The 72,089-nt window shown below is 42.8% G+C and overlaps 1 protein-coding gene across 6 annotated transcripts; it reads left to right on the forward strand.

Moving 5' to 3' along the window:
• Positions 1–492: 492 nt before the first annotated feature.
• On the forward strand, positions 493–27,695 carry zfand2a (zinc finger, AN1-type domain 2A). Of its 6 annotated transcripts, none has more exons than XM_059979765.1 (10): positions 493–642; positions 5,525–5,656; positions 7,144–7,238; positions 9,241–9,372; positions 11,152–11,303; positions 15,431–15,553; positions 16,676–16,724; positions 22,775–22,845; positions 24,929–25,007; positions 27,354–27,695. In XM_059979765.1, exons 2-10 carry the CDS (start codon positions 5,602–5,604, stop codon positions 27,396–27,398), a joined length of 801 nt encoding a protein of 266 aa, XP_059835748.1. In that variant the 5' UTR covers positions 493–642; positions 5,525–5,601; the 3' UTR covers positions 27,399–27,695. The 6 variants fall into 6 exon arrangements, with proteins under 6 accessions (XP_059835748.1, XP_059835750.1, XP_059835746.1 ...); XM_059979767.1 differs by lacking the exon at positions 493–642 and adding an exon at positions 679–698; XM_059979763.1 differs by lacking the exon at positions 493–642 and adding an exon at positions 714–807 and having other exon boundaries at positions 5,527–5,656.
• The last annotated feature ends 44,394 nt before the right edge of the window (positions 27,696–72,089 follow it).

Consider the following 72,089-nt stretch of genomic DNA (forward strand, 5'->3'; position numbering starts at 1 on the left):
TCCTGTGATTAGGCTAGGTTAAATCAGGAGATGCTGGGCAGTGAGGCTCAAAAGGCCGGAAGAGCCCTATTCTGTGCAGTATCTCAATAAAACATACAACATTGAACAGGACAGCACATTACAGGCCCTTCGGCCCACAATGTTGTGCCGACCCTGTCATCTACTGCAGAGACTGCCTGGGATTTCCCTCCTATTGTTGGGTAGAAGATTCCTGTGGCCACGGCCTGATCTGTTTGCAGCCTGCTCCGTCAGTACTGAGACATATCAATCTCATGAGCAGAGGTACATTTCATTGAACGGTAATAAATGCTTTGTAAGAATGACGGTGATTAATCACTTTATTGAATCGTGAGTGACGGGGCGTGCTGTGCGGGCAATAACAATGACTCTGCATTTTGAACGACGATGCCGCTCACGTTGAAACGAGACGCGGAGTGTGAGCGGAGCACGGACAGCGTCGTCTGACGTCACCGCAGCGTGGCGACGTCATCAGCGCGCGCCCGACTCGCCGCTTTTCCTCCCTCCGCAACGATGACTGCTGAAGCCATTGAACACTTGACGGCGGTGGCGAGGGAGGGGAGGGCGGGCAACGGGCGGAGCGGGCTGTGAGCGATCGCCGGGCACCGGAGGCGCTGGCGAGGAAGGGGAGGGCGGGCGGGCGGTGAGCGATCGCCGGGCACCGGAGGCGCTGGCGAGGAAGGGGAGGGCGGGCGGGCGGTGAGCGATCGCCGGGCACCGGAGGCGCTGGCGTCATAAGAGCGCGTCGGAGTGGAGCAGGAGGAGGAGGAGGAGGAGGAGGAGGCGTCGGTAGGTGCGGAGGGTTGGGGTCGGGGTCGGACTGGAGTGATCCGGGGCTGAGGGGATCGGGGAAGAAGCAGGTGGGAGAGGGGGAAGGTTGTTGGACCAGGACTACAATCGGCGGGGAATGCAGGAGGAACTCAGCAAGTCGGGCGGCATCTGCTGAACTGACTATATAGCCGGTGTTGCCGTTATCAGAACTGAACAGGAAAGTAAGGGGGAAGACGCCAGAATAAAAAGGAGAGGAAAGAAGACTGATGAGAAGGCGAATCCAGGTGGGTGGGAAAGGTAAATGCCAGGAGAAAGGTGAGGAGAGTGTACTACAGGAGAGGGGGAAGGAGGAGGGGATAGGCAGATGAGGAGAGGTAAAAGGCCAGAGTGGGGGGTAGAAAAATAAGGAATGGGGAGGGTAAAAAAAAATACCAGAAGGAGAAATTGATGTTCCTACCATCAGGCTTGAGTTTAGCTAGGTGGAGTATGAGGTGTTGCTCCCCCACCCTGAGTGTTGCCTTATCCTGGCAAAAGTGGAAGCCTACCTGTCGATTGGGAATGAGGATAGGAATTACAATTAATGCTTGACAAAACAGTTCCCCAATTTCTGTCGGGTCTCGCCAATGTAGAGGAGGCCGCATCGGGACCACTGGATACAACAAGCAACCCAACAGATTTGCAGGTGAAGTATTGCCCTACCTGGAAGGACTGTTTGGGGCCCTGCATGGAGGTAAGGGAGGAGGTGAATGGGCAGGTGTAGCATTTCCATTGTTTGCAGGGAGGGATGAGCAGACGAGGGAATCACAGAGGGAGCAGTCTCTACAGAAAGCGGAGAGTGGGGGGTGGTAAAGATGTGTTTAGGGGTAGGATTCCGTTGAAGATTGCAGAAGTTGTGGAGAATGGTATGTTGGATGTGGAGACTTATGGGGTGGTAGGTGATGACAAGAGGAACTCTATCCCTGAAAAGGCAGTGGGAAGATGGGGTGAGCATGGATGTTTGGGAAAGGGAGGTGATGTAGGTGAGGGCATCATCAGTGGTGGAGCAAGAGAAACCCTTTGAAGGACGGCGTCTCTGATGTCTTGGAAAGGAAAGCCCCATCTTGGGAATGGATGTGGTGGAGATGAAGGAACTGAGCAAAGGGGACATGATGGGAAGAGGTATAGTCAAGATAGCTGTAGGGATGGGTAGGTTTATAAAATATGTCAGTTTACAGTTTACCTCCAGAAATGGAGGCAGAGAGATTGAGAAAGGGGAGAGAGGTGTCAGAGATGGATCAAGTGAATTTAAGGAAATTTAAGGAAATTGGAGGCCGAGTTAATAAATTTGATGAACTTAGCATGGGAGCACGAAACAGCAACGATGAAGTTGTTTAGCGTAGCACAGGGAAAGTTGGGGAGCATTACCAGTTAAAGTATGGAATATGTAGCCAGTGATAAGGTAGACATAGCCAGGGTCCTCGCAGATGCCCTGGCTACCCCTTGAGTTTGGAGAAAGATGGGAAGAGCCAAAGAAGAATTTGTTGAGGGTGAGGACCAGTTTGGCCTCAGGGTGGTAGTAGAGGGGAACGGGTTGGTTCTTTTGTTCAGTAGAAAGCGGAGAGCTTCAAGGCCTTCTTCATGAGGTGAGACAGTTACACGGACTAGGAATGCATATCCAGAAGCCTCCTCTGCATTGGTGAGATCTGACATAAATTGTGGGGGGGGGGGGGCAGCTTTGTTGAGCACCTCCATTCCATATGCCGAAAGTGGAATTTTCCGGTGGCCAACTGATTTAATTCCTATTCTCATTTCTGTTCTGACATGTTGGTTCATGGTCTCTTTTGCCACGATGAGGCCACTGTCTGGGTGGAAGAGCAACACCTCCTATTCTGTTGAGATAGTTTCCAACCTGATGGCATGAACATTGATTTCTCCTTCCAGTAATTTTCTTTCTCTCCCCGTTCTCCCTTTTGTCCAACACTCTGGCCTCCTGCCTCTTCTCACCTGCTTATCATCTGCTGCCACTCCTTTCCGTTCTCGCATGGTCCACTCTCCTATCAGGTTACTCCTTCTCCACCCCTTTACCTTTCTCATCCAACTGGCTTCACCTACCACCTTCCAGCTTGTCTTCCTTCCCCTCCTTGCACCTTCTTATCCCCCATCTTCTTCCTTTCTCTCCAGTCCTGAAGAAGTGTCTCAGCCCAAAACATCAACTGTTATTCATTTTCACAGATGTTGCCTGATCTGCTGAGTTCCTCCAGCATTTTGTGTGTGTTTGCTTTGGATTTCCAGCACCTGCAGAATCTCTTGTGTTAGGAGGATCAGGCAGTGGTGCTCTGGGAGAGGGGAGGTGGATTAGGGAGATGGTGTTCCTGTGAGGAGAATGATCTGGAAGATGGAACAGAAGGCATGTACAAAGATCCTGGAAGTGGATACACAAGAGACTGTGGTTGCTGGAATCTGGACAAAGAATTACTGCTGGAGTAACTCAGTGTGTTGAGTATCATCTATTGGTGTGGGGATAGGACATCAATATCTGAAGTCAAAACCCCACATAAGGACTGGGTTTTGATCCAGATCATTGACTGTTCCTTTCCCCATACGGATATTCTTTCATTCACTGAGATGGTGCACCAGATTGTTTTTGTTGGTGGTTGATTTGGTCTTGAGAGGTTGTTGAAAGGGTTAAATGCTGGGGGAGTTGAGAATGGAGGAAGGAATATTGTTTGATGAGTCTGTTTATAGTGATGAGCCAGTGGACGAGTGGACAAGTTTCCACGAAATCTATCAGACAGGACTTAGTGTGCGCATGGAAGTGTGTTCCTTGTATCAAATTATTTTATGTAGCAAATAAATCAGGAGCTGAGACCTCTGTACTGGTGTCTGGTTCCCTACTTGCATTTCCTTCTTTTCTGTGTAGCAACTTGGTGTCCTTGCATATTTGTCCTGGCATCACTAGAGTGTTCCTACTCTAACAAAAACCGATAGTGCTGCTAAACTCAGCAAGTCAAACAATAGCTGCAGAAGAAGAAACAGTCAACGTGTTGGATGTATGGCTTCAATTTGACTCTTTTTTTTCCTTGCATGGATGCTGCCTGACCTGCTGAGTGCTTCTAGCATTTTCTGTTTTTATATCAGATTCGTAGCTTTGAAATGTTCACATCCACTGTCTTCCCAAGATCGTTATTATCAAAGCGATCTTGAATGGAGAGGGTGACCATTCAGTCTGCCTGTACTGAGAAAAGTTGTTAATTGCCAACTGCTGGAGATGGTAGCCCACTGTTACTATCTGAATGCAATGGCATCTAATTTCAGTGATGAAAGGTAAATCTGAAGTTCATAAATAGAAAATGCATTTGTTGAGAGTGAAGTAATATCGGTTTCACGTTAATGACTGTTTCATTAATGCTCTCCATAGATGTTAACGGCCCTGCTGAGTATTTCCATCATTTTCTGTTTTTGTTTTAGACTTCTGCAATTGCAGTTGCTATTTGTAAAAGTAATTTCATGTTTGCTCTAACTGCTTGATGCACATTTTAAAGTTTTACGATTTGGGATTCCAGTTTAATGTGGGAGCTTGTACCTAATTTATGAATGTCTTATCATAAGTTAGAAATAGTGCCCTTGCTGGGATGCTAGGCTCACCACATACCTGCAAAAGAAAAACAAGCTCTTGCTGATTTGATAATGAAACTGAGACTTGGATATAGAGTCTTGATCAGCACATCTCAGACTGTGTAGCTTGTTGATGCAACACACACATTTTCTGTAACTTCTGATGTACATGCAACAAATAAAGCTAATCTTTAATATTTCCATTTTTAACTGTGAAAGTCTTTTTTCACAATGCAAATTAGTTATTGTATTTGGTTTTACAAGAAGTTCTCTCTGTGGATGCTGAGTCATTTGACTGTGAGAGTCCTGTCTCTGAAGCTATAAAATGGAATAGAGCACTAGGAAACAATAGGTGGTCTGGAGACAAATAATTGTTAGCTAGGGCAAACTTATTATTCCCACCATGACCTCTTTTTCACCATCAGAGCTTAGCAGTTTGGACTAAGTGAAACTCTCCCCTTACTTTCAGTTTGCTATTGCTGTAATGCCATGTCTGTCTCATACCTTAATGTTGGTAATGCGGAAAATGCAGGCTGAAATCGGGGCAAATTTTACATCATTTGCCTAGGCTTTCCATTTATTGATTGAATACCTCTAGAATTTTAATTTAACAATAGAACTCCCACTGATGGGCTTCATCTTTTTAATAAGATGATTACTTGGCTGTTTATGAAGATGCCTAAATTTCAGACATTTTTCTCTCTTCAGTTTTGCCTCCATCCATCCAATGTAATTGAGTGCAAATCAGCTCATGCCTTTGCCCATTCCTTGTGTTCCCTCACTTGATAGGGCATATCGTTTTATTCTTCTGTCGTGCTGTCATCTTTAGTTGTGTTCATTAATTAGCAATATTATTACACTTTACATTTTGGGATCAGCTTCATTGTTCACTGTTCTGTGTTTCTGTGACAGCAGGCTAACTGTGCAATCCCAATTAGTATTCTGTTGGTATTCCCCGATCAATATAATACATAGGATTCTTTTTCATTTCTCTTCAAAAAAGCTTTCTGTCATTAAATTTCCATGCTCTTTCTCCTCTAGTTTCAGGTATCTTTTATAAGAAGTTGATCCATTGCATCTGTTTGGTATCCTCAACATCAACACTGGAGTAGGTAATAATTCAAGTCTTGTTCACTATAACAGGTAACAACCACATCAGGTCGACATCTGAATGTACTAGGGCCCGAGCAGTTGTACTGAATCCATACGTGTCAGAGAATGGAGTTTCCAGATCTGGGCAAACACTGCTCTGAAAATTCCTGCAAACGGCTGGGTAAGGGTAAAAATTGTATATAATTTGTGTTTTATTCATCACACTTGTGTCTTAAAAAGTGCGATGAAACTGTCAGTAAAGTGGGTGGGGAAGAGTTGAGGGTATGGTTAGCTGTTGGGCAGATGCCTGTAAGGTAAAGGGTGGTGAGGTAGGAAGATGCCTTTAAATAATCTGGTTTGTGGAGGTGGATGTCCAGAATTGGATAATTGGATTATTATTTATGCATATTGTCTCTGCCTGTTCTAGATCATTACAAAGAAAACTACCCTAGTTGAAGTTGGTTAACTGAAATGTCCAATGTTACCTACCTTGTTATCTTTACATTCTTATCTATTGTTGACTCTTAACCACATGACTGGCCCTAAGATGTTCATTAATTCATCCAGAATTGCTTTATCTTTAACACATCATCCCAATTTACAGATTTAATTATTTACTTAACCAATATTTATACATAACTGTTCTACTGGTTTTCTTCCCTTTAAACTCTCTGTAATTGCCAATGGCCATATGCCACATTTTCCCATATTTAAGTCTCATTGTGTATCTTCATGCTTGCACATGCACATTTGTGTCTTGCGTTGAGGAATAAACAATTAAGCCTTGCCAAGAAAAAACTTTCTTACCCAGGTTTATTTCCCCTTCTTTCCAAATGCATGTCTCCCAATTTCCCTCGGGATCAATAAAGTATGTCTGTCTTGTCTGTTTAACCTTTCCTTCCCTTCCATCGCATTACCATTCTTTGCCTCTCTCTCCCCTCCCACAACTAGTCATACCCTGGTCTTTTTCCTAGACTCAATTGTATTTCCAAACCTCCTGTGCTCCTTTCCACTGCTTCTCGACTCTTTTCTCTCGCATTTCTGCATGCCTTTCCCCTCCCCTCCCCTTCATGATGTTGTTGTTTTTGCAACAGCGAAAAATTGCCCACAGCACATAATGAACAAATGGAAAACTGGGGAGAATTTTTTTATGTTTATTTATTTTTGGAATGTGAATATATATGGCAAGGCTGGGGTTTATTCTATGGCCTCAGTAGTCTTTGCAAAAATGTTGGCAAGCATCCTTTTGAACTGGTGATGTCCTTCTGGTGAAGATGCCTCCAAATTTTAATTGTGGACCATTTTTGCGTGCCTCTGTTTGAATTTGCCTAATTTTGAAGTGTCCTACTCACTGCATTAATCTTTGCTTTTTATGTGTTGATTGTGTAAGTTTCTTTCTTTCAATTTCTGAAGTTCCCAAGTACCTTAGGCTGTTTGAGTCCTATACCCCTCCATCATTTAAACCCATCTACCTCCTATAATCATTTAAGCAGCTGCTTAAAACTTGACTCTGATTTAGCTTTTGGTTACATAATGTCGCTTTTGGCTTGGTGTCGCTGTTGATTATTTATTCTTTTACAGTATAGAAAATAATGGGTTTGTGTAATGCCTTTGGGCACTAAAGCCACTTTTTGCTTGTCTTGTAAAGATGACTTTTGTCTCTTACAGATTTTCTTCCTATGAAGTGCGATGCATGTGCACAGATCTTCTGCAAGGACCATATCAGCTATGCACAGCATAAATGCACTTCCTCTTACAAAAAGGTTTGCATATATGTTCACATTTGTAAAGAGGGCCTTTGTTTAGTTTCAATTAAATTATTGTATTTTCTGAGACCTTCCCCTTACTCATTGCCTTCCTAACGTCAATAGATCTTTGGATATTAAAGGAATCAAGATGGGATAAGAGAAGAAAAGTGAGGTTTTCTTCTTTTTTGAAGAAGTTACGAGGAATGTTGACGAGGGTAAGGCAGTGGATGTAGTCTATATGGACTTCAGCAAAGCCTTTGACAAAGTTCCACATGGAAGGTTAGTTAAGAAGGTTCAGTCTTTAGGTATTAGTGCTGGAGTAATAAAATGGATTCAACAGTGGCTAGATGGGAGATGCCAGAGAGTAGTGGTGGATAATTGTTTATCGGGATGGAGGCCGGTGACTAGCGGGGTGCCTCAGGGATCTGTTTTGGGCCCAATGTTGTTTGTAATATACATAAATGATCTGGATGATGGGGTGGTAAATTGGATTAGTAAGTTTGCCGATGATACTAAGGTAGGAGGTGTTGTGGATAACGAGGTGGGTTTTCAAAGCTTGCAAGGAGATTTATGTCGGTTAGAAGAATGGGCTGAACGTTGGCAGATGGAGTTTAATGCTGAGAAGTGTGAGGTTCTACATTTTGGCAGGAATAATCCAAATAGAACATACAGGGTAAATGGTAGGGCATTGAGGAATGCAGTGGAACAGAGAGATCTAGGAATAACAGTGCATAGTTCCCTGAAGGTGGAGTCTCATGTAGATAGGGTGGTGAAGAAGGCTTTTGGAACGCTGGCCTTTATAAATCAAAGCATTGAGTACAGAAGTTGGGATGTAATGTTAAAATTGTACAAGGCATTGGTAAGGCCAAATTTGGAATATTGTGTACAGTTCTGGTCACCGAATTATAGGAAAGATATCAATAAATTAGAGAGAGTGCAGAGACAATTTACTAGGATGTTACCTGGGTTTCAGCACTTAAGTTACAGAGAAAGGTTGAACAAGTTAGGTCTCTATTCATTGGAGCGTAGAAGGTTGAGGGGGGATTTGATCGAGGTATTTAAAATTTTGAGAGGGATAGATAGAGTTGACGTGAATAGGCTGTTTCCATTGAGAGTAGGGGAGATTCAAATGAGAGGACATGATTTGAGAGTTAGGGGGCAGAAGTTTAAGGGAAACACGAGGGGGTATTTCTTTACTCAGAGAGTGATAGCTGTGTGGAATGAGCTTCCTGTAGAAGTAGTAGAGGCCAGTTCAGTTGTGTCATTTAAGGTAAAATTGGATAGGTATATGGACAGGAAAGGAGTGGAGGGTTATGGGCTGAGTGCGGGTAGGTGGGACTAGGTGAGATTAAGAGTTGGGCACGGACTAGGAGAGCCGAGATGGCCTGTTTCCGTGCTGTGATTGTTATATGGTTATATAGGTTAAAAATCAGCAATTTTCTTATGGATTACTGCTGTTTTGACTTGTGTTCTTTTGTTCTACTGAAATTCCTCCAGGAAAGCACAACCTGCACTTTTTAAAATGATTTTCATATTTCTTCCTTTCTATTTATTTTACCTGTTAGTTTTAAACCTCTGCAGTTAGTTTCCACAGGTCTCAATGGTCTTTTGTTAGCTGTCCCAGTGGCATTTCTTCCTGTGAGTTGTGATCTAGATTGGTAGAAGTGTTGTAAACAGATTTAAATCCAACCATGTGCACTTTACAGCTGTAATCATTGGATAACAATCAAGAAAATAATTTGTATGCCTAAAAGACCTTTGCATTTGAGATGGTCTTTAGTTAATTCATGAATAACTATAGTGGTTCTCATTGAGGCATGCATTTTGTCTCTTCTGCAGATGAAACAAGGAAGGGATTTACAAGAGATATTTTTCTGTTTGAGTTTCTTGTTTGCTTAACAGTCTTTGTTGGGGAAGCTGGGTGATTTTTAAAAAATTCTCTGGCAAACAATGGTATTTGTGATTTAAAGGGAACCATTAATTGGACTAAATTTAATGCATACTCAAATAATTTCAGGACATTCAGGTACCTGTGTGTCCTCTGTGTAACACTCCAGTTCCCATAAGAAGGGGAGAAATGCCAGATATCCGTGTTGGTGAACACATTGACAGAGAGTGCAGATCTGATCCTGCCCAGAAAAAACGTAAGGTGAGGCCATTTTTCACAATTTATATTCATTAGGTTGTGAATTTTTCAATTATTTTCCCACAACTCTATAATAAATTGTAATCCAGAATCCTATTGAATTTCTGTTCTTTGTAGGTGAGCTCAAGTGCTGTGTTTGAAGGTGTAAGGTGTTAATTTAGATATTGCCCTAAAGCCTTAGTTTAAATCCCATTCAGTGAACGATGGTGCGTTGTTCAAAATTCAAGCTTACTTATCTCACGAACACCAAGACATACAGTGAAATACATCCTTTCTGTTGACAACCAACTTACCCGAGCGTGTGCTGGGGGCAACCTGCAAATTCGCCACATACACCAACACTAAGAAGATCCCGTTGCTCTTTATCAGTTTGGGGGGGGGGGGGGGCTTCTTTCTGTGACCTGGCTGATAGTAATTCGTAAAACATAGAATGTGGGAAAAAAGTAGAATATTTAGCTATTTATCTGTTAACTGAATGGGAACCTGCTCTCTGAAAATCGACTGCTGCATTTCCTGGCAATGACTGTATCAGGGAAATATTTGTTTTGTGTGTCTCTTGTCCAAAGGTTTAAATTATAGATGCGTAGAGTTATACGACTCAGAAACAGTCCTACAGTACAATTCATCGTACTGTCTAAGTTAATTCCATTTTACTGGTATCTTTCTAAACTGTTTCTATTCTGTCCAAGTGTTTTTTAAATGTTATAATTGCGCTCACCTCTATCACCTTCTCCCGTTACTCTTCATGGGAATGGATCTGTATGAAGTGCAGACTCCATTATTTTTTAAACAGTGACCTTCTAGTTCTAGGTGCTCACACCCAATTCTCACATTCTTTCCACCCTGCAAGCACCCCTCAGAGTATCGTATATTTCAGTTTGCTACTTGCTCTTCCACCTTACACTGGTATTAGCCTAGCCTGTCGAACCTGCCAGTTTGAAGTATTAATCTAGTAAACCTTTGGACTCCTTACAACCTGTTAGTTTCATTATATAAGGTGCCTTTTACTGCACAAAGCACTCCAGATGAGGGCTCACAAATGTCCTATATAACTGAAGTATAACCTTCCTATGTTTGTATTCAATTCCTTCAGCAATAAGCTATAATATTGCTTGCTTTCCTAATTATTGTATCTACATGCTAGCCTTTTAGGAATCATGCTATGGAACACCCAGATCACTGCATATCAGTCTACAATCAGTTCAATGATTTGTATATTTTTCCTGATATGGATTAATGTCCCAAATTGTCTGCAAATGTGAGAAATTCACCCTTAGGCCTAATATATATCTTTTAGGAGCTTTCTTGCATCCTCTTCAGAACTTACTTTCCTATCTATTTTGAGCATCATCAGATTTAAGAACATACCTTTGGTGCCTATATTCAAGTGTTATATAAATTATATGACATTGAAGCCCCAGCACTGATCCTTATAGCACACAACTTACTGCATTTTGCCAGATAAAAACCAGTTTATGCCTGTTGTTTCTGTTAGCTCATTAATCTGTCCATACCAAAATGACCTCCTACACTGAATTATTACTTTCTGCAATAACCTTCTTTATCAAATGTCATCTGTAAATCCTAATGTAGTATGTTGACTGCTTCTCCTTTATCTATAGCATAAGTAATTTATCAGTACTTTTGAAGTTGGTAAAATGTGTTTTATGAAAGAAGTCCATGTTGACTTATGTTATCATGAATTTTTCTGTATTTGTGCAGCAGCATTAAGTAGAATCAAAGTTAACAATTTGGATTTTGACTAAATGACATGTGTTTCAGATCTTCACGAACAAGTGCTCGAAGCTGGGGTGCAAACAGAAAGAGATGATCAAAGTGACATGTGACCAGTGTCACTTAAACTTCTGCTTAAAGCACAGGCACCCCTTGGATCATGCATGTGAGGCTGATGGAAAACCTCTCTCCAAAGCAGGGTAGATGAACACTCTTTTGCTATTATTAGGCCTTAATGGGTGAGAGGGTAATGGAGTGAAGTGGGGCTTCTTGAGCAAACTAATTTTGAATTGTTTACAATAAAACCTGTAGAATTGTACAGAAGCAGTTAATTATCTTCTGATCTGAAAGGTTGTCAGCTTTGGTATGATGGCACAAGAATAACCGTTGAACAGATTACTTGGCAGAACACAGAAATGAGACAAGGCGAGGGAAGTTTTTTTTTACAGAAAGCTTTTGATCTTCAAATGGAGATTCTTGTTTTTTTTTTGGCTTTTGTGTTTGAAAAATCATTCCAAGATACTGTTTTACCCCTGGGCTTTGAGTTTCTGGGCTGATGTAGTTTTGTTGACTTCACTAAAGATGCTTTATCTGGAAAGCGGAATGTTAATAGTCATTGATCAGTTGATCTACTGGACAGGTAAACTATATAACAATGGCCAGCCAGTAAGGGTGGGGAGGGGTAGGCAGTTCTCTTCAATCCACTTTATTAACTTTGGATTGAGTATTTTGTTATTTAAAACAAACTCTCCTCTTGGGTATACTTGTCTGCTGATTGGTTAGCCACAGTGGGGCAGAAACATTTATTACCTTAGCTGCTGCCATTCCTTGTTTGCCTTTAGGTTATTTTTATAATGTTTTCTTCTCATGTGATTGGTACCATATTCATTAGATGTTTTGAATATAATGGTATGGTATAAAATAGGCCCCAGGACAGCTGGTAAACAAAAAAAAATCATAACTAAAATATGCTTGGAAGCTTTCCCTTTGATATGTGGCATGCATCTATGAGGGACATTTGAAGTTTTTCCTTGAATGCTGGTGGTATGATGCCATGTACCTCTGGTGCTGCTGCAAGTGTTTCGTTGAACTTGTATTCCATAAGACATGGGAGCAGAGTTGGGCTATTCAGCGCATTGAGTCTGCTCTGGCATTCGCCATTGCGTATTTATTATCCCCTTCAATCTATTCTCCTGCTTTTTCCCCATAACCTTTGATGCCCTTACTAATCAAGAACCTATTTATCTCCACTTTAAATAAACCCAATGACTTGTTCTCCACAGCCATCTGTGGCAAAGAATTCCATAGATTCAGCACCCTCTAGCTAAGGAGCTTTCTCCTCATTTCCATTCTAAATGGATGTTCTTCTATTTTGAGACTGTCCCTCGGGTCCTAAATACCCCACTATAGGAAACACCTCCACATTCACCCTATCTAGGCCTTTCAATATTTGATAGTTTCAATTAGATCCCCCCCCACATTATTCTAAACTTCAGCAAGTATGGGCCCAGAGCCATCAAATGCTCCTTGTATGTTAACACTTTCATTCCCAGAATCATTCATGTGAACCTCCTCTGGACTCTCTCCAATCTCAGCACATCCATCTTTAGATAAATTTGCTCATGGTTGTCCAAGTGCGATCTGACCAGTGCTTTATAAAGCCTCAGCATTACATCCTTGCTTTTATATTCTGGTCCTCCTGAACTGAATGCTAACATTACATTTGCCTTCCTCACTCAACCCTCAAAGTAACCTTTAAGGAATCCTGCACGAGGACCTCTCAAGTCCCTTTGCACCTCTGATTTCTGAATTTTCTTCCCATTTAGAAAATAATCTGTGCATTTACTCCTTCTACCAAAGTGCATAGTCAGATGTTTCCCCCAAACTATATTCAATCTGCCACCACTTTGCCCATTCTCTTAATCTGTCAAAGTCTCTCCACAGATTCCCTGCTTCCTCAACACTACCTGCCCCTCCACCTATCTTTGTATCATTTGCAAAGGTGGCTGCAAAGCCATCAATTTTGTCATCCAAATCATGGAAATATGACAAGGAAAGAAGTGCTCCCAACACAGACCCCTGTGGAACAACAGTAGTCAGTGGCATCCAACCAGAAAAAAAACCCTTTATTCCCATTCTTTGCCTCCTACTAGTCAGCGATCTTCCATGCATGATAATGTCTTTCCTGTAAAACTGGAATCTTATCTTGTTTGGAATCCTCATGTGCAGCACCTTGTCAAAGGCCTTCAGTAAATCCAAGTAAACAACATCCACTGACTCTCCTTAGTTTATCTTGCCTGTTATTTCCTCAAATAATATCAACAGATTTGTCAGGCAAAATTTCCCCTTAAGGAAACCATGCTGACTTTGACCTATTTTATCATGTTCTTCCAAGTAATTCAAAACCTCATCTTTAATAATAGATTTCAACATCTTCCTAACTACTGAGGTCAGGTGAACTGGCCTATAATTTGCTATCTCTTGCCTGCCACTTTTTTGACAGAGTGGAGTGAAATTACTTGTGCATATCAGAATCAGGTTTATTATCACTGGCATGTGTCATGGAATTTATTAACTTCACAGTAGCATTTAATGCAATACGTAATATAGAAGAAGAATGAAAAATATCACTTACAGTATATGTATACTGAATAGGTTAAAAATTGTGCAAAAACAAATATATTTAAAAAAGTGAGGTGGAGTTCATGGGTTTAATGTCCATTCAGGAATCAGATGGCAGAGGGGAAAAAGCTGTTCCTGAATCACTGGGTATGTGCCTTCAGGCTTCTGTACCTCCTACCTGATGGTAACAGTGAGAAAAGGGTACACCCTGGGTGCTGGTGTTCCTTAATAATGGATGCTGCCTTTCTGAGACACTACTTTTTGAAGGTGCCCTGGGTACATTGTAGGCTAGTACCCAAGATGGAGCCAACTAAATTTATGATCCTCTGCAGATTTTTTCGGTCCTGTGCAGTAGCCTCCCCGTACCAGACAGTGATGCAGTCTGTCAGAATGTTCTCCATGGTACAACTGTAGAAGTTGACATACCAATTCTCTTCAAACTCCTAATGAAGTATAGTCGCTGCCTTGCCTTCTTTTATAGCTGTATTGATGTGTTGGGACCAGGTTAGGTCCTCAGGGCTCTTGACACCCAGGAACTTGAAACTGTTCACTCTATCCACTTCTGATCTCTCTATGAGGATTGGTATGTGTTCCTTCGTCTTACCCTTCCTGAAGTCCACAATCAGCTCTTTTGTCTTACTGACGTTGAGTGCAAGGTTGTTGGTGCGACACCACTCCACTAGTTGGCATATCTCACTCCTGTACTCCCTCTCATCTCCATCTGAGATCCTACCAACAATGGCTGTATCATCAGCAAATTTATAGGTGGTATTTGAGCTGTGCCTAACCACACAGTCATGGGTATAGACAGAGTAGAGCAGTGGGCGAGGCACACACCCCTGAGATGCACCAGTTTTGATAGTCAGCGAGGAGGAGATATTGTCAGCAATCCGCACAGATTGTGGTCCTCCAGTTAGGAAGCCGAGGATCCAATTGCAGAGGGAGGTACAGAGACCCAGGTTCTGAGTATGACAATACACTCAACTTTGACACCTGTAGACTTGTAGCTTTCAGTTTGAAGCTTTGTTAAGAGTTTCTTAATCTACAGAGATTAAATGGTTACAGTGGCATTGGGACTGTGATGTTACTCGTTGTGCAGGACGGGTCAGCTCCTTCTTTTGGTGATATCTGAGAGTCTGGGATATAGCTAAACACCCTCACTACAGGAAGGATGTGGAAACCATAGAAAGGTACAGAGGAGATTTACAAGGATGTTGCCTGGATTGGGGAGCATGCCTTATGAGAATAGGTTGAGTGAACTCGGCCTTTTCTCCTTGGAACAACGGAGGATGAGGGGTGACCCGATAGAGGCGTATAAGATGATGAGAGATACTGATCATGTGGATAGTCAGAGGCTTCTTCCCAGGGCTGAAATGGTTGCCACAAGAGGACACAGGTTTAAGGTGCTGGAGAGTAGGTACAGACGAGATAGCGGGTACATTTTTTACTCAGAGTGGTGAGTGCGTGGGATGGGCTTCTGGTAATGGTGGTGGAGGTGGATACGATAGGGTCTTTTAAGAGACTCCTGGACAGGTACATGGAGCTTAGAAAAATAGAGGGCTATGGGTAACCCTAGGTAATTTCGGCATAGCTTTGTGGGCCAAAGGGCCTGTAGGTTTTCTATGTTTCTAAAGCTAAACTTGTGACGAGTAACATTTTGATATGTGAACTAACTAAATTGTAACTAACCATTTCTCTCTGAAAGTAATGCTGCCATGAAGAGAGTTCAGGGAGCACTGAAACCCGGTGCGGTGCCATCTACAAGCAAAGGCACATCCAGCAGTCGACCAAACGGACTGAATACATCAGCACCCCTACCTCATAACAGGTGAGAATTGGACTGCTATTGGTGAATTTCAGTATGGTTAGTAATGGATATGAAAGGATCCGAAGTGGATGGAGGGTGGGTAACTGAGTTGAGACTTCTCCTTCTCTTCTAACCTCTTGTGCATTCCTGTGCTTCATCTGTGACCAAGTTTCCAGTTACTTTGGACCTGCATCTGTGCGCTACATCTCTGTGAAGCCCCTGAAAGATTTGCTTTTGACCATGAATACATGTCTTAATGCTTTGGCTGCAATAACAGGCTATAAGCTGTGGATCTTGTATCAGGTAATGAATTACTCCAAAACCTTCCCACCATCTACAGGGCATTGATTAGCAATTGCAGTGGAATATTCGGTACTTACCTAAATGAGTGAATTTCCAACAACGCTTAGAAAATATTAATTTTCTTCACCTGTAGCATGTGCTATCAAGACAAGGCATTTTATGCTTAGTCCTCTCTGACAGCATTGCGCAAGAAAATTGGGTGTTGTACAACAAAAGCAAAGCATATCATAGGCTTCAGTTTTTTTTTGTACTGGTGAATAGTATGTTAATTTCCTTAACTTGATATCTTATTTATTCCTACCTGTCCGTATGAAATGTCTCTGTCAGTGCACGTTTTGTGCACAGAGAGGAAGGCAACTGGTATCTTTCACTACTGAAAACTGTCATTGTGCATGTCCTATATAGGGTTAACCTTCTGATGGGTTTCAGAAAGATTCCTTCAAAGGCCATGTGTGGTTACTTTTATCAAGCTAGCCTACTACTTATTACGTGATGTGCATTGTTTTCTCTTGCCTTCCACATCCTTCACTAGTATTAAGGGTGTTGAGACAATTTCAATGTCAGTCATACATTCCTGCCCAAGATCAACTAAGGTCCTAAATCAAGTTTTGAAACCTTCCCAGCTTGTCTTTCATGGTAAATTGATTTATTATTGTCACATTTACTGAGGTGCAGAGAAAAACTGCTTTGCATGCCATCCATACAGATTATTTCATTACATCAGTACACTTTATATTGCAATTGACGTACACACTGTGCCTTGCCTGATTTGGCAGCTGTCACACTTAGAAGTCCAAATATTTCAGAGATCAGGAGATAACAGTGCTCTCTCATTGACAGTGACCCACCAAGAAATGCCCTTATGTCAGCATCTCTGCAAGCAGGATTGGTGAGTTCAATACCTGATGATGTACAATAGAGACTGTTGTTTCACAGTTTTGTGATTAAACTGAAAAGTGTATGTGTTGTTGAATAATTTTTGTGAAGGGAATATTGGGGGTAAGAGTGCTGAAAACACAGAAGAAACACCACTGATTGTGGTGACTTGTTACGTTGCCTTAGAGCTTGGCAAATACGGTTATTTCAGACGCACTCAATCTTGCATACAATGTACTTTTGTGCAACAGTATGCAGAGCACCTTATCAGTTCATTTGTTATAGATGAATTATTGTACAAGCAAATCCGGTAACACCTCATGTTGGTTTTCACTTGTGTGTGTGTCAGTGCGAAATTTTGGCAGATATGAAGTTCGATTTTTCCCTGAAACATTTTTTTTCTCATTTTGAGTCTCTCCACTTCTATTAGTAGAAAGGTTTTAGGCCTTTTGCTGCTTCTTTAAACAGTTGCCCAACCAGAAGCAGTGCCTGAAGCTATAATCTTTTATGTAAAACAAAATTGAAATGACTGTCTGCAACAGAGGGATTGACAACATGGCCTGATGCTCCGAGTTTAGGGCACTGGACGGTGGGATTCCCATTCAACTGCATTGCCTCAGTTGTGGTATGGACTAGGCCCATGCCACGGGGTCACTTGTTGCAACCAACCAGGAGAGCAGATGCCAAGGTGGTGAAGGAGAGCCTCTGTGGGGCATACTGGCACCTGTCCTTGGGTTGGGGCTGGCCCCTGTCAATGGTGTTGCCCTCCAGTATTCACTAAGTGGAAGAACAAGCTAGACTAGGACAACTACAGACATGCCACTCGGGGACTAGGGCTATATATTTCTTTGTGACTCTTTTTTTCCTGAAAACGTAACTATATGTGCTCTTGGTAATGTGTTTTGCACAGTTTGCCCTAGAGGAATGCTATGTTCATGTATGATTGAATGATAATTGAACTTGGTAAGTATGATGAATGGCCTCTAAAGTGTCTCAGTAGGCATTATGAATGGCCTCTTCAACTGTATCAATACACTGTTACAATACAGTGAACAAGCACAGTACCTCTTAGTGCAATTAGCATGTGTTACCTGTGTTTATTAATCTACAATATAGAACCTGAAGAAAGCAATATATTGCAGCTGCAGGGCATTTTAAAGAAAAAAGACAGGAAATTATGAAAAGTCTCAGCTGGTCAGACAATGTGCATGGAAAGAGTTACTGAGTTAGTATTTCAGATTGGTTGATCATCTGGATCAGGAAAACGAAGTGCAGAGAAAGGGGCGGGAATATGACCTTTTGGTAGGATGGAAGGCATGTTGGATTAAATGACAAAAATGATAATAGTGCAATGTGAAAGAAGGTAGCGTGAGGAAAGATGATATTTTGGAGGAATAAATGAACAATTATCTGACATTACAAGAAGAATGGCAGTGAGCTAGAAGGTGAGAAGGGCTAGAAGTGTTAGAAAAAATTGTGGAAGATGATTTTGTGGATAGTCAGGCTTTTTTCCAGGGCTAACACAAGAGGGTACCGTTTTAAGGTGCTTGGAAGTAGATACAGAGGAGATGTCGGGTAAGTTTTTTTACGCAGAGAGTGCTGAGTGTGTGGAATGAGCTGTTGACAATGGTGGTGGAGGCGGAAACAATAGGGTCTTTTAAGAGACTCCTGGATAGGTACATGGAGCTTAGAAAAATAGAGGGCAATGGGTAAGCCTAGGTGGTTCTAAGGTAAGGGCATGTTTGGTACAGCTTTGTAGGTCGAAGGGCCTGTATTATGCTGTAGGTTTTCTGTTTCCATGATCAATCAGATATGAAGTTCGGTGTTTCTTTAACGTTTAGTCTCATTTTAACCCTCCCCACCACCAGCGTTTATTTACTTAGAGATATGGCATGGAGTACGCCCTCCTGGCCCTTCGAGCCCCGCCACCTAGCAACCTGATTTAACCCTAGTCTAAACACGGGACAGTTTACAATGAATAATTAGCCTACTAACCGCTATGTCTTTGGACTGGGAGGAAACAGGAGCACCTGGAGAAAATCTACTCATTCCACAGAGAGGAATATACAGACTCTGCAGATGATGTCGGAATTAAACTCCGAACTCTGAACTCTGACGCCCCGAGCTGCAATAGTTCTGCGCTACTGTGGTGCCTGGTAGAGTGGCTTTAGGACTCTTTGCTGCTTCTTTAAACAGATGCCTAACCAGAAGCAGTGCCTGAAACTATGATCCTTTATTTTAAAAAAAATTAAAAAGGCTCTTTGCAACTAAGAGGTTGTTAACATGGCTTGATGGTCATAATTCCACTTCTCAAACTTTCAGGTACTGGATTAGATTAAATTGAAACTATTGATTAAATAGATGCAATAAGTGTTGTAAATAGATCAGTGGCTGGGTGGGAATTTAACCTTCCCCGGGACTGCTGAAATCATTAATTCCTGTTCCTCCCTAAGATGCTGATGTGTGTGTTTGATCTATTGAGTATGTGAGCCAGCAATTTAAATCACAATGGTAATGAATCTGATTGTTGGTTGAATTTTCAATTTCTAGGATGTAATGGATTTTCTCTTTAAAATGCTTGTAAATAGGCCTGTAGAAATGGTATAAGCTGTTTCCATCTGGACAGGAAATGACCTACTTCTGTTCTCTGCCTTGTAATTTAGTGGCATGATTTGTATTTCAGCCAGTTGATGGGACTTTAGAAACGAGCATATTGGGAAGAGCCAGCCAAAGTGAGCTGCTATAACCTTGAATTCCACAGTAATTGTGGCTGTTGAAGTGTATACCTATTTTATGAGTACATGGTCCCCTGGGTCAGGGCTTGAAAGTTACTAGTTAAAATTCATTCTCTTTAAAGGCACGGGCAATTGTGATATATGTGGCATTGACATCTAGTTAGGAAGGAAGCATAAAATAAAAACCGAAACTGCTGAAAATGCTCGCTGGATCAAACGGTATCTGTGGAGAGACAAATGGAATTAACATTTCAAATTGATGACCTTTCATTAAAAAGGGAAATGGAAATGGTTGATGAAATAATTGTGTAAGATAACAACGAATAGTAATCTGGAAAAGAAATAAATTTGAGAAGAGGAGGGAATAACCGAATCCTTAAAACATCCTTAATATTGTATGCTTGTATGAATAAAGCCTGTGCCTATACTCAAAATTAATAAGTCCAGTACTGTTCCATTTGAATTCCATGATTCCATTCTGTTAGCAAGACAACATCAGTATATCAGCTACAAATTTTGGCACTGTCTCAGTATTTGCTGCCTTTGGTCTGCCCCGCGGTGTGCTGATTAGCTCATTTGTACAGGCATCAAATTATAACGCAAGATTGAAAGCAGATGTCATAAGGATAGTCATGTGGGATTTCAGTATGCAGGTAGCTTGCTGGATCCCAAGAGAGAATTTGTAGAATGCACATTAGATGGCTTTTTAGAATAGCTTGTGGTTGAGCCTGCTAGAGGAAATGTTATTCTGGATTGGTTGTTGTGTAATGAACTGGATTTGATTAGGGAGCTTAATGTAAAGGAACCCTAGGAGGCAGTGATCATAATATGATAGCCTTTACCCTGCAATTTGAGAGGGAGAAGCTAAAGTCAGACTGTGGAGTAAAGCGAGTTGTAGAGGTATGAGAGATGAGCTGGCCAAAGTTGATTGGAACTGGACACTAGCAGGGATGATGGTCGAACAGCAATGTCTAGAGTTTCCGGGAACAATTCCAAATTGATACATCCCAAAGAAGTATTCTAAAGGCTGGAAGACACAACTATGGCTGACAAGGGAAGTCAAAGACACCATAAAAGCAAAAGAGAGGGCATCTAATAGAGCAAAAATTAGTGGGCAGTTAGAGGATTGGAAAGCTTAAAAACCAACAGAAGATAACTAAGAAAGCCGTAAGGAGGGAAAAGCCATAAGAAGGTAAGCTAGACAATAATCAGAGGATAACAATTTTTTTCAGATATAGTATAAGGAGTTAAAGAGAAGCAAGACTAATGGTTGTTGGAAAACAATGCTGGAGAGGTAGTAATGTGGGACAAAGAAATGGCAGGCAAACTAAGTAAGTATTTTGCATCCACCTTAATTGTCAAAGACACTAACAATAGACTGGATGTTTGAGAGTGTCAGGAGGCAGTTGGAGATTCAGTTGTTATTGTTAGGAAGAAGGTGCTTGAAAAACTGGAAGGTCTGAAGGTAGATAAATCACCTGAACCAGATGCACTACACACCAGTGTTCTGAAGGAGATGGCTAGGGAAATAGTGGAGGAATTAGTCATGATCTTTAAAGAATCACTAGATTCTGGCATGGTTCCAGTGGACTTGAAAATTGCAAATGTCACTCCACTCTTCAGAAAGAGAGGGAGTGAGGCAGAAGAAAAGAAATTATAGGCCAATTAGTCTGATCTCAGTGATTGGAAAATTTCTGGAGTTGATTATTAAGGATGATATCGTGGGGTACTTGAGGCACATGATAAAATAGGCCAAAATCAGCATTGTTTCCTTAAGGGAAAATCTTGCCTGACAAATCTGTTATTTCTTCAAAGAATTCTGATAGGCAAGATAGATAAAGGAGAATTAGTGGATGTTGTGTGCTTGGATTTTCAGCAGGCCTTTAACAAGATGCTGCATTTGAGGCAGCTTAACAGGATGGCGCGTGGCCAAGTGGTTAAGGCTTTGGGCTAGCGATCTGAAGGACGTTAGTTCGAGCTCAGCTGAGGCAGTGTGTGTGTGTCCTTGAGCAAGGCACTTAACCACACACTGCTCCTGCACGTTTATAGCCCAGTGGCAGCGCTTGGTGCAGTATGGACAAGACGAGAGCCCATGGTATTACAGGAAAGATATTAGCATGGATAGAGAATTGGCTGATTGGCAGGAAGCAAAAGTGGGAATAAAGGGAGTCTTTTGGTTGGCTGCCAGTGACTGGTGCTGTTGCACAGGGGTTGGTATTGGGACCTCTTCTTTTTTCAGTACATGTTAATGATTTGGATGACAGGATTGATGGCTTTGTGGCCAAATTTGTGGATTGGTGGAGGGGCAGGCTCTGTTGAGGAACCAGGCAGGCTGCAGAAGGACTAAGACAGTTTGGGAGAATGTGCAAAGAAGTGACAGAAGGAATGCAGTGTCAGGATAGTATTTGGTCATGCACTTTGGTAAAAGGAACACAAGCATAGCTTATTTTCTAAACAGGCTGAAAATTCAAAAATCTGATGTGCAAAGGGTCTTGGGAGGCCATGTGCAGGAGTCCTTAAAGGTTAGCTTGCAGGTCAAGTTGGTGTGAGGGAGGCAAATGCAACGTTAGCATTCGTTTTGAGAAAGTGAGAATATAAAAGCAAGGATGTAATGCTGTAGCTTAAACACTGGTGAGGTCCCACATGGAGTGTTGGGATGAGGAGAAATTAGACAGAGGTGAATCTGTGCAGGGTTGTTGCTCTGGCTGAAGAGGCCAAGTCATTGGGTGTATTTAAGGTGGAGGTTGATAGCTTCTTGATTAGTCAATGTGTGACAGTTATGAGGAGAAGGTAGGAGAGTGGTGTTGAGAAGGGAAATGGTTCAGCCATGATGAAGTGCCAGATCAGACGAGATGGGTTGAATAGCTTAATTTTGTTTATATCTCTTACGACAGGGGCTCCCAACCTTTGTTTTAATGCCATGGACCAATACCATTAAGCAATGAGTCTGCGGACCACAGGTTGGGAACCCCTGTCTATGGATTTTATGGCAGTATTGCAGTTTCATTATTGATGTCTAAATATTCATTATATATTAATTATAATTGCAAATTTATGCCAACTGTCTGTTCATAATGTGGAGATGCTCCAGAGTTTAGGATAGAGAAATATTGAGTAGGATTGAAAATTGTAAATTGTAATCTGAACACTTTTTGAAAGAAAGCTTGGTGTTTCACTATTTACTGTTCCGATTCAACTGCATTAAACTGTAGCTGCAGAAACTGTATCATAGCAAGGAAGCAAATTAATGTGCAGTTAATCAGGTTGAGGTGTTGGGTTTATTTCCTATCATTAATTTCTGGTGTATGTTTGCATTATGTGTTTAAAGACTGAAGAACAAGCACTGCAGAGAGCTTTGGAGAGGTCACTGGCTGAATCTTCCCGAAATACAGCTCCCAGGTAAAAAAAAACAACATTCTGTCAGTGGCTTGTCAGATTCTTTGATATAGCACTGATTCCTGCCAGCTTTTAGGATTATGACATCTTTATAGTTATGGGCATTCTCTCCCAATAATGTCTGGGCATCCGTGGCACCAAAATTTATTTTTGTTCCTTTTTCTCTCCCTCCCTTGAGGTAGAAGCATTGATGGTATTTTTGACATAGCTGCCTGACAAAGGATACTGCAGATGCTGGAATGGAAAGAGCTAGCAGAACTTGGCAAATCCAGCAGCATGAAAGGGTCTTGGGCCAAAATGTTAACTGTCCATTTCCCTTTATAAATGCTGCCTGAACTGCTGAGCTCTTCCAACGCTTTGTGATGCTTGCCTGACTAAAACTGGTTCTGATACAGTAGCTGGGTTTCAAGTGAAGCATGCCACTTGCCAAAGTAATCAAGGGTGCCCTGTTTCAATTTCATAGCTAAGTGAGACTTCTGCATTTTGTCATCAGTGTGGAACAGTTTGGGAGTGAGCAGTACTGAACTATTTTCCTGAAAGCTAAATGTAATATATTGTATCAAAATTTGTAGTTGACACCAATGACATAGTAAGTGGCTGTAAATGGAGTAAAGATCAGCGGCACAACTGTGATAATAAGTTGAAATTGATGGTGCAAAATGTGCATTGTGTAGCTTGAGGCTAATCCAGTACTACTTGTAGATAAGTATCCAATGTTCTTCTGGGCCTCTGTGAACTGAATCACTTTTGACCATTTCCCCTTCCTCATTATCAAGTGAGGAAGGATTAGAAAGCTATTGATGATGTGCTCTGCCAGTTTCCACTGAAGTGTAATGGATCTATGGATTCAAGAAGGCTATTATGTATTTTAGTTTTTTCAGCTGTCTTGTGCGTTTGAAATCAAGATCTCTTTGTGCAGATTATAGTCCTTGGGGCTTCATTCCACATTGCCCCAGTGGACTTCAAATGTACCATGAACAGAATGTCATTTAGGATTATGGATCTTGACTTGAAGCAAGATGCGATTGTAAATCAAAACTGACTTTATCTTGTGTGGGAGAGAGTCCCCATTTGAGCCAAGACTTTGAAATGCTTCAACAGTGTAGGATATTTTAGGTTGGCAGAAGCATTATTAAGAAGATTAAATGCAATTCCAAAACCAGTTTTTCAGTATGATGATTCAGTGGGGCATTAGTGCACAAAGAACATGAAGGCCATAGCTTAGCTTCTCTTGGGATTCCTGGACTTTGCACGTGGAACTTTTGGTGAGAAGAAGAAGGAAAAGCATTAAATGTTCTATCTTCTAACTCACACTGACATGTGGAAGTGAGAAATACATAAATAAGGGAAGAGGTAGTAAATGTGTCTTAACTATATTCTGTCCTTAAGGTAGTCTTCCTGTCTCAACTATATCCTAATTGTGTTTAATTGGGGAGGAAAAAGAGCCTGTTTCTTTGTTTTGTATTTTTGATTGACCACTAGGATGAAATGCCTTGAGGATAGCTAGTCCATCTGCCTCAGACCCAGGCTGTACGCCTCCTGCTGACTCCTTTTTAATAGAGTCAGTCACCTGCGCTGCCTTGTTCTCTTAGCTACAGCAGGTTTGTATGGAGGATTGTGACCCAGGTTAGCTGGAGAGGCAGCTTTCATCTCTAACAGCACCCACAATTTATTTTTGCTCCAATTTTAGATTTCTTTCCTAGTTTGTGTGAGACATTTTGAAGCCTGAAAGCTGGTGTATTAAAGCTGCCTGTGGAGTCTCAATAGCATTTTGCTTGGGGCTGCATGTTATAATTATGTGACTTCATTGTCTGTCTAATTTAAATGCTCTTCATGTGTGTAATCAGACAAAGATTAATATGTAATAATGTAACTTGCATGTATAGTGGTATAGTGACTATAAACAGCTCCAAGTGGCCCGCATCACTGCCATAAACTCACCTGTTTATATTTTTCTATTTTAAATAGCATTACCTAATTTGGTATGCGGCACTAACTTTTGGCCTGAATCTTAATGATTGTGATGTTTCCTTTCTCAAATAAAGTTTCATTTTCCTTCTCCTGATCTTTTATATCCTATACTTAGCCATCAAGAGCAGGAAGATTTGGCCTTGGCTCAGGCTATTGCTGCCAGTGAGGAAGAATTTCGTCGACAACAACAGCAGGTAATTATGGTGTGAAGGACTGCATAGTAACTTTGCTAATGGCCCGTGAGCCACTCAGGATGTTCCCTCTATTGCATTTGGGATGAAAAGCTTTCTTCCTTTAGGACTAGTCTAATATCTGAAAATAATTTTACACTTCTATATTTTTTAATTAAAATCACGGGCGCTGTGCAATTGTAGGGACTAATTTAGAGTCACCAAGCATTTATGGCTGTTAAATTTGTTTGGCTATGTGTGCAGTGCTACTAAAACACTCCATTGGTCATCTTAATGACTAGATCAGGCCTCTGCCACAATTGGACTTTTAATTCCTACCCTATTCGCCTATTATGTAATTGGTAACCATGGTTTAAACAAAAATAATCCAAAGCAAAGCAAATCTTGAAGTTAATTACTTTTTAAAAGGCTTCTGATTGAAAAATCGGGCTACATTTAAAAATGCAGAAGGGAGGAAGAGGGGGGTCAGAAGATGAAGGCTTTTTCTTTTTATGTCTGTAAATCATGAATGATTCCCTGCTAAGCTGCCCCAGCTGCCTGTCAACTACGTCTGATAATTCTCCGACATCAGTGAAATTCACTGAAGCGTTAAATTAATAAAATCAAGGCGTCTAGTTTGAATTTCAGATGACTTCAGGAGCAGGCAAATTTTAACTTAAATTCTTCTCTCATTCTCTGTGTATTAGGGGCAATCAAAAGCTTAGAGAGGGAACTTTTGGCAGTACATTGTAATGATTTGACTTTGTTTTGTACTTTACCTCTTGCACTATCTGTAGGAGACTAAACATTGAAATGCTGTGAACTGCTATCGTTTGAATCTTAAATGTATGCATTCAACAGTGTATCAGTATCGCAATTCCAAATCTAATATTGAAAAATCTCACCACTCAACATGAAGGAACTCTAAGGATAGGAGAGTTTGTGCAGGGAAGTGGTACTGAGGTGAAAGATTAGAAGGGATTTGGTTGATGACGGGGGCAGACTAGCTTTCATTTGGAATGTTCTGAGAATTAAAAAGAAACTAAATTAAAGCATATTGCTTATCATGCTGACCTTATCTTGATGCTTCCTAGCAGCTAGCTGGTAATACTAGTCTTAAGTCTAGTTCTTAGCTAGGACCTGGCTGAGTGGGCCTCCATTCCCAAGTATATAAGCCATGAGTTCTCCACCAGAGACCTGATTATGTCCTCACATGCCAAAAAGATGCAGCGCAGTAATGTATGAGATGTCACTCAGATGAGCTGTTTGACCAATGTCTTCACTCCGATACTCAAGATATTAGTTGAAAATAATACTATCACAGAAACATTGCTTTTGTAGAACTTTGTATCAGATGTGTTACATGAGAATATTTTATTTATTTTTTTTCTCAACCACCGGATATCACAAATGGTTCCATAGTCATCAAAGCCTGTTTAACCTGAAGTCATATTCTTAACTTAAGCAGCGAACTGCTTTAGAACATAGAACGTAAAACAGTACAGCACAGTACACACCCTTAAGCCTATGATATTGTGCCAACCTTTTAACCTACTCCAATATCAGTCTTGCGTTTCACCTCTGCACAGCCCTCCACTATTTTTTTTAAATCCATGCACCTATGTAAGAGTGTCTTAACTGTCCCTAATGTATCTGCCTCTGCCACCACCCCTGGTAATGTGTTCCACACATCCACTTTTGTGGGGGGAGAGGGTGGAACAAAAAAAATCGTACCTGTGATATCCTCCCCCATACTTTCCTCCAATCACCTTAAAATGATCCCTTTTGTATTAGCCAATTTCACCCTGAGAAAAAGGCGCTGGCTATTCACTCTAGCAATGCCTCCTTATCTTGAACACACCTCCATCAAGTCACCTCTCATCTTTGCTTCAAAGAGAAAAGCTCTAGCTCGCTCAACTCTTCCTCATAAAGCATCCTGGTAAATCTCTGCACCCTACACTAGGGTAATGTGCAACTTGCTCATAACTGGTAAATGAATGCAGTTGTGAACAGTTTCCATGTTTTTCCAATACAATCATTTTGCTACAGGTCACTCGATTAGTTAAAAGACAAAACAAAAGTACTTTAATATTGCTCTCCCCAATGAGGAGGGTTGCTACTTATGTACTGTTACAGTGAGGTGTTACAGTCTGGACTAATGTGATTTATGAGCCTCGACATCCTAAGCATATTTTACACCTTAAAGCCCTAAGGTAGCCGATGCCTCCAATGCCTTGTTGAGAAAAGATTAGTTTGAAACAGCATTTTCAGCTAGACCTCTTGTTACAGTAAATGGATATCAGATGTTGTGAGGCATGATAACCATGCTCCTGTACTCACCAACACTGATGGTTTCTTTTCTTGTTTCAGACTCAGCAACGAGGTTCCAAGACCTTGTCCTGTAAACTTTCGTGACCTTGACATTCTGACTGTGCAGCCTTAACTTACTGTCAATGTTTTAATCTGTCATTGGTGCCTGGGGCCCTTAAACAAAATGGGGCTTTTGGCTTAGTGAAATAAATGCCCTCAGCTCAGTGAATGCTCTAATAATCATGATTGTTTGATTCTATTGGTAAATCTATTTCCTATGAGTTTTTCCATTGAATTGCTATATAAAATTTATATGTAACTAAATAATGAGAACATTATGTATAACAAGAGCGCAAAAGTAACAACTATAATATTTAATCATATATGTATTGATAATTTCTAAAGAATAAAGTATTTTAAAATTTGTCATTATGTCATTCAGCTGTTCAGTAGAACATTGCACATCTGCCCAAGACTGATTTCACACACACTGTACCTTTAACTTGACGTATGCACTATTCAGGATGATTTGCATTTGCAGTTTTTCTTGACAGAATTATTGAACATTTCAGATTAAAAGTAATTCACTGTGCATGAAAGAAATGGATTTTTTAAAAAGTCCCTAGATTGATTTAACCAATTAACATTATCAGTAAAATTGCAAATGAAATCTATTCAAATTAGGCTATCGGCATATCGACACTTGCCATCTCCACACTCTTGACAGAAGTGAAATTGTTTGGATTTTTATGAATGTTAAATTGAATTTGTTTAGCTCTATTATCAAAAGCAATGATTTTTTTGACTATTTATTTAAGTAGTCGTGTGTGTCAGGAAAGTCTCTCCTTGTACTCCAGATATTTAAACTCGGGCTGCAGTAATCTTCCCATTCTGGACTACTTATGAGTCCAAACACTGGTGAGTTTAGTTTCTTTCTGCTTGCCAGGTATGTTTTTCAATGTGTTGTGTAACTAAACAGAACAAAACACAAACTTTATGACCAATTGACTAAATTGGTTCACTGGTTGAAACTGCAAATCAGATCTAAGTAAGAGTGAAGTGTGTCAGTAACATTAGACCAGCTCTGTTGTGGAACAGAGGAGACGCTGTTGTGGAGGAGACACAAGAGATTTCAGATGCTGGAATCTGGAGCAACAAATGATTAGTGGATCGAGCAGCATCTGTGGGGGAAAGAGGGAATGGTGGTGGGGGGGGGGGTTGAGTTGGAAGACAGGCAGATTGAGCTGGGTGGAGTTGGAAAACAGAGGCAAGTGACTGATAGATAACCTCTATCTCACCACTTCCCATAGATGTCGCTTGACCTGAGTTCTTCCAGCAGACAGTTTGTTACTAAATAGTAGATTTTTGAGTAACACAAGGCACAAACATTGATTTCTCTAACTAGCAGTAACCTGTCCCTTTTCTCCTTATCCTAGCAGTCCCATCAACACATTTCTTTACACTCCCCCACCTGCATGTTCATCTCACTGGCTTCCCTCCTTGCATTCCCTTCATTCCATGGTCCAATATCCTCTCCCATCAGGTTCCATCTTCAGCCCTATATATCACAACCCAGCTTGCATCATTCTGTTTTATCCCCCCTTCTTCACCTACTTATCAACCTATCACTCACTAGCTCTTGTTGCACCCCTTTCTCCCACTTTTTATATTGTCTATCTCCCCCTTCTGCAGTCCAGATGAAGGTGTCAGCTGTCCATTTCTCTCCGTAGATGCCGACTGATCTGCTGAGTGTGCCGCTTGGGGTCTGTGTCTACAGTAGTACTGATCTAATGTTACTGAGACATCTCACTTGTGTGGTTATTGGACTAACTTTCTTGCTGTATGATCTAATAGTTAAGAGCATGGTCTCAGAATCTGAAGCATGCCATTTAGAATAAAGATGAGGAATTCCTTTCCTCAGGGTTATAAACCTTTTACTTGGGCCCCATTACACTGCTTGCATATAGGGGAGCAATGAAGGTTTTCCATCTCTGTCTGTCCTTGGCCTTTCAAATATGGAAGGATTCTTCATTGCTGTTTCCATAACAGTTTTGTTTTGCCAGTCGAAGTTGTTTAGCTCTGACTGACCTTTGAACCTGGAGGACAGGTGGGCTACTTTTGGTCTAGCCTATACCCTTTGACCTATTTGGCATGGGTGACCCTACCAAGAGCAAAAACTCCAGACAACATTGCTCTCTGGGTTGTTGAGGCATGCAAGCCTCCAAACTATGACAAGGTTGTGGTCCTCTTGGAGGTATAAACCTTTTGAGGTTCTTTTACGTGAGCACTGAATGCATGGTTTCTGAAGGTGGTTAGGCATGATTGTTTTCTTTGGAACAATGGGGAAGCTTTTAACCTGTATGTAAAAGCAAGGGACCTATACAGAAAATAGAATTTCCCTTTCCAAAGGAGTCCGAAGACAGGGGCACTTTAGCTGATTGGTGTCAGGATGAGAGGGGAATTGTAGACAATATTTTTCACCCAAAGAGTGACGGTGATAGGGAGTTGTCTGAGACTGGGCAACTCACAGGACTGGGAAGTGGGAATATGCTACATGTCTTGTCCAGCATGAACGCAGTATATCACATGGTCAACTCCCATGACATTCTTCCTGCATAGGAATCTAAGCAACACACACAAAATGTTGGAGGAACTCAGGAAGCCAGGCAGCATTAATTTGTGGGGGGAGAAGTACAGTCGACATTTCGGACTGAGACCCTTCAGCAGAACAGCATAGGAATCCAATAGCTCATGTTCTCCACTTGCAATTCTAAATTTTTAAACTTGAATAGCCTCCAGAATTAGGACATTTGCACTCAGTGGCGCGTTTGTAAACAGCAAAGGCTAAACAGTGTCAAAAGAATCAGATAATCTGTGTTGATCTGGGCTGATATTGGCCCAGACTCGAGAACAAACTCAATTGTTCTTTGAACCCTCATAATGCTGTCTTGAGCGAACAGAGTTTGCTTCATTTAGTATCTGAATTTGCTTTGGGGTATGAACTTAATAACCTTAAGAGTTAGAGAGCTACTAATATCTGCTACAATTGTTTGCTACTCATACTTTCACCTTGTGTCAGCTACATTTGACCTTTCATCTCCCTATTCAAGGACAATCTTGAACTTTGAAGAATCTATGTTGTGATCTTGCTTTACAACTTTTTTAGGCTGCTGCTAGCTGTTAGTGATAAATAAATGCCCTTTGATATTTGAAACTAACATCCACAAATCTCAGTCTGTTATCTGGATTTAATTTTAGATCTCAACAGATATCCAAAGGCTAATGTGGTACCTGGTGCCTGTAGGTGTCCTCAGCAATCTTCAGTACTCTTCAGGCAGAATTGTAACAACCCGGAGGCAGTTGATAGTAGTATCCAGGGCAACAGCAATTAACAATCCAAATTAATTATAGAACAAACATGCACTGAAAACAAGGGGAAAAATGATCAGCAAAGATGGTAATGTGTACAACCCAGCATAATTAACTCTGAGCTTCACAGAAGAAATGTTATTAAACTCCCCACCCAACACGTTTGTGTTACTGGTTGTATTAATTCTGGTTGAATTTATTCTCATATTCTATAGAATAAAATAGAAACACAACATTGGAAAACATGTAGCTGTTCAGATGGTAGCTGAGGAGGTAGCTTTAAAATTTTAACGTATCTCCATAATCTTCCATCAGATTATCTGTTAGTTTATTCTTTCATTAAACCTGCAAAAGTATCATGGAGCTAATTAAATATCACCATTTACTATATTAAAGTATATCAACTTGTTGCTTTGGCAGGCAAGTGCATAAATAAATTCTAAACTGGAACCCAGGGATCAGATAGCAAATCTTGTATTAACAGGAGATGTGGCTCCATCTGCACTCACGTGTGGACCAGTAGGGACTATTGCCAGGCTGACACCGTAACACACAGACCTGCAGATCAAGGGATTGTACGCTTCTTGTCTTTATGATGAAACCTTGCATTTATAACTTTATTGACATTTACTTGTATGTTGGCTGAGGCCTGTTAATGGTATTATTGCTTCAAGCCAAATAAGCTCGGTTTAATTTGCATTAAGGATCTGAATGCAATCTTCTGATATAATGTTGTCCTGAAAGTTTTTTTTCCCAGTTAGTATTTTGGAATGCTGGTGTTACTGTCAAAGCTGGGGTATGGCAGTTAGCTGTCCACCTTGAACTGCTGCAATGCTCTGGTGAAGAGAAGGGACTGTGAAACCAGCACCCTCTGTCTGGTGAGGTGGTGATTTAACAATCATACCAGTTATTATTCAATTAAGAGCAGTATCAGAAACACAAAGCAGCAAGTTATTACATTTACCATAACGACCGCCTCAGGATCAGTGCACTGGTTGTGAATAGTGTTGGGATGTCCCAGGGAAGTGAAGTGTGTGGTTAGTGCTGCTGCTTTGCAGCTTGGTGACCTGGATTTCCTGGAGCCTGCACTTTCTCCTTGTGCTTGTGTGGATTTCCTGTATTCCAAAGACTATGGATAATTAGGTGCTGCAAATTGTTCCAGGTGCCAAGAGGGAATTGCTGGACATGTGGGAGAGAAAGTTTCAGAAGCAGCGTGGGATTACTCTGTTGCTGTTATCAACCTAATGGGCTGAATGATCCGTGCTGGAAAAGTAATAGTTGAAAAGTTGCTTTTGCTCTAACAAACCTTTAGTATTCAAAGTTAGGGTACAACCAACAAGAGCAACGTGAACACATTTCTAAGTTGTCAGGTCTGCATCAAAAGGAGAGTGACACTCTTGCTGGTGCAAACAATCAACTGTGAAAGGCATGTTTTATTGTGCAGTAATACTGTAAACCTTCAGGGGGCAGCACTGCCCTGTAATCCTGAAAGATGGTTAATACTGCTATCACTGACCCAGACTATTACCAACTCTGCTTGATAGCTTGCTATCATATCATTATTTTTAAACAATAGCCCCCTAGTTGTAGACTCTTACACGAGGAAATATCCTCTCATTTTTCTGCTGATAATAAAATTCGAGAATTATAATTCTGGGCTCTGTCAACAGTTAATGCAATGGATGTGTCTAAATCCAGTTTGGAGGGGAGGGTACTGGTTGTATAATGACTGAAGTGAAGGTGTGGATAACATACAGACATCTCTATGATACATAAGGAATGAAGAAATGAAATATGTTACAGTAAATGAAGTCCAGTCAATCACAGGCAAAGGCCTTCCCACCATTGGGTACATTTACACGGAGCACTGCCACAAGAAAGGAGCATCAGACCCTGAGCATCCAAACCATGCCCTCTTCTCACTACTTGCATCAGGCAGGAGATTCATTAGATCTCACACCACAGGTTCAGAGTTATTACATACAACCATCAAGCTCCTGAACTGTTGTGGATAATTTCATTCACCACTATTCTGAACTGGTTCTATGATGTACAGCCTCACTTTCAAGGACACTTGACAACTTATTCTCATAGTCTTTGCACATTGCTTGGTTATCAATCTATGTGAACTTTTTTTGTAAGATTATAGTTTTTTTTCCTGCAAATGCCTACAAGAAAATAAATCTCAAGATAGTATTGTGTATGATAACAAATACTGTACTTAGTTTGATCATCAATTTTATTTTTGGACTTTGGTCTTTACTTGCTGAGGTTGGGTGCTGAGATGAGCATTAGTTAATAAGTATTTGGTATTTTCACACCTTCTGGTTTTATTATACACCTGAAAAGTGCTGGGCAGGATCTATGGGGAGAGTTACTGTTATTGACCCTGGTTCAGATAAAAGTTTCATTTGCTGGTGAGGGAAAATAGTAAAGCAAACAGAACAGTCTGTGGCAAAGAAGGGCTCAGCTTGACCAGATGACAATGTTGTTTTTGATGCTGTCTAACAGTTCTTTTGCATCTCACTCTATCAGCTTTTTCCTCCTGTAACTTTATTCTCCCCCCACCCACCTCACTCTGTCACTGGCCTTCTCTTTCCTCAACAGGTTCCTATTCCCTCCATAATAAACATTTCTTCATGATACATTCCAGGAAGCACACGCTGGTCTGGCTGCTGCTCTGTTGGTCATTCCCAGTGGCGGGTGTTACCACCTTCTTCTTCCTTGAGTTTTTACGGCAGTTGGCATCCACACTGTTGCGTTACTGCCATCTTCAGGATTTACTGTCCCTCATTGTCCATTCACTTGACTGCCCTCGGGTGTTGCCTTGGAGAGATGAATCCTGGGGAAAAGGAGCAGCTCTCCATCTCCCTGGTCCTTCTCACCAGTCCACTCCCCAACCAACAGCAGCTGAGCACCAATACACTGAGTTGTGTATAGAATGGAACTCGGTGCGAAAGGAGATGGATTGGGAATAAACCTAGAAACACCAACCGAAGCTCCAAAGACCCCATCCCTGGGCGTGGAGGGATACAGCAAGACAGACGGGCTAAACCTGGAGACGATGTGAAGGACTGGCCCAGGACCGAGGACTCTGGTGAGCTGCTGTCAGCAGCCTCTACGCCAGTAGCGGTTACGGGTAAGTATGTATGTAATGGGATAGTATTGGAATATGTGTTGGCTTCTGAAGTCTGCATCAGTGTGGGAGTAGCTGGGAATACACACCCAGTAGACAGCAGGCACTGCTTGCTGTGTGTTACACTACCAATGGCAAACAGTAGCCAGGGCCAGAGAAGGGCACCAGGGAGACCTGAAGCCTGAGGGGATGATGCAGAATCCACTGAGCAGGAGACATATAGTATCCACCAGTTTGGGGGGAAGGGGGTGGGTGACACTCCACTAAGATACAAAGAGTCATAAAGTCATATAACATGGAAACAGACCTTCTGGCCCATCTGGTCCATGCTGGCCAAGATTCCCATCTAAATACATCCTACTTGGCCCATATCTCTCTTAACCTTTCCTCTCCATGTACCTGAGCAAGTACCTTTCAAAATGTTGTTCATTAACCTGCCTCAACCACTTCCATTAGCAGCTCATTCCACTCTCATACTAACCACTCTTTGAGTGAAAAAGTGGCCCTCTGATTCCTACTAAATCTCTCCCTCTCACCTTAAACGTATGCCTTCTAGTTGTAGATTTCCCAGCACCTGGAAAAATACTGTCTGCATTCACCTTATCTCTACCACTCATAATTTTTATAAAACCTCTATAAGCATCACCACTCATGAAACTCAATGAAAAAACATCCCAGCCTGCTCAACCTCTCCATAACTCAGTCTCTCAAGTCCCAGCAACATTTTTGTAAATCTCTGCGCCTTTTCCAGTTTAATGCCATTTTTCCTATAGCAGGTAATCACAACTGAACACAGTAATCCAAACATGGCTTCACCAGCACCTTATACATCTGCAAATAACATCCAGATTTCTATATTCAGTGCACTGACTGATGGGATGCCAGTGCACCAAAAGCCATCTTCAATACCCTGTCTACCTGTGGCGCCATCTCGCAGCTGAGCTGAGGAGGGGCAACAATGTCTCTATTGGAGAAAGGTTTATTGTAGGAACTTGCAAAATTATTGCCCAAGTGCAGTTCGAATAACCAACTCCACTGTTCAGTGCAACATAGTCAGGTGCAAATCCTGGATGATGCAGAAAAATCCTTTTGAACCTGCACAGCTGATAACAGGTGACTAAGTGAGTCTCTGCTCCTAGATATTTTGGCAAGATAGTACACCAATGCTTCTAATTCCTCAAAAGGCTGAGGACATTTGGCATGTCCCTGATGACCCTCACCAATTTTTACAGATGCACCATCATGGCTTGGTTGGGAAGTACTCCGCACAAGACTGCAAAAAATCAGAGTGAGTTGTGAACGCACCCAATCCATCATGAAACACCAGCCCCTCTCCATTGACTCTCTACACTTTCTGCTACCACATCATTAAAGACCCCTTCCACCTGAGATATTCTCTCTTATCCCCCTCCCATTGGGCAGAAGATACAAAAGCTTGAAAATACATCCCACCAGGCTCAAGGACAGCTTCAATCCAGCTATTATAAGAACTGAATGGTAAGATGTTTCATTCCACCTTATCATGGCCTTCCATCTTACTTGTCTACTTGCACTGCATTTTCTCTGTAACTACCACTTTATTCAGCATTCTGTCATTGTTTTTCCTTCTGTACTAGCTGGGGACATGCGACAATAATAAACTACTTAACACTTTCCTGCAACATCTCTGTAATTGCAGACCTGTGCGCCTTGTTTGGAGGGTTGGGTCCTACTTTCTTGTGAGGATCTCCAGCTGCAGCTGTGATCATGCAGACACACCCACTGGGCACACATTTCTCCATGCTACAATGGAAGGAATTGCTGCAGTCTCGCCAGGCTCCCCTCAAGGTGGCTGGGGTGTGGATCTCCAGGCCTCTCTGGGATGCACGACTACCTTCCTGGCATCTATCTCACTGACAGTGCCTCACTTGTCTCTGAGAGTAAATGTGGAATATTGCCTTCTCCTGTAAGACCTCTCCAAGGCAACCATAGTATTTGTTATACTGTCTGGCTGCTATGTGGAGCATATCTTTAAAGGTGGCTGCCCTTCTGCTATTCAGAATCAGAATCAAATTTCATATTACCAGCACATGTCGTGAAATATGTCATGCTGTTAGTGATGGTGCAGCATCAGGAGCTGCGTTGGATCGAGTAAGATACCTTTCTGAACTTCACTAGTTGTTTCTGGGTGTAGTCCACCCTAACCTGTTTCAAGTTGGGTGGATCTCCCAGTGGCCACACATTTTAATTCCACGTCCCATTCCCATTCTGATATGTCTATCCATGGCCTCCTCTACTGTCAAGATGAAGCCATGCTCAGGTTGGAGGAACAACACCTTGTATACCAACTGGGTAGCCTCCAACCTGATGGCATGAACATTGACCTCTAACTTCTGTTAATGCCCCTCCTCCTCTTCTTACCCTATCCCTGATATATTTAGTTTGTTTTTTTCTCTCTCTCTGCCCATCACTCTGCCTGTTCTCCATCTCCCTCTGGTGCTCCCCTCCCCCTTTCTTTCTCCAGAGGCCTCCCATCCCATGATCCTTTCCCTTCTCCAGCTCTGTATCACTTTCGCCAATCACCTTTCCAGCTCTTAGCTTCATCCCACCCTCTTCGGTCTTCTCCTATCATTTTGCATTTCCCCCTCCCCCTCCTACATTCAAATCTCTTAGTATCTTTCTTTTCAGTTAGTCCTGACGAAGGGTCTCGGCCCGAAACGTCGACAGTGTTTCTCCCTATAGATGCTGCCTTGCCTGCTGCATTCCACCAGCATTTTGTGTGTGTTGTTTCAAGTAGACTTTGGTCAGTTTCATGATTTTATTTTTGCAGGGATCAAAACTGGCCAACAAACAAGGATTTTGGGGCAACAGCCTCATACAAGAAACTTGGGCAGGCTAGTGGATGAGGGAGAGAATTATGGGAAGGATTCATTGCGAAGAGCCAGCTGCTGACTGCCGGATATAAAACATACCTGAGTTCCCTATTTGTCAACTGACCTAAGCAAAATGAGGAAAGTCTTGCTCTTGCTAAGCATTGGAGCAAGGACAACCCAGGAAATACTGACGTCCTGAAGCTCATCCTGCTAAATTGTACATATGAAGTGCAGCCAGTGAGTAATGACAGAATAAACACCCTCTTTTCGTCGTAGAGCCAGGGGGGAGCTGGACGACTTTGAAGCAACATACTAGAATTTTATACACTCTTGACTCTTGGTCTGACAGCTTTACCATAAAGGCAGATCCCTTGTTTGTATAAAAGTTTGGTTCAGCTGCACTTAGAGTGTTGTGTGCAGTTCTGATTGCCCCATTACAGAAGGATGTCAGGGGCTTTGGAGCGGGTTCAGAAGAGGAATACAGTACCAAGATGTTGCCTGGATCAGAGGGTAAAAGGAGAGGCTGAACAAGTTTAGATTGTTTTATCTGGAGCGCTAGAGGCTGCAGATAAACCTGATAGAACTTTTTTTTAAACAATACCTGTACTACACTGTTCAATGCCTTTTCATCCTTTACAATGCTTTGTATATTGTTCTGTTGCATTCATACACTCCAATAGCACTGCTACCACTCATGGCCCTCTGGGGAGGTACACTGCTACGATAATAATGGAGGGGCTTCCTCCACCAACCCGGCCCCTCCCTCTCCAGTAGGAGAACAACCGTACCCTGTGGTCCTTCTCCAATGAGCCCTTGCATTGCTGCACCCATCTTCAGTGTGACCCTTAGCACGTACTCCTGCAGCCCGGAATGTGCCAGTTGGCAGCGTTCTCCCACGGACATCCGAATATGTCGGCAGACCAGCAAGTTTTGGGCGGACCAGAGAGCCTTTCACCAATTTGATGATCTGCCATCGGCACTGATGTTTGTCTCTGTGTGTTTCCCCGTGAATCAGAGAACCCTCTGTCATACAGGTGCTCCAAATGAACCACAACACACGACCTTCCATCGTTCTCAACACCCTCTTCACCACCCACAGTCTGCAAAGAGGTGAGCCACTGTCTCTTCCCCACTCCAGTCCTCACAGAGACAGTGCACTGTGGGAGTGATGCTCTGGGCATGCAGGAGGGATCTGACTGGGAGGGCTCCTCTCACCACCAGCCAGACAGGGCCTCTTTGTGGTTGAGGCCTGGTGATGAGGCATTCCCCTGACGATTAGAGAGCTAGATAGCCTACCCAGCCAGAATACTCTCCCAGGGTTGAAATGTATTGGACATAAGGTGAGGTGGTAAAAATTAAAAGGGCCATGGATTTTTTTTACACACAGAGGGTGGTGGGTATCTGGGATACACTTCCAGGGGTGGTGGTAGAAACAGGTAATGTTGGGGGGTGTTCAAAACGTTTACGGATATGTGCGGGCAGATGGGATTGGTTTAATTTGGCATCATACTTAGCATAGACATTGTGGGCCGAAGGGCCTCTCCCTGTGCTGTGCCGTTCTATGTTCCATAGTCCCTCTCCTTGAGCAAAGTGCGGTGGGTGGGTGGGTGGGGAGAAGTAAACTGCTGACGGCAGAAACGTGCTCAGACGAGAAAGGGCACAACCAGAGTGAATTGCCGTGCAAATCAGTCCGGAGAAGAACCTTTGCAAGGTTTTCAATGTACTCTCTTGGAGAGAGGGATGAAAGTTTGTTTGCGACCTCGTCCTGTTTCCCGGAATCTTGGGGCTGCTTGGAGTTCTCCCACACACCACATGGCGTCACTGTGGCATCGTCCTTTCTGCCGCCAGACAGCTCGCACTCTGCCCGTCCCGTTACTACTTTTGCGCGTCTCGGAGAATCCCTGAGGAACAACTTTAGAGAAAGTGCCTGTTGTTTTATAGATAATGGGTCCCATCCTTCAGCCTTTTTGAATTCCATCCTTTAGAGTTCCATCAGAGTGGGGTTCTCACGAAACATAGAATCAGAGAAACCCAAGGCATACGAGGAGGCCATTCAACCCTTCAGCTTCATGTTAGCAGTAGCTGTGCTAAGTTATACTTGCTAAACACAGATTCCCTGCCTGTCAGCTTAGGGCTGCCAATTATTTTATAGTTTTGTGATGTCTCGTCAGCGAACTCAAGCCACCTGCACTCACACACTGCAATTGGCCCATTATCCACAGAACGGTTCATGCACAGGAACAGACTATTCAGCCCACCATCTTGTGCCAAACCAGCTAAAAAGTAAATCAAAAGCCCCCACAAACTAATCCCTCCTCCCTACACTACGTCCATCATAGAACAAACACAGAACCCCGTCCTCCTGCGGCTGATCACGAACAGACTCTGACTTACACAATTGCATTGATCATCTCTGTCAGAAAAATTCAAAACAAAATTGCAAAAGCAATTTTGAAAATGCAAGGAACACAGTTTCAAGATCAAGGTGAGTGTCATGGGTGCATATACCCAGGTTATAGACGCTAGGAAATTTAGCTGTTGCAGCAGCAACACACTCCATTACAGCCATGGCCAACACAAGTTCATGAAAACTTAAATTATATGTAACTTACACATGCATAATAAAATTAGTTCAAGTTGAGAAAGAAATATAGGGTTTAGAATTAGGGTTAGAATTTGGGTTTCTCAGGGAGCTTCAGGAACCTATTGGCAGTGAGGAAGATGAACCAGGAAGGATGAATCTTCAGGTTCCTGTACTTCCTGTCTGATGGCAGCAACAGGAAGAGTTCCAGTTTTTCTCTTGGGTTCTGGTCACTGTGAGCTCATGGATTTGAGTCTTCAGTACGCAAATAAATACGCTGTGCCTTGGCGTGCAATCACCGGCTTTACCCACAGCTTCAAAGCACAGCTCAGATTTCCCACCCGACTGCAGGTAGCTCTCTGCCCATAACCAAAATACATTTTGTACTAACAAGTTTGCTATTGATTTCCTATTTATGTGGATCTCTCTCAAAAAAAAACTCCTTCATTTCTCAAATTGGCACTGCTGCTTTCTGCAAAGTGAAATCTAGTCACTAAACCTTGAGTCAAAAAGAGGCACATCATGGAACTGCCACTGAATCTGCACTGGCCATCAGTCAGCCATTTACACCAATTCTCATTGTGTATTCTCCCACACCCTCTTCTACTTTTTCCACACTCTGCCCCCCACCTATACAAAAGGGGCAATTTTACCTACCAGCCTGCAAGCTTTTGGGCTGCATCTGGAGTGAACATCTGGAGTGATCTCACGTGATCACAGGGTAAATGGACAAACTACACACACACACTCACACTCACTGAACCTGGGTCTCTGCTGGCTGTACTCACCTGTGCCTCTGACAGCAGAATCAGATCTTACCACTGTTTTCAGTCTGCAGGAGGGGGGCAGTCAACAAACAGTCTGTATTTACCAACACTCTGAGTGATTCCATAAACCAAGTAGCAAGGGACTAAAATAATGGACAGAAAAGATTTCTGTGGGTTGGACAATTTAGGGATGTATCCCACAAAGTATTTCTGCAGGCTGTACAGTCCAGGGATGTATCCCACAGGATAAAGAGTGGCATTAGGCACCAGGCAAAAATGAAGGAGAAATTGTCACCACTTCATTTGATGTTAGCTGATTAGAGTCATAGAAAAGTACAGCACAGAAACAGGCCTTCAGCCCATCTAGTCTATGCCGAACCGTTTGTTTCCTACTCCCACTGACCTGCACCCAGACCATAGCGCTCCATATCTGTACAACTCATATTTGTATCCAAACTTCTCTTCAATGTTGAAATTGAAATCACATACCCCAGTTGCACTGGCAGCTCAATCGATTAATTTAAAATCTGACATGGATAGCAAAAGTTAACCGATAATATTGAGAGATGTTAGAAAAAGGCTTTTTTTTCCCCAAAATTCAAATGTGGAACATTTCAGCACAGTACAGACCCTTCAGTCCTCAATGCTGTGCTAAACCTTTCAGCCTACTTGAAGATCAATTTAACCCTTCCCTCCGACATAGCCTTCCATTCTTCTTTCAACAAAGTGCCAATCTGAGGGTTTCTTAACTATCCCTAATGTATCTGCCTCTGCCATCACCCCTGGCAGGGTGCTCTATTCACCCACTGGTTTGTAGACTTTGGTCACAGATCAGTCACAGTCTCATTTAATAGTAAGACAGCTCACAAGATTAAATAACCTTCTCCATTTCCTGTGTTCCAGTGTCTTCAGTTTGGGCAATTAAAAGCATCTGCTCGATTAATGGTGAATGATTCCTCTAACTACCCGTAACCACTGGGAAACTTCTCCCTTTGAAGAGAGAGAAGAATCCATTTTTATTTCACAAAATGAAATCAGCTGGATGTTATAGACAGTTGGATAATGAGCAATATTAAATGACTTGGGAGGAAATGGCTTGTCGAGCTTTTGGCAAACAGATTTTAAATTTGAAAGCAATGATATAATCAGGTGCTGTTTGACCCATTCGAGTGGTCTGCACTGTTATGGGGGAACAGATTTCAATTTTAATTTTAATAAGCCCAGCCAATACATGCAAACAAAGGGGGTCAGCTGTAGCAGTTTACACAGGGTGCGTGGGGAAGGGTTGGAAGGGAGATTAAGCAACTCAGGTGGAGGTGGGAAGCAGATGAAGAAATTGGAACGTTAAGTGAAAATAAATTTCCTTTTCATTAAATCAATCAAATTTAATTGGCAATTTGTATAAGCAAGTGACCAGTATAGCTTTAGCAAAAACTATTAGAGGAAATTGGGGTTGGTATTGAAAGTCCTGCTTAGCTAATTATTGGCTGTACTGTGGCAGATGAGATGCTAAGATTTACTATCTACAAAGAGAGGAGCAGCAGACAATTCATTAAGCAGACGGCTTGTAAATTAGAGCTAAGTTAACCTGATTTCCCTTAATTAAAACATCTTTTCTCGTTTACGATGTGGATATAAGTAGATCTCAAGGGTTTTGAATTTCCTACAACAGCAGATGGTCAGGGGTAGTCACAGATAATGGTTAACGCATTCATAGGACGTGCACAGTCAATCCACCCGCGGATTAACTTCACAACATAAGGAATTAACACCACTGAGACTGCAGGGAGAAGGAGTGCAAGACCAGGCTGAGGCAGGAGATTGTGCCAGTTCAGGATGGCCCGGCACATGTCAGAGAAATAGAGTGCATGTAATTACCAATGCACTTTATTTCTCTCACACCCGCACACTCACCCACTCACATCCTGTGAGCATGTGTGAGTGCAGGTTTGACAATGAGTAAGTGTGCACTTGGATTGTGTTAATTTATATTAGTGTTCAGTAAAATGTGAACATAATGTATGTGGAGTGTGAGTGTAATTCTGTGCGACTGGATGTGTGAATATGAGACACTGTAGAGGAGTGCACAGGGTTGGCTCTGAGTGTGCTTGGGTAAGTGTGGAAGCATCTGTACTTACTTAAGTGTCAGGGTGTTTGTTTTCTCAGAAGATCCTTTGTCCATCCACTGACCTCTGGAAGCTGGGCAGAATCTTTCCTGTTCTTTGTTTATTGTCCCGAAAGCAGGGTGGTTTTGGCATAAACTGAACTGCTCAATAAACTGCTCAAAACGGAACCAAATGAAGTCTGAAGGTGGATATTCAATGTATTTTGAGCATCATTTGAGTCTGTTCAATGAATGCACCTGTTATGTCCCTGCACAAGCTAACACCATACAGACACAGTGAGAAAACATTATGTCAATGAACTGAAATTGGATCAAAGTGTGGACTAACAAAATACCAGTCAGGAAGGATGTTGGGAGATGGTTGAAGAGACGTGCTGTGGGGACACTGTGGCAGACCGAAAAGTTCATGTATGGAATTCCAAATCCCAAGCACCTAAAGTTATTAGTGGAGAGGGGTGGGAAGTGGGCAGAGGAAATGAGTCTTGAGCTACAGAATGAAGAATCTGGGAGAGAAGAAAGCAAGTTGTGGCAAATGGGAGCTGAGTTATTGTCTTAAAGAGGATTAAAATGAGGTTTGAAATGGGAGTCATAAAGGAATGGAGACTTGGGACATGTGTAGTGGATACTTAGATAGACTAAACAACAATGTTACTATAAACATCTTCAATAAATGAATATTCATATGGTAACAAACACTTCACCCACATCAATATAAATACTTCCACATGAGAATTTTTCGAAGTGTGGTTCTCTTCTGATACTCGATAGGCAAACATATCAAAATAGACCCCGGCTTTGAACTCTTCGGAGTCAAAGAAACGCAAGCCAGTAGAATTCAAAGGTCATCTGAAGGGGTAGCCAGTTGGGACCGAGGCAAGTGAATGGGGGGGGGGGTACTATACAAACTCCCAGAGAGAAACCCCACCACTGTACACTGAGGATGTCACCTCGCCTGGTGATGAAACGTCTGCAAGCTAATTGCCAAGTTCAGTGAGCACCACAACATCAATAAAACTCTTTTTAAATTATATCAATGTGTACACACTCATGCATTGACTGGAAAACAATTAGAAACACTGATATGAAATATATGTAATAATTGCTAAGTGGCAGACTGCAACAGAAGATCTTCCAGTGAAGTGAAAGCAAATGAAGGGCAGATGTTTTTGGAAATGATGCTGATCAATTAGAAAATGCTGTAAATTCTCAGGGTGGACAGCGTCTGCGGAGAGAGGAAGAACTTACATTAACGTCTCGTCATTCTGGGAATCGTTAGAGATGGAGCATGTAAGAGGATGCTAAGAGGGGAAGCACATGGAGGAAGGTCTGTGATGGGTGGAAGGGAGGAGCAGTCAAATGGCAAGACAATTGCAAACTCTGCCAAAGAAATATGTGATAGGTACGGAGATGTAGAGGAGGAACAAATGCAGTAGAATTACTTTAAATTAGCAACAGAATCCTGGAAATTCAATGCAAATGTGGAAATGCTGTCTACCTGAACTCATCATTGAATCCAGAAGACTGTGATGGGTTTATCCAGATAAGCTGCTGCTCCTTTGATCTTTGATCAACATTGCGGAAGGCAAAACAGAGGGAGGTGACTCAATGCAAACTGTTCCCAGCAAAACTACTCATTATTTCTGTTGTGATTGTTCCAGTCTTTCAAATCTAACTATCTCTAGGAATTACTAAAAATGTTCTTTTAAGTATTCTTACAGGCCTGGCAATCCTCCAACTTCCAGGAGATAATCTTCCGACCCAATGTGAATGTTGACGGAACTGACCAGTGAGGCCCAGGACAGGCCCGTTATCATGATAGGCAGCGCCGACCACAGCAAATACCCACCGCTGAGTCTCCAATCTTGGAGAATGAGACTTCTGGATCTACTGGAGTGAAGACCTGAACATCTGGATAGTCCAATGCTGATCCTCAAGGCCAATTCTACCAGGACACTTGCTCATTGGAGGCAGCTGGGCCTGGCCCACAGACGCAGCAGAAACAAAGACACAAGACCCAATTTGAGCCGAAGTCCCAGACCCAATTCTACTCATAGAGGTAGTGGCTGAGGTATGACCCGATGACCCAGGGAAACTGCAGGAACCAAGGTACTGTGCCTGACTTGACCAGAGGCCTGAGGCCCAAGGCCCAACTTAACCGACAGAGGCAGCAGTTGTCAAGGCCTGATTCAACATGAGGCTCAACCCTCATGTTACTTTGGGAGTGTGGCAAGAGGGCTGGGGTGCAGGTGAGGCAGAAACTGTGTGGGTTCATCCCACCCCCATGTCCAGGCCATTGAGAATGAAGATGAGGAACTAAGGCCAAGATTGACCTACCAAAGGGAACTGAGGGCCTGCTATATATTGTCTCTCACTAAACGTGGCTTACTGCAGCTTCACCTGAATGCACCATTCAATCTGAGGGTTTCTCCATTCACCAGATGGACCATATGGTGTTCTTAGGCAAAGTTAGAGGTGGAGAGATCAGCTTTTTAATCAGCTTCTTGTGGTGCTTGGATGTGATGATTCTGTCTAGCTCCATTCTCTCCCAACTTGGAGTAACTAATGGTGCAGTATTGCCCATAGTCTAGGTCTGTAGCATTCAAATCTGGTGGCTCTGACCTTTATAAGAAATCAAGATGTGTTCTCTGTAAAGCTATCAGAGATACTAACAGACAGTACCAGTCCCAATTCAAGTCTTCCAAGACACAATCAGTCTTCCATTGGGTGAGCCCATGGAAAGCATCAGGCCCAGATGGTGTCACTGGATGTGTCCTTAGATCTTGTGCTGATCATCTTGCAGCCATTTTTAACCTCTGTCAGCTTCAGGCTGTGGTTCCCTCCTGCTTTAAGAAGATCACTATCACCCCAGTGACCAAGAAAACTAAGGTAACATGTTTTAATGACTACTGCCCAGTGGCTTTAACATCCACCAACAGAAGTGTTTCTTCGAGGGCTCATCATGCAAGCTTTCGAGGTCACCTCAACCCACTTTGCCCTTTACCTACCATCAAAACAAGTCTACCATGGTTGCCATCTCCCTGGCCCTACACTCACCTCTGGAGTTTCTGGTTAGTAAAGACAGCCATGACAGACTATTGTTTTGGCTTGAATAAGTAAAGCAAATTTTATTTGCAAAATACATCCGTCACCATATACAAGCCTGAGATTAATGTTCTTGTAGGCACACTCAGCAAATCTATAGAATAGTAAATATAACAAGATCAATGAAATATCAGCCAGAGTGCAGAAGACAACAAACTGCAATTGCAAATATAAATAAACAGCAATAAGTAACAAGAACATGAGACAATGAGGTAAGGTGAGATCATTGGCTGTGGGAAACGTCTCAATGATAGGACAAGTAAGTGCAGATATCCTCTTTAGTTCAAGAGCCTGTTGATTGAGGAGTTGAGGAGTAGTAACTATTCCTGAAGCTGGTGGTCTTGTACCTTCTACCTGATGGCAGCAGTGAGACGAGAGCATGCCCTGGGTGGGTGAGCATCTCTGATCATGATCCAAGGAAAGAGTGTAACAAACCCCTCATGATCATTGTGGATAGAACCATGGAACTCTATTTTGGAATATTTATTTTAAATTTGAAATTGACAGGTTTCTAATAGTCAGACATGCTAAGTTGTATGGATAAAAGCAGGGTAGTGGGATGCAGTTACAGATGAGAGTGATCCAGATGAATAGCAGAAGAGGTGTAAGACTTAAACAGACTATTTCAAGTCTGTGTGCTTTCTCTAAATTGGTCACAATTCATAATCTGAATGTCATCATTGATCAGAACTTGACCAGACCTACAAATGCTGTGATGACAAGCCAGGTTAGGCATTGGGCGTTCCAATGTGATGTCTCACTTCCTGACTCCCCAAAGCCTTTCCACTATCTACAGGAGATGGAATCATTTCCACTTGCCTCTAACAACTTCACTCAAAACAGCTCACTTCAATAGCAAACTATCCATAATCCAAAACAGTCCCTCCCTCTATCTCTGATAGAAGTTGCTCTGGAATAATGCACTGTATCTGAACTACTGTGTAGACTACAGGTCTCCTTGTTTACGGGGCCCTGAATAAAATAAGTTCAAAACTGGCTATTTCTGTGGATTCCTCTAACAGGAAATGTCAGCTGAACATAATTTTGTGAATTAACTGACTACATTTCAGGTACGTTCAGCAAACACCGGCTATTTCAACAAGTCCACTTGCATCCCTGTCGATGACCTCTTCTGATTCTGATTCCACAGCAACCAGACTTCGCCTTCGTCCCTTTACCCTATCTATTCCTTGTCCATCATCTCTGTCTTCTCCCTTCCCAAGTTTTAATGAAGGATCCTCCATTTGACATATTAGCTTTATTTCTCATTTTTCAGATGCTGCCTGATTTGCTGAGTGTTTTGAGCATTTTAGCTGCCATTTATCAATGTTTGTACATCCTTTTACGATGAAGGGACCAAAAATTTACTCAATACTCTTAGTGAATTCTCATGGAAGTCCTGTATAATTGCAGTAGGTTTGGCAATAATTGGTCTGTAATGTCAACAATTGGTCTCTAATGGAGGTATGTTCTCCCCTTAGATTAACTATGACTTCATTTAAAAAAAATCTTCTGTTAAATATGATTTTGAATCCTTGAGACCTTGTGTGAAGTTTAAGAATTGATAAGCACAATGAAAGAATAATCTTGTAATCAGATTTACTCTCCATTGGTGGAAATGCTGCCCCTTGTGGAGAAGTTAACCCTTTTCACTGATAACTTTTTTATTCAAGTTGTTTAATGGATTTTTTATCTGAGTGTGATAAATTAAATTCCTTGGGCTCTTAAGAAGACTCATGATAGATTCTACTCTCCATTTCAAACAGGTGATGATAGCTTTTGAACCACAAGAAGTGCAGCAAGAGGTCCAACAGTTTGAGACCATCCCTGCAAATATCAGATGCAACATAGTCAAGGACCAAGGATCAATGTCTTTCACCATATATTTTTATGTATTGGGAATTTGCTGTGGCATGTTGGTCAAAAGACAACATTCAACAATTATAAAGTATAAGGAATTATATAGAAACTATAGTTAGTGTTTAAAATATGTTATGTTCATAAATACTTAAATACCAATGTATTTGCAATGTAAATAGTATTATAAAAAGTGGGTTAAAGTGTTTACAGAGCAGTGAAGTGGTGGGATAGTAGATGGGTGGGGGGGGGGTTCTAACAGGAATGTTTGATCAGATTAACTGCCTGGGGGAAGACGTTTCTAAGATGGCATGATTTTTGTTTTAATAGTGCTTTCCAGAAGGGAGCAATTGGGAAAGGCAGTTTGCATGTGCATCTGCAGTGGCTTTTCCTGCCTGCTTCTTTACCCTGGACACAAACAAGTTTTGCAGTGAGGGTAGAATGCAGCCAATGACCTATTCTACCGACCTGACAGTCTACAGTTGTCGTTTTAATATTGTGAGAGGAGGCGGCATTAAAGTAGACAGTATGGCTGATGTGAGGATGCTGTCTATGGTGACAGTGTAGAATTGCACAAGTATGATTTAGAGAAGATGGAATTGTACCAACCGCCACAAGAAGTACACACATCCTCTGCCGAGCCTTTTTGTTAATGAAGGACATATGGTTCTCCCACGAGATGCTGTAAACCAATGATGCCCAGGAACCTGAATGTTGAAACAGTGCTAACCGTAGAGTTGTCACTGATGACTAGGTGGAGTAACAATTTTTATGAAAGACTTTGCTGTTAAAAGCTTTTAACTGCTTGTTATGTTCTGGAATGAAATACTGAAGGGGAAATTTACTTTAGGGAAATCTACTTTAAGGAAATTTGCTTAAGGAAACATTGCAATTAAAACAAGGGGGTAAAGTTCTACTTGGGTAACAATCGACAACTATGTCAAAACCTACAAGTCCAACAAGAGTTCTGACTTAGAAGTCAGGAAAACTGGCAAAGGTACGATGCATATGGATATTTCACAACATATCTGGGATTTACATAATCAAAGACTGTACTCATAATGTAACTTAATATTCTAGAGGTATTATGCTAACATTTTCTGTGGGCTCCTGAATAAGATGAAGTGGTAATTTCAATTGTGGATCCTCAATCACAGGGAAATTATACTGCCAAATGGAAATTACTTTTGAATTGGATTAAATTACCTGAGCATAATTCACCAACAGATAGCGGTCTGATGTTAAATTTAAGTCAGGAAGTGTGTGGTTAAGAATGGTTAATTGATTACTTTCTCTTGGTGAGGCCCTTATCGTTAAGAGAACTACCATTACTGATCATACCATTACTTGAGACATGGAGAGTAAAGCCAGGCTCTCCTTGCTCTTAAGATCAAATGCAAATCAAAACATAGCCTGCATGGAATGCCCAGGGTACTGATGGGACCAGCTGAGAGTGAGACAAAGAACAAATGGAAAAGCATGGTGAATAAGAATTGAGGAATGGGTCTCAAGTACAGTGTCATGTCAAATCACATATTGAATTGGTCAGTGTAGCCGAGAAGAGGAAGGGGTCCAAACACAGAAGGGAGGCAGCTGATCAAATCACCAAGATGCTGGCCAATACCAAATAGAGAAGCTGAGTTAGAAGTTAATGCCAAAATACACTCACTGACCACTTCATTAGGTACAAAGGTACACCTGCCCATGCATGTAAATACCCATTCCACCAATCATGTGGCAGCAGCTCAATGCATAAAGAAACGCAAGCGTGGTCAGGAGGTTCAGTTGTTATTCAGACCAAACATCAGAATGGGGAAGAAATGTGATCTGAGTGACTTTGACTGAGGAATTATTGTTGGTTCCCGATGGGTTGGTTTGAGTAGTTCAGAACCGACTGACCTCTTGGGTTTTTCACACACAACAGACTCTAGCATTTACAAAGAATGATGCAAAAAAGGAAAAAACATCCAGTGAGTGGTGGTTCTGTGTGCAGAAACGCCTTGTTAATGAGAACGTTTGGAGGAGAATGACAAAACTAATCCGAAGGTAACAGTAACTCAAGTAACAAACAATGATGTGCAGAAGAGCATCTCTGAACGTGAAACACATCAAACTTTGATGTGGACCGGCTACACTGGCAGAAGACCACAAACACACACCCAGGAGGTGCCTAATAAAGCAGCCTCTGAGTGCAGATGAGTATCAGTGAAATAAAATCAGAATTAGAAGTTAAGAACTCATAGATTTTAAACAGGGAGAGCTGAAGACTAAGGACAGATGATGCTTTGTAATAAATGCCCACAAGGTGATTCCAAGTTTAAAAAGAATTTAAAATACTTTTATTTCCACATTTGCAATGAGGAATTGTGGCTTGTTCCGTCGATAAATATTATTATCATAATTTACTTACAAAATTAGGGGAAGTGTAAGAAAATGAACTCACCAGAGAATCCACATGCAGGAAATCTGGACCAAGAGAAATGACTCGGCAGGTGAGGCAGCATCCATGGAGGGAAATGGACAGTTGGCACTTTGGGTGGAGACACTTCATCTGGACATTCTCCCCATCAAGGTTGAGATGAGTATTCACAGAGACAGAGGGAGAAATAATTGAAGTTATATGTTGGCACAATTGAGACTCCAAGTTGGTATGTTGCCTCCTTGGTGTTAAGGTCAAGAGTGTGTTGGAATGTCTGTAGGACATCCTAAAAGAGGCTCATATGCAAACAGGAGTTGTGGTACCTGTGACGTAAGTAGGAGAAGGGATGAAGTTTTGCAAAACGAGTTTCGGGAGATAGTTAGCCTGTAATCTCTGGATTGCTTCCAATGCCATGAGCAAGTGAGGATGAAAATACGTCAGATGAATATGTGGTTGAAGGGATGACGCTTAGAGATGGGCTCTAGGTTTCTGGATCATTGAAGCTGTCTCTGGGGAAGGTGGGACCTGTTCAACTGGGACAGGTTCCGATTCAGAATTATTTATCTAATGTACATTGAAACATGCAGTGAAATATGACATTTGTGTTAACAACCAACACAGCCAAGGATGTGTTGGGGGCAGTCCTCAGGGGACAGGGGCAGTCTTAGGGGACAGGGGGCACATTAATCAGAGTGGGACAACATTCTTCCTGGGATGTCTGTAAGTGCTGTTGATGAATGTTTAATAAGTTGACAGGCGAAGAGGATTCTGAGTAGTTGTCTAGATGGAGAGATACAGGCTCTTTGAGGAGGAATAGTAAGTCTAGTATGCAGAACCAGTGAGTAGTTGGACATCAATGGAATTGTATCCTTTCTATGTAAGTAGAAAATACATGAGCCCAAGGCTTTAACACAGTAAGATATGACATTGTGTCTATCACATTGAAGAACAGGAAGACCCAGCAACTAGAACATTCTAGGGTAGTTGGAGGATTAAGTGAAGGATAGATCTCTGTAAATAAGAAGTTCGCGATTCCTTGCATGTTTAAAGGTGGATAAGTCCCCAGGGTTGGATGGAATATTTCTGAGGATGTCATGGGAGGCAAGGGAAAGGATTACTGGAACTGAAATATGTAAATCTTTGTTGGACATAGGTGAGGTCCAGATAACTGGGGACAACAAATATGATCCCTCTTTTCAAGAAAGGTAGTTGTGGAAAGCCTGATAGGTACAGACCTTTGAACGTAACATCAGTGATAGTGATGTGGAGAGATTCTGAGGGAGATAATTAATGATCATTTGGAAAGACACGGACTAATCAGAGATAGCCAACATGGCTTTGTTGTAGCTGGATCCTGTCTGAATAATTAAAACAAATCCTTAGAAGAAGTAACAAGAATGTATCAATGAGTGAAGGGTAGTGATTTATACAGACTTTGGTAAGTCCTTTGATGAGGTCCCACAGGGTAGACTGGATCAAAGGGTTAAGGCCCATGGGATTCAGGGCATGTTGGCAACTACATCTGAGATATGCTTGGCAATAGGAAATAGAAATTCATGATGGAGCATTATTTTTATGATCAAGAAGATTTATCACAATATAATGTTTTAATTCCAATTCTAATAAATTATTTATATTGCTTAATTTATGGATAGGTATCATAATATGCTGAAATTCTGAAATAAAACCATGAAAAACGGGAAACACTCAACAGGTCAGACAGCATATGGGGAAAGAGAATTGGAATTAGTGCTTCAGATTGATGTCTAGTTAACCAGGAAAGAGGGGAAATAATAGTTTTAAGTTGCAGGGAAGGTGTTGGAGGAATGGAAAGGGTAAAGGCAGTGAAAAGTTTTGTGAGAAGCAGAACTGTCAGATACCTTACAGTCCTTTGCTGCCACCACTAGCTCATTCTATATCAGGAGCAAAAAGAGAACTAGAGACAGAGTGGGTCTCCTGAAGGACCAAAAGTGGAAATTTTATATATTGAGCTAGGCAATGTGGTTGTGGTACCAGATGAATACTTCTCATCTGTGTTCACCAAGAGAAGGATGTGGACAACAGTGTGTAGGGATGGGCATGTGGATTATCTGAATGGTTTATATTAAGGAGGAACATGTATTAGAGGTTATAGGAAGCACAGAGGTCGATAATTCTGTGGTGCATAACTTAGTTATTTAGAGATACAGTCCTTCCAGCCTTCTGAGCTGTGCCACGAGCAACCAAACGATTTAACCCTAACCTAATCTTGAGATCATGTGCAATGACTAATTAACCTACTAACCGGAACATCTTCTCGACTGTGGGAGGAAACCAGAGCACCCGGAGGAAGCCCATGCATTCTATGGGGAGAACATACAAACTCCAAGAGATAACACCGAGGTTGAACTTTGAACTCCAACGTCCCAAGCTGTGATAGTACTATGCTTACCGCCATGGTACTGAAGCACTCTGATGAGATTGATCCAAAAATACTATGGAAAAAAGGGAAGAGATTGCCGTTGAAGATTATTCCATCTGTCAGAACTACAAGCTGGAGATTAGCTAACACTTTTCCTTTATTTAACAAGGGTACTAGGGCTAAGCCATGTAACTAGAGACCAGCGGGCCTGCTGCCAGTGGTATGAAAATTACTGGAGAAATCCTAAAGAATAGGATTTATATACATTCGGAAAGGTAGGGGCAGATCAGGGATAATCAGCTCAGCTTTGTGTGAGGGAAATTGTGTTTTATGGGTTAAATGTTAAACTGTCTCTTTATGTTGAATGGACAGTCTAAGGCATTAGATCTAAGGTCTCATGGTAGGCTGGTTCAGATGCTTAACACATTTGGGATCTAAGACAAGGTGACTAATTTAATCCAAAATTGATGATAGAAGGTGGAGGATAGTGATGGAAGCATGTTTTTCTGTGACTGCTGGTCTACTGAGTGAATGGTGCTGGGCCTCTTACAGTTTATGATGACTTGGATGTTAATGCAAGAGTGGTTATTAAGTTTGTGGATGGCATGGAAATTGGTGACATTGTAATTAGTGAGAAAGATTGTCTAAGGCTATAGGTGATACTGATCAGAAGGGAAACTGGATAGAGCATGGCAGATGGAATTTAATCCTGAAAAATGGGAGGTGACGCATTTTTGTGCATCAGTGAATGTGGATGAACAGAAGGACCTTTGTGTTGAAGACCACAGTTCCCTGTAAGTGGTAGCACACACCAATAGAATGGTAAAGAATGTAATAACAAGTTTGCTTTCATAGGTCAAAGCATAGCATAGAAAAGTAGGAATATTTCATTGAAACTTCACAGAAAACTGGCTGGTCCTCACTATTGTATACTGTTGTGATAGTATCTTTTTCCACATCTCAGAATATCAAAAAAAAACCCTAAGAAGTCATATGTTTAAATTGATAAGAAGAGTTTTAGAGGGGACTTGAGGATCTTTTTTTAACACAGAGTAAGGTAGATATTTGAAATTCAGAGCCAGAGGAGGTGATGGAGTCAGATACAGCAGCTACATTTAAGAGACACTTAGGCAATTAAACAGGCAATGCATAGAAGACTATGAACCAAGTGTTGATGAGGAAGAAGGACAATGTGTTTCTGTGCTGTATTATTCTATGTTTCTATGATCCCCACAGCATTTCTGGCCTCACCCTGTCAGCAATTAGTCAGCCCTTATTTAAACCTGCCCCACCTTCTCTGTAACTGCACCCCTGTAGCAATGCCCAATGCTTCCAAATCAAATGCCAATGACAATACGAACATATACGACACCTATCCTCTGTGCACCAATAGCAACTGTCTGCAAACTGATATCAAATACTCTGAACGGGGTTACCAATAATCTGTGGAGTGATAGAGAAATAGTCTGAACTCCAGGACCAAACATTTTCTACTCTGATCACGACATTGCTTGCTCTGTTCCCAGTTATCTGTGCTCTTTACTCTGTCTGTGCACTGATATCAGGGCTCTCTGTGCTGATATGAAATACTCTGCTCTCTGATACAGAATTAAGTATTACAGTTACAGTGACAGTGCAGTTCACTCAGGCAATAAGGTATAATGAGGTAGATTGTGAGGTCAAGAGTTCTGATATCTGCATTGCAAAATTAAATGCACTGCGTACGAACATCAACCATTCATCTCCCTGTTAAAGTGTCCTACTCTCCAAAGGCAGTGTTCTGTGATGTGACTGAAACAGCTGTTAATGCCATGTCAGCTTTCATTGGGTGTTCCCTATGCTCCACCATGCAATGGTCTATGGTGCAGAGAATATCACGCACTGTTTAATATTGTCACGCGGGACATTGCTACATCGATGTACAGATTATCAGGATCAGTCTGCACTGCCACAGAGAGTACAAGCAATGTTCTCTGCAACACCCAACAATGTGCTGTCAAACACAAACATTCCCACTACACACTGTGCACTATAATCCAATATCAAACATTGTGTTCTCTGATGTTAAACCACAAAGAAATCTAGCATCAACTTTTTTTTATACCCAAGGTATAACTCTCTGGGTCCTGATATTAAATGTTCCATGCAGAATGTTCTGTGCTCCAAAATCTAACTACCTGCACTGCAACACCTAATGTCTTGTACTCGAATACCTACCAATCTGTGCTCTGTCACCCAGTCACCTGTGCATGGACACTCAACAACCTGTGCTCTGAAACATAATGTTGCAAGACTGAACAATCAAAGATTTGAGCTCCATCACACAACAACGTGCCCTCCAACGGCCATCATACTGCACTCCAGCATCAAACAATCTGTGCACCAGCACACGGCAACAGCCATTCCAACACTTAACTAGCTTACTTGAACACATACCCAACAACACGCACTCCAGCACCCAACAATGTGCCGTGCAACACCCAAGAACAAGCCCTCAATCACCAATCTAACTATATCCAACACCCAAACTGCCCTGCAACATCCATTGTGCACTCCAACGAACAGCTAAGTGCCCACCAACACCTAACAACGTGCCCTTCGACACCCAAAAGTATTCCATAAACACCCAACAAGATGCTCTGCAACACACAATGTTCCATCCAACATACTCCGTACCCTCCAGCAGCCAACGTCCTCCAACACACAATCCTCCCTCAAACACCCAACAACACGCCTTCCAACACCTACTTAACTGCATTCCAACACCCAAGAACATTACCACCAATACCAAAAAACATACCCTCCAACATCCAACAACATGCCCTACACCACCAATCAATGTTTCCCACAGCCAGCAACGTGCCCTCCGACACCCAATTTGCCCTCCAATACCCATCAACATGCTCTGCAACATCCAACAACTTATCCTTCAACACCCAACACCTGACTACATGCCCTGCAATACCCAACAACGTGCCCTCCAACACCGGTCAATGTGCCCTCAAATACTGATCAATGTACCCTCCCCCAAAGTTCCCTACAAGATTCAACAACAAGCTCTGCAACACCTAATAATGAGCCCACTAACACCCAATAACGAGGACACTAATACCCATCTAACTGCACTCAATCACTCAACATACCATCCAACACTCACATGTCATTCAACACCCAACAACATAGAAACATAGAAAACCTACAGCACAATACAGGCCCTTCAGTCTCCAATGCTGTGCCGAACGTGTCCTTACCTTAGAAATTACTAGGGTTATCCATAGCCCTCTATTTTTCTAAGCTCCATGTACCAATCCAAAAGTCTCTTAAAAGACCCTATTGTATCCGCCTCCACCACCATTGCTGGCAGCCCATTCCACACACTCACCACTCTCTGCGTAAAATCTTACCCCTGGCATCTCCTCAGTACCTGCTTCCAAGCACCTCAAACCTGTGCCTTCTTGTGACAGCCATTTCAGCCCTGGGAAAAAGCCTCTGACTATCCACACGATCAATGCCTCTCATCATCTTATACACCTCTATCAGGTCACCTCTCATTCTCCGTCGCTCCAAGGAGAAAAGGCTGAGTTCACTTAACCTGTTTGCATAAGGCACACTCCCCAATCCAGGCGACATGCTTGGAAATCTCCTCTGCACCATTTCTATGGTTTCCACATCCTTCCTGTAGTGAGGCGACCTGAACTGAGCACAGTACTCCAAGTGGGGATCCAACTATATAGCTGCAACATTACCTCTTTGCTCCTAAATTCAATTTCACGATTGATAAAGGCCAATACTCCGTATGCCTTCTAAACCACAGCGTCAACCTGCGCAGCTGATTTGAGGATCCTATGGACTTGGACACCAAGATCCCTCTGATCCTCCACACTGACAAGAGTCTTACCATTAATAGTATATCCTGCATCATATTTGACCTATCAAAATGAACAACTTCACACTTATCTGGGTTGAACTCCATCTGCCACATCTTAGCCCAGTTTTACATCCTATCAATGTCCCGCTGTAACCTGTGACAGCCCTCCACACTATCCACAGCACCTCCAACCTTTGTGCCATCAGCAAATTTACTAACCCAGCCCTCCACTTCCTTATCCAGGTCATTTATAAAAATCACTAACAGTAAGGGTTTCAGAACAGATCCCTGAGGCACACCACTGGTCACCGGCCTCCATGCAGAAAATGACCCATTTGCAACCATTCTTTGCCTTCTGTGGGCAAGCCAGTTCTGGATCCACAAAGCAATGTCCCCTTGGATCTCATGCCTCCTTACATGGGGTACCTTATTAAATGCCTTGCTGAAATCCATATACACTACATCTACTACTCTTCCTTCATCAATGTGTTTAGTCACATCCTCAAAAAATTCAATCAGGCACGTAAGGCATGACTTTGACAAAGCTATGCTGACTATTCCTAATCATATTATACCTCTCCAAATGTTCGTAAATCCTGCCTCTTAGGATCTTCTCCATCAACTTACCAATCACTGAAGTAAGACTCACTGGTCTATAATTTCCTGGGCTATCTCTACTCCCTTTCTTGAATAAAAGAACAACATCTAAAACCCTCCAATCCTCCGGAACCTTTCCCGTCCTGATTGATGATGCAAAGATCATCGCCAGAGGCTCAGCAGTAACCTCCCTCGCCTCCCACGGTAGCCAGGGGTACATCTCATCTTGTCTCAGTGACATATCCAACTTGATACTTTCCAAAAGCTCCAGCACATCCTCTTTCTTAATATCTACATGCTCAAGCTTTTCAGTCCACTGCAAGTCATCACAACAATCACCAAGATCCTTTTCCATAGTGAATACTGAAGTAAAGTATTCATTAAGTAGCTGTGCTATTTCCTTTGGTTCCATACACACTTTCCCACTGTCACTCTTGATAGGTCCTATTCTTTCACGTCTTATCCTCTTGCTCTTCACATACTTGTAGAATGCCTTGGGGTTTCCCTTAATCCTGTCCACAAGGCCTTCTCATGGCCCCTTCTGGCTCTCCTAATTTCCTTCTTAAGCTCCTTCCTGTTAGCCTTATAATCTTCTAGATCTCTAACATTACCTAGCTCTCTGAACCTTTCATAAGCTTTTCTTTTCTTCTTGACTAGATTTACTACAGCCTTTGTACACCACAGTTCCTGTACCCTACCATAACTTCTCTGTCTCATTGGAACGTACCTATGCAGTCTCTCCTCTACATATTGTGTCAAGAAACCTTCCTGAACCAAACAAACTCCACCCCATCTAAACCCCTTGCTCTAGGGAGATGCCAATTGAAATTTGGGAAATTAAAATCTCCCACCATGACAACTCTGTTATTATCACACCTTTCCAGGATCTGTTTCCCTATCTGCTCCTTGATGTCCCTGTTACTATTGGGCGGCCTATAAAAAACAGCCGGTGGAGTTATTGACCCCTTCCTTTTCCTAACCTTCCTAACCTCCATCCACAGAGACTCTGTAGATAATCCCTCCATGACATCCACCTTTTCTGCAGCCGTGACACTATCTCTGATCAACAGTGCCACACCCCCACCTCGTCTGCCTCCCTCCCTGTCCTTTCTGAAACATCTAAAACCCGGCACTTGAAGTAACCATTCCTGTCCCTGAGCCATCCAAATCTCTGTAATGGCCACCACATCATATTTCCAAGTACTGATCCATGCTCTAAGCTCATCTGCTTTGTTCAAAATACTCCTTGCGTTAAAATAGACACATCTGAAACCGTCGGTCTGAGCACGTCCCTTCTCTATCACTGCCTATCCTCCCTCACACTCTGTCTCCAAGCTTTCTCTATTTGTGAGCCAGCCGCCTCTTCCCCAGTCTCTTCAGTTCGGTTTCCACCCCCCCAGCAATTCTAGTTTAAACTCTCCCCAGTAGCCTTAGCAAACCTCCCTGCCAGGAATGATCCTACTGGGAATCAAGTGCAACCTGTCCTTTTTGTACAGGTCACACCTGCCCCAAAGGAGGTCCCAATAATTCAGAAATCTGAATCCCTGCCCCCTGCTCCAATCCCTCAGTCACACATTTATTCTCCACCTCACTCTATTCCTAGCAACGTGCATTCCAACACCCAGCAATGTGCCTTGCAACAGACAACGTGGCCTAAAGCACCCAACAACGTAACTTTCAATCCCTAATAACGTGTCCTCTAACATCTAGCAATGTGTCCTCCAACACGCAACAGCCAACATGTCATGTAACACTGATCTAACTGCACACCAACATGCTCTCTACCACCCATCTAACTGCACTCCAACACCCAGCGCCATTCCCTCCAACACCATTCCGTCCAAGACCCAACATTCCCTCAAACAGTTAACAATGTGCCCTTTAACACCCAAGAATGTGTCCTCCAAGACTAAATAACATCCTCCAACACCGAACAACATGTCCCGCAACCCCCAAAAACGTGCACGCCAATACTAATCTAACTGCACTTAAACACCCAACAACGTGCCTTCCAACACCCATCTAACTGCCCTCTGGCCCCCACAACATGCTCTCCAACACCCAACAATGTTCCCTCAAACACCAAATAATGTGCCCTCCTGCACCCAATAATGAGCCCTCAAATACCCATCTAACTGCACTTGAACAACCAATGTGTTATCCAACACTCAACAATATGCAATGCAACACCCAATAATCAGCCCTCAAACACCCATCTACCTGCACTCAACCACACAACATTCTCTCCAACACCCAACAACATTCCTTAAAATCAATTCTAAACCGTACTGGTAGCCAGTGGAGGGAGGCCAGGATAGAAGTAATGTGGTCCCTCTTCCGGGCGCCTGTCAGGAGCCTGGCTGCAGCATTCTGGGCCAGCTGCAGGCGGGACAGGGACGACTGACTAATCCCAGTATACAGGGAGTTGGAGTAGTCCAAGTGGGAGGAGATAAGAGCATGGATGACTTTCCTGAGATCTTTGAAAGAGAGAAATGGCTTGATTTTGGCAATAGTACGAAGCTGGAAAAAACTGGCTTTTACTACTGCATTAACTTGTTTGTCAAACTTAAATGCAGCCAAGGTGTTTGACACGGGTTTGACATGGGTGGACAGGGGGGCCAAACAGGACAACTTCAGACTTGCCTTCATTAAGCTGCAGGAAGTTTTGTGCCATCCAACACTTTATGTCCTCATGAGACTGACTAGGTTTGACTGGTTATTTGGTTTCAAGGGGAGATAAAGCTGTGTGTTGTTAGCATAACAATGGAAGGAAATGTTATGTTTTTGAATGACTTGCCCGAGGGGAAGCATGTATATAGAGAAAAGAATGGGACCTACGATGGAACCTTGTGGGACACCACAGGAGAAACTAGCTGGTGAAGAGGAAAATTTGCCTATGTTGATGGAGAAGCTTCTACTTTTGAGGTAGGATGTGAACCAGTTCAAGGCAGTGCCATCAACACCAACCCCGTACTGGAGATGGTCTAGTCAAATGGCATGATCCACAGTATTGAACGTTGCGTTGAGGTCAAGAAGAATTAGAATGGCAGAGTCACCTGAGTCAGTAGAGAGGAGGAGATCATTGTACACTTTCAGCAGGGCAGACTCAATAGACAATAGGTGCAGGAGTAGGCCATTCGGCCCCTCGAGCCAGCACCACCATTCAATGTGATCATGGCTGATCATCCACAATCAGAACTCCGTTCCTGCCCTCTCCCCATATCCCTTGACTCCACTATCTTTAAGAGCTCTGTCTAACTCTTTCTTGAAAGCATCCAGAGAATGGCCTCCACTGCCTTCTGGGGCAGAGCTATTCCTTAGATCCACAACTCTCTGGGTGAAAAAGTTTTTCCTGAACTCCGTTCTTAAATGGCCTACCCCTTATTCTTAAACTGTGGCCTCTGGTTCTGGACTTCCCCAACATCGGGAACATGTTTCCTGTCTCTAGAGTGTCCAATCCCTTAATAATCTTATATGTTTCAATCAGATCCCCTCTCATCCTTCTAAATTCCAGTGTATACAAGCCCAGTTGCTCCAATCTTTCAACATATGACAGTCCCGCCATCCTGGGAATTAACCTTGTGAACCTATGTTGCACTCCCTCAATAGCAAGAATGTCCTTCCTCAAATTTGGAGACCAAAACTGAACACAATACTCCAGGTGTGGTCTCACCAGGGCCCTGTACAACTGCAGAAGGACCTCTTTGCTCCTATACACAACTCCCCTTGTTATGAAGGCCAACATGCCATTAGCTTTCTTCACTGCCTGTTGTACCTGCATACTTACTTTCAGTGACTGATGTACAAGAACACCTAGATCTCATTGTACATCCCCTTTTCCTATCTTGGCACCATTCAGATAGTAATCTGCCTTCCTGTTCTTGCCACCAAAGTGGAAAACCTCACATTTATCCACATTAAACTGCATCTGCCATGCATCTGCCCACTCATCCAACCTGTCCAAGTCACCCTGCATTCTCCTAACATCCTCCTCATATTTCACACTGCCACCCAGCTTTGTGTCATCTGAACATTTGCTAATATTACCTTTAATTCCTTCACCTAAATCATTAATGTATATTGTAAATAGCTGTGGTCCCAGCACTGAGCCTTGCGGTACACCACTAGTCACTGCCTGCCATTTTGAAAAGGACTCGTTAATGCCTACTCTTTGTTTCCTGTCTGCCAACCAATTTTCTATCCATGTTAATGGCCTACCCCAATACAATGTGCTCAAATTTTGCCCACCAATCTCCTATGTGGGACCTTATCAAAGGCTTTCTGAAAGTCCAGGTACACTACATCCACTGACTCTCCCTTGTCCATTTTCCTAGTTACATCCTCAAAAAATTCCAGATGATTAGTCAAGCATGATTTCTCTTTCGTAAATCCATGCTGACTCAGACCAGTCCTGTTACTGCTATCCAAATGTGCTGCTGTTTCATCTTTTATAATTGACTCCAGCATTTTCCCCACTGCTGATGTCAGGCTAACTGGTCTATAATTCCCTGTTTTCTCTCTCCCTCCTTTCTTAAAAAGTGGGGTTACATTAGCTATCCTTCAATCCTCAGAAACTGATCCTGAATCTATAGAAGATTGGAAAATGATTACCAAAGCATCCACGATTTCTAGAGCCACCTCCTTAAGTACCCTGGGATGCAGACCATCAGGCCCTGGGGATTTATCAGCCTTCAGTTCCATCAGTCTACCCAACACCATCTTCTGCCTAATGTGAATTTCCTTGTTCCTCCGTTACCCTAGGTCTTCTGGCAACTGTTACATCTGGACTCTATGCTATGATAAGCCTTAAAACCTACCTGAAATATTTCCAAGATGTCATTTTGGTGTAGGTAGGGCAGCAATTGACTAAGAATAATCTTTTCGAGAACCTTTGACAGGAATGGAAGTTTAGAAATGGGTCTGTAGTTACTGGGTAAGGTAGGGTCTAAGTTGGGTTTTTTTCAGGAGGGGCTGGACCACGGCACGCTTGAAGCAGATTGGAATGGCACCAGTGGCCAGGGAACTGTTAATAATAGAGAGGATGCTGGGACCGGCTATGCCAAAGACATCCTTCAGGAGGGCAGTGGGGACAATGTCAAGTGGGCAAGTTGCAGGTTTCATGGTAAAGAAGGGAAGTGTTTATGGGTGGGAAGCAGTCAGACCAGTGAGACAGCTAGGTCATGGGTGGGGGGTATGTTCATTCTAATGTCCTCAACTTTGCTAATGAAGAATTAAAAAAATTCTGAACTAATACTTAACAGGACAAATGACAGAATTTATGGTACTGAATAAGACCTTGGGATTATGAGAGTTGTTAGAAATTAGGTCAGAAAAGTATCTTGCACTCGCAGCCTTAACTGCATCCTGATATTTGTGAAGATTGTTTCTCAAAATTTCGAAGGAAATTTGAAGCTTATCATGCTTCCACTTTCGTTCGGATATTCTGCACACCGTTCTCAGGGCTCTGGTGGTGTCACTAAGCCAAGGCAGACATTAGGCTTAAGCTTTTTGAATTTAAGGGGAGCAACAGTATTCAGAATAGAAGAGCAGGTGGTATTAAATAAGAAAGTGAGTTCCTCAGTGCTGAGATGAGGAGAAGAAGCCTCAATGGTGCAGGTATTAGGAGCAGCTATGAGAGCCTCAGAAGACTTATTGGTAGTCGAAGAGTTAATGTTATGAGAGCAACATTCAGGAAGATGAAATTTAATAGGGGAAAAAGGCAGAGATGCATCAAACATAACAACACTATGATCTGACAGACAAGCATCAATTATTTCCACAATGCAGATCGGAAAACCAGACGCTAAGACCAGGTCAAGTGTATGGCCTAGCATGTGAGTGGGTCCGGTGATAAGCAAAGCAAGATTAAAAGACTCAAGCAGATGTATAAAATCACTTACGAGAGGCTTAGCGGGACAGCAAACATGAATATTAAAGTCACCAAGAATCAGAACTTGATCAAAGTTGGGCATAGTATTTGAGAGGAAGTCCGCAAATTGAATGATAAAATCTTTATGTATTTTTGGTGGACGATACGCAAGAGCAATTAAGAGGGGATTGACCAGGCCCACTTTAATTAATTGTACCTCAAAGCTGGGGAAATAATCAGAGTTCAGTAGATGGCAATTATAATGTTTCTTAAACACAGTAGCTAGACCCCCTCCATGTCTGGAGGGTCTAGGCATGCTAAAAAAGTTACAGTCATCTGGACAGAGTTCAACAAGTGCAGCAAGCTCTCCAGTGCTTAACCAGGTTTCCATCACCAGTAAGAAATCCAATCTTTGGACGGTGAAAAAGTCATTGAGAATGAAAGTCTTATTGGATAAGGATCTCGTGTTGATCAGAGCCACTTTGACTGGGATAGCAGTATAATCTGACAATGGCTCCCTCGCCAGAGGGCGGAGGTTCTGTTACAGCAATCAACGTGCGCTCCATCCAACATTCCCTCCAATACCTAACAATGTTCCCTGCAACAGCCAACAAAATGCCCTGCAACACTCAACAACAACCCCTCCAACACCCAGTAATGAGGACTCTAACACTCACCTAACTGCACTAGAGCACCCAACGTGCCTTCCAACATTTAACGTGCCTCTCCACATCCAACGTCGTGCCCCAAGCACCCAACATTTCCCACGACACCCCACAACCTGCTCTCTAACACCAATCAATGTGTCCTCCATCCAATGTTCCCCCCAACACTCAGCAACATTCCTGCAACAATCAACAAAATGCCCTGCAACACCCAGCATTGTGCAATCCAGCACCCAACAACCTGCCCTCCAACATTCCATGTGCCCGCCAACATCCAGTGTGCACAGCAACGTGCACTCCAACACCCAACAACATGCCCTCAAACACTCAACGTTCCCTCCATAAACTCCCAACAATGTGCCGTCAAACACCCTACAATATGCCCTCCAACAGCAATCAATGGGCTCTCCATCCAACATTCCTTCCAACACCCAACAACGGTCCCTGAAACATGCAAAACTGCCCTCTAACACCCAAAAATGTTCCCTCCAACACCCAGCAACATTCCATCAAACAGCCAACAACGTGCTCTTCAACACCAAACAACGTATTCTTTTGCACCTAACAACATGCTCAGCAGCACCCAAAAACATGGTCCCCAACTGCCTACGTGCCCACCAAAACACACCAACAAGCCCTTGAACACCCAACGTTTTCTGCAGTACCCAGCATCCTGCCCTGCAACACATAGCAGCGTATACTCTAACACCCAACAACGATCCCTTAACACTAAACAACGTACCTGCAAACAGCCAACAACATGCCCTTCAGTGACAACCAACACCCTCTAACACCCAACAACGTCCTGTAACTCCTAAAAAAGTACTCGCCAACACCCAGCAATGTGTTCAGTAACACCCAACACCCATCAGTAGTCCCTCTAACCCCCAACAACGTGTCCACCAACAAACAACAATGTTGCCCCAGCACCCAAAACATGCCATCCATCACCCAACAACCACAACATTCCCTCCAGCATTCAACAACGTTCCCTCAAACATACAACAACATGCCCTCCAACACCCAACAGTTCCCTCAAACACCAATCTACATTTCAACAGCCAGCAACATGCCCTCCAACACCCATCAAGCCTTCAAACTCCCACCATCCCCGAACATCCATCATGCCCTGCATCACCCATCTAACTACACTCTAACACCCAAGAACATTACCTCTAACACCAAAGCAACGTTCCTTCTAACACCCAACAATGTGTGCTTCAGCATCCAATGTGCCCTGCAATACCCACCAATGTGCACGTCGACACGCAACAATGCATCATCAAGCACCCAAAATGCTCTCCAACACTGATCAACATACCCTCCAACACACAACAAAGTTCCCGGCAACACCCAACATATCCTCTAACACACAACGTGCCATTAGACACCCTACAACATGATCTCCAACACCAATCCTCCATCCAATATTCCCAGACAACGTTCCCTCCAATACTCAACAATTTTCCCTGAAATATGCAAAACATGCTCTCTAACACACAACTTTCCCTCCAACAGCCAATGTGCCCTCCAATATTAAACATGTCCTCCCTCGCACATCTAACTGCAGTTCAACACCCATTTAACTACATTCTAACACACAAGAACACAAAACATTTCCTTCAACACCCAACAAAGTTGCTTCAAGTAACAAAAAAAAATGATTGCTCCAACACAGGAGCACCCAAGAACATTACCTCCACCACAGAAGAACGTGCCCTCCAACACCCAACAACATGCCCTCAAACACACAATGTTCCCTCCAACACTGAACAACATTCCCCGCAATATCTATAATGAGCCCACTAACATCCAATGATGAGCACTCTAACACCCATCTAACTGCACTCGAGCACCCAAAGTGCTATCCAACACCTACCAGCATGCCCTCAATCATCCATCTAATTGCACCACAGCACCCACAACATTACCTCAAACGCCTAACAGTTCCCTCCTATGCTCAACAACATTCCCACAAACACCAAGTAAATTTCCCATCAACAACCAAGCAAGTGTCCTTATGCAACCAGTAACATTCTCCCCAACACCCAACATGCCCTCAAATTCCCAACACACCCTTCAACATCCAACATGTCCCCAATCACCCATTTATTGCACTCCAATACCTAAGAACATTACATCCAACACAAAACAACTTTCGTGCCAATACCCAACGACGTTCCCACCAACACCCACCACATTCCCTCAAACACCAAACAACATGCCCTCCAACAGCCAGCAAGAGCCCCAACTTACCCAGCCAATTTCCTTCCAACACCCAACATGCCCTTCAACATCCAAAATGAAGTTCATAATCCACTTAACTGCAACTCCAGCACCCACAATGTTCCCTCCAACATCCAATGATGTTCTTTCAAACTCACAAAACGTTCCCTCCGACACTTGACAATGTCCCCTCAAACACCCAACGTGTCCTCCAATGCCCAACAATGTGTCATCCAACAATCAACAATGTGTCCCTCAACATCGAACAACATGCCCTGCAACACTGAGCAACATTTCCTCCAACACTCATCTAACTGCAATCCAACACCCAACAACATGCCCTCAAAACCAACAGCATTCCCTCCAACACCCAACAACATGCCCTCAAAACCAACAGCATTCCCTCCAACACCCAACAACATGCCCTCAAAACCAACAGCATTCCCTCCAACACCCAACAACATGCCCTCAAAACCAACAGCATTCCCTCCAACACCCAACAACATGCCCTCAAAACCAACAGCATTCCCTCCAACACCCAACAACTTATGCCCAACACCTATCTAACTGCTTTCCAACACCCAACTCTGTGCCTCCAATGAACAACCTTCAAACAGCCTGCTAACTGCACTCAAACACATAATGTGCCATCCAACACTCAACAACATGCCCTGCAACAACCAGTAACGAGCCCTCTAACACCCACCTAATGGCACTCGAACACGCAAAATACCATCTAACATGCCCTGCAACAACTAGCAACATACACTCCAACACCCAACAACGTTCACAAATACCCAAGAACATGCCTTATAACACACAACATGCACTACTTCACCAAACATGCCCTCTAACCCCCAATGTGCCCTAAACCAGCCAGCAATGTGCTTTCCAACATCCAGCTACGTGCCCTCCAACACCAAACAACGCTCATTCCAACACCCAACAACATGCCCAGCAATACCCAACAACTGTCCATCCATTATCCAACAATGTGACCTCCGATACCCAACAGCATGCCTGCAACACCCAACAATTTGCAATCCAACACCAAGCAACCTTCCAGTTAACACCTAACAACACGTCCTGCAACACCCAACAAAGTGCCTGCCAGCACCCAATAATGAACCCTCAAACACCTATCTAACTTCACTCAAACACCCAACATACAATCCAGCATCTAACAACCTGCCCTCCAACAGCCAACAACCATCTAATTGGAAATACCACCATGCACTGCAGCAGGCAACAACGTTCCCTCTAACAGCGAACAAACTTCCCAAAAACACCCAAAATGCCTTCCATCACCCATCTAACTGCACTCCGACACACAAAAATGTTCCCTTCAACATCCAGCAAGGCATCCTACAAAACCCAACAACGTGTCCTCCAACATCTACCAACGTTCCCTTCAACATCCAACAAGGTGTCCTCCAAAACCCAACAACGTTCTCTCAAACACACAACAGTGTGCCCTCCAACAGCCAGCACAGTCCCCTTAAACTACCAGCATCGTGCCCTCCATCACCCAACGATGGGCCCTCCAACACCCACTGAACTGCACTCCAAAACCCAACACACCTTGCAACAATAATGTCTTCAAACACCCACCTAAATGCACTCAAACATCCAATGTGCCATCCACAGCCAACAACATGCCCTGCAACACCCAACAACGTTCCCTCCAACAATCAGTGACGTGTTCTCTAACACTCAACAACGTTCCCTCCAACATCCAATGACGTGTTCTCTAACACTCAACAATGTTCCCTCCAACATCCAATGACGTGTTCTCTAACACTCAACAACGTGCCCTGCAACACCCAACATGCCCGCCAAAATCCAACAACATATTCTCCAAAACCCAACAACGTTCTTCCATCACCCCCATAACATGCCATCTAACACCCGACAATGTTCCCTCCAATATCCAAAAAGGCTCCCACAACACCCAACGACATGTCCTCCAACACCCAGGAACATGCTCTACACCACGCCACTACATGCAAAACCAAACATGCTCTCAAACATCCAACCAGCTGTCCATCACTCATCTAACTGTACTAGAGCAACCATAATGTTCCCTCTAACACCCATCTAACTACCCTCCAACATCCAACACCAAACGATGTGCCCTGCAGCACACAACAAGCCTGCCAATATCCAGCAACGTGTCCTCCAACACCTAACAATGACCCTTCCACCACCCAACAGCATGCCTGCAATACCCAACAATGTTCAATCCAACACCCTGCAACGTTCTATTAAACACCTAACAATATGCCCTGCAATCAATAATGAACCTTCACCTATCCAACTGTACTCAAACATCCAACGTGCCATCTGACTCCAAACAACCTGCCCTCCAACATCGAACACACACCAATGTGTACTCCCAACACCCAACAATGTTCTGTGAAGCATCCAACGTGCCTTCCAAACTACACGTCTTCCAACACCCAGCAATGATCCCTCCAAAACCTGATAACGATCCCTCCAACACCTATCTAACTGCCCTCAAACACTGAACAACATGCTCTCCAACATGCAACAATGTTCCCTCAACACCCAACAACATTCCTTAAAACACCAACAACATGCCCTCTAACAGCCGTCAACGTGTCATCCAACAGCCAGCAACCTGTCCTCCATTATCCAACTATGTACCCGTCACCACCGAGCAACGTTCCATTAAACACCCAATAACATGCCCTGCAAAACCCAACAATGAGCCATCAATCACCCATCTAATTGTACTTGAACACACAACGTGCCATCCAACACCCAGCAACACGTCCTTTAGCATTCAATGTGCCTTCCAACATCCAACAACTTGCCCTGCAACACCCAATGTCCACTCAGACTGACAGACATACTTTATTATTCCCAAGGGAAATTGAGTTTCGTTACAGTCGCACCAACCAAGAATAGTGTAGAAATATAAAACCTTAAATAATTAAATAATAATAAGTAAATTATGCTAAGTGGAAACCAGTCCAGGACCAGCCTATTGGCTCAGGGTGTCTGACACTCCAAGGGAGGAGTTGTAAAGTTTGATGGCCACAGGCCGGAATGACTTCCTATGATGCTCAGTGTTACATCTCGGTGGAATGAGTCTCTGGCTGAATGTACTCCTGTGCCTAACCAGTACATTATGGAGTGGATGGGAGACATTGTCCAAGATGGTATGCAACTTGGACAGCAATCTCTTTTCAGACACCACCGTCAGAGAATCCAGTTCCACCCCCACAACATCACTGGCCTTACGAATGAGTTTGTTGATTCTGTTGGTGTCTGCTACCCTCAGCCTGCTGCCCTAGCACAGAACAGCAAACATGATAGAACTGGCCACCATAGAACATCCTCAGCATCATCCGGCAGATGTTAAAGGATCTCAGTCTCCTCAGGAAATAGAGGCGGCTCTGACCCTTCTTGTAGACAGCCTCAGTGTTCTTTGACCAGTCCAGTTTATTGTCCATTCGTATCCCCAGGTATTTGTAATCCTCCACCATGTCCACACAGACCTCTTGGATGGAAACAGGGGTCATCGGTGCCTTAGCCCTCCTCAGGTCCACCACCAGCTCCTTAGTCTTTTTCACATTAAGCTGCAGATGATTCTGCTCACACCATGTGACAATGTTTCCCACCGTAGCCCTGTACTCTGCCTCATCTCCCTTGCTGATGCATCCAACTATGGCAGAGTTATCAGAAAACTTCTGAAGATGGCAAGACTCTGTGCAGTAGTTGAAGTCCAAGGTGTAGATGGTGAAGAGAAAGGGAGACAGGACAGTCCCCTGTGGAGCCCCAGTGCTGCTGACGACTCTGTCTGACCCACAGTGTTGCAAGCACACACACTGTGGTCTGCCAGTCAGGTAATCAATAATCCATGACACCAGGGAAGCATCCAGCTGCATCTGTCAGCTTCTCACCCAGTAGAGCAGGGCAGATGGTGTTGAACGCACTGGAGAAGTGAAAAAACATGACCCTCACAGTGCTCGCCAGCTTGTCCAGGTGGGTGTAGACACAATTCAGCAGGTAGACGATGGCATCCTCAACTCCTAGACGGGGCTGGTAGGGGTCTAAGTGTGGCCTAACCATAGGCCGGAGCTGTTCTAGAACAAGTCTCTCCAGGCTCTTCATGATATGGGAGGTCAATGCCACCGGTCTGTAGTCATTGGAGCCACTGGGGCGCGGCGTCTTCGGTACAGGAACGAGGCAGGACGTCTTCCACAGCACAGGAACCCTCTGGAGACTCAGCCTCAGGTTGAAGACATGGTGAAATACTCCACATAGCTGGGGGGCACAGGCTTTGAGCACCCTGGGCCTGCAGCCTTGCTCGGGTGGAGACGTTTCAGCTGTCTTCTCACCTGTTCAGCTGTGAAGCCCACCGTGGTGGTTTCAGGTGGGGGAGGGGTGTAGTCATGAGAGCAGGGTGGGGGGCTGTGAGTGGGGGTAGGAGGGGAGAGTGGAGTATGTGTTGGTTGGGGGCTGACAACAGATGAATCATGTGGGGGATGGGCAGGGGCCACAGTGTCAAATCTATTGAAGAACAGGTTAAGTTTGTTGGCTCTGTCCACTCTGCCTTCAGCTCCTCTGTTGCTGGTTTGCCGGAACCCAGTGATGGTCCTCATCCCACTCCAGACCTCTCTCATGTTGTCCTGCTGGAGTTTCCACTCAAGCTTCCTCCTATACCAGTCTTTAGCCTCCCTGATCTTGGCTTTCAGGTCCCTCTGTATTGTCCTCAGCCCCTCCCTATTTCCATCTCTAAACACCCTCTCTTTAGCATTCAGGATGTCCTTAATGTCCTTTGTTACCCATGGCTTGTTATTTGAATAACAAAGGACAGCTCTTGCCGGAACATTGTCGTCCACACAGAAGTTGATGCAACCGGTGATGCACTCTGTGAGCCCACCAATGTCCTCTCCATGTGGTTCACAGAGTGCCTGCCAGTCTGTCACCTCAAAACAACCCTGGAGTGCCTCATAAGCCTCCCCCGACCATTTCCTCACTGACCTCGAGGTTGCAGGTTTACTCTTCACCAGAGGCACGTAGCAGACTTTGAGATGCACCAGGTTGTGATCTGACCTTCCCAGTGGGGGAAGGGGAGAGGAGCTCCAACAGTCATTGTGTCCTCAAGCTCCTAACATACCCTCCAACATCCAACAATGCTCCCTCCAGCACCCAAAAAGGTCCCTCCAGCACCCACAACATTCCATCCAACACCCAACAATGTTCCCTCTGATACCCAAGAACATTGACTCCAACACTCAACAAATTTCCCTCAAACTCCCAACAACATGCCCTCTAAAACCCAGTGTGTGCAAAAAAACCAGAATTGTGCCCTCCAACACTCAACTACACGCTCTCCAACACCTAACAATGTGCACGCCAACTCCTAACAATGTATCATGCAGCACACAATATGTCCACCAACATGTGTGTCTTCCAACACCCAACAACATGATCTCTGATACCCAACAGCAAAACCTAACAATGCTCCCTACAGTGCTGCACAAAGTGCCCTTGAACACCCAGCAACATTCCATTAAACACCTAACAATACTCCCTGTAGTACCCAACAAAATCTCCTCCAGCACCTAATAATGAGCCCTCAAATACCTAACTGCACTTAACCTCACAACATGTCATCCCCAACACCCAACAACATTCCCCCAACACTCATTTAAATGCCCTCCAGCATCCAAGAAAATGCCCTGCGACACCAGGCAAGGTGCCTTCCAACATCCATCTAACTGCAGTCATACACCCAATAACGTGCCTTCCAACATCCAACAACATATCCTCCAATATCCATTTTCATTAATTTTCATCAGTTTTAATGATATCAATATCAATACCAATTTTCATTTCTAAATCCTTTTTTATATTATTGATTCTAAAATTTCTTCATATATATGGCAGAATAAAAACCCTAGGTTAAGTAAGAAATATTTACAGAAATCAAAAAAGGAAGGTGGTTTGCCAATGCTGAATTTAAGATTCTATTATTGGGCAATTAATATTCGATATTTAACACCGTGGACACAAGATCTGGATGAAATTCAATGTCCACGATGGGTGAACCTTGAGCGTGAGCCTGTATAGGGGTTCTCATTGGCTTCTATCTTAGGGGCCTCGCTTCCCTTTGCACTTACAAAACTGAATACACAATTGCCTAATCCAATAACTAAACATACAATATGAATATGGTTTCAATTTTGTAAATTTTTGGATTGAATAAATTTATCCTATCAAGTCCTATTATATCTATTTTTTAATTCCAACCATCCAGAACTGATCAAGCTTTTCTTTTATGGAGAATGAAGGGAGTAACATGGTTTTGTGACTTATTCATGGATAACTGTCTCGTCTTTTGAAAAGTTGTCTAATAAGTATAATTTGCCTAGATCACATTTTTTTCAGATATTTACAGATTAGAAACCATTTGAGTATTATTTTACCTACTTTTCTGGTATCACATCAAACTGAAATTACAGAAAAAAGTTTAGGTTTAAACCCCTTTCAGAAGAGTGTAATAGCAATTATTTATGATCTGATTACGGAAATACATCTAGGTACATCTGATAAAATTAAGAATGAATAGGAAAGAGAACTTCAGAAATGGGAGAAATGGGAGAAATGGGAGAAAATTCTCCAACTAGTTAATACTTCTTCAATGAGTGCTAGACATGCTTTGATACAATTTAAGGTGGTTCATAGGGCCCATATGTCCAAGGATTATTTAGCTCATTTTTATTGCCATATAAATCCTGTCTGTGACAGATGTAACTCTGAAGTAGCTTCCTTGACACATATGTTCTGGTCTTGACCTCTTTTGTGAAAATATTGGAAAGATATTTTTGATATTATTTCAGCAGTTTTGCATATTGATTTACAACCTCATCCAATTACTGCAATTTTTGGATTACCAGTGATGGACTGTAAGTCAATTATCCCCTTCA

Source organism: Hypanus sabinus, chromosome 9 (genome assembly GCF_030144855.1).
Source record: "Hypanus sabinus isolate sHypSab1 chromosome 9, sHypSab1.hap1, whole genome shotgun sequence".
NCBI lineage: Eukaryota > Metazoa > Chordata > Chondrichthyes > Myliobatiformes > Dasyatidae > Hypanus > Hypanus sabinus.

What these genes read in the sequence shown, in the direction of transcription:
- zfand2a (XM_059979765.1), top strand. Translation starts at nt 5,602, where the DNA reads ATGGAGTTTCCAGATCTGGGCAAACACTGCTCTGAAAATTCCTGCAAA. An exon ending in AAATTCCTGCAAACGGCTGG is followed by an intron (nt 5,657 to 7,143) that starts GTAAGGGTAAAA and finishes TGTCTCTTACAG; the next exon opens with ATTTTCTTCCTATGAAGTGC. An exon ending in GCACCCCTACCTCATAACAG is followed by an intron (nt 15,554 to 16,675) that starts GTGAGAATTGGA and finishes TCTCATTGACAG; the next exon opens with TGACCCACCAAGAAATGCCC.